This window comes from Notolepis coatsorum, assembly GCF_963971535.1.
Source record: "Notolepis coatsorum genome assembly, chromosome: 4".
Taxonomy (NCBI): domain Eukaryota; kingdom Metazoa; phylum Chordata; class Actinopteri; order Aulopiformes; family Paralepididae; genus Notolepis; species Notolepis coatsorum.
The window spans coordinates 14,594,277-14,666,365 of record NC_140168.1 but is presented as its reverse complement, the minus strand read 5'-3'; the positions used below and the strand labels follow the sequence as shown (position 1 = coordinate 14,666,365).

General features: G+C 45.1%; 2 protein-coding genes across 3 annotated transcripts in view; one reads left to right on the top strand and one right to left on the bottom strand.

Moving 5' to 3' along the window:
- The first annotated feature begins 20,088 nt into the window (after nucleotides 1-20,088).
- LOC311226999 (Golgi reassembly-stacking protein 2-like) lies at nucleotides 20,089-48,009 on the top strand. Its single transcript, XM_084312492.1, has 10 exons — nucleotides 20,089-20,279; nucleotides 21,424-21,504; nucleotides 21,651-21,854; nucleotides 22,903-22,989; nucleotides 24,291-24,421; nucleotides 40,131-40,263; nucleotides 41,245-41,359; nucleotides 41,593-41,676; nucleotides 42,731-42,844; nucleotides 46,653-48,009. Exons 1-10 carry the CDS (start codon nucleotides 20,217-20,219, stop codon nucleotides 46,946-46,948), a joined length of 1,308 nt encoding a protein of 435 aa, XP_084168618.1. The 5' UTR covers nucleotides 20,089-20,216; the 3' UTR covers nucleotides 46,949-48,009.
- A 17,744-nt stretch (nucleotides 48,010-65,753) lies between these two features.
- The window catches only part of LOC311227017 (serine/threonine-protein kinase tousled-like 1-B), a 54,150-nt gene continuing 47,814 nt past the window's right edge, over nucleotides 65,754-72,089 (bottom strand). For both annotated transcript variants that reach the window (XM_084312516.1, XM_084312517.1), the window contains exons 18-21: nucleotides 70,441-70,576; nucleotides 69,909-70,020; nucleotides 69,605-69,712; nucleotides 65,754-66,164 (exon numbers count right to left, since the gene is read on the bottom strand). In XM_084312516.1, the coding sequence (XP_084168642.1) occupies nucleotides 66,012-66,164; nucleotides 69,605-69,712; nucleotides 69,909-70,020; nucleotides 70,441-70,576 (509 nt within the window). In that variant the 3' untranslated portion in view covers nucleotides 65,754-66,011. The remainder of the gene's footprint in view (nucleotides 66,165-69,604; nucleotides 69,713-69,908; nucleotides 70,021-70,440; nucleotides 70,577-72,089) is intronic.

Below are 72,089 nucleotides of genomic sequence, written 5' to 3'. Positions count from 1 at the left end.
AGAGGACATCTCGTTGCTACAACTAGGAAGCCTTCACGCATTGACTCGATCAAAACGCCCACATCCATACTTCCGCAATTCGTGACGCGAAGTGGGAGATATCGGGGTCTATAAAAAATTAAATCCCATATGTCCTAGTAGGAATTACAACTAGGAGGCTGACGTGAATGGTTTTTCCCAGTCGGAAGCTGGTTCTTCCGATTCTTCCCACGTAACGTGAACGCGACATCAGAGAAAAATATCGCTTCCCACCTCCGCGCTGCTTGTGAGACTTACGTGGCTACGTCACAGCCAAGGAAAGGGAGCGCTGGATTTGTGCAAAACGCCCTGTTCCTAAACCACGCGCTATCAGTCGTACTCGTACCACAGTACTGGCAAAACGGGAGGAGCCTAGAATCAAAACAAACGCACCAGTCCCAGTTGCCGTTACCAGTTACCGTTCGATCCAGTCCCACACGCGAACGGCAACTCCATTCAGTCCCGGGCCTGGGCCCGGGCCCCCCTCCCGCCAGACGGTGGGCGGGCCCTAAGGCAGCTGCCTCTGCAGCCGTGCCTATAGCTCCGCCCCTGAACCAAACGCAGTATCCTGGAGCAGTGATTTCATGACAAGCAGCGCGTCTGGCAGTGGCAGGTAGAATTATTTCCCCGATTTAGTCTCTCGGTGACTCCATAAATGTTTGGACAGTCACCATACATTTGTCAGCTAAATATGACTTCCCCGTTCACCCCCTCACCATTTCCATACCTGAAACCCGCCGGTGAACAGCTGACTTTTACTACTACTAACTACACCACGTGACCCCTTTGTGAATGGCGTAACCATAACAACCCATGTTGTCTATACCTGTCACCAACATAGTGTCCTGGGAATCCCATTATGAGAGTCTCTGGTGTTAAACCAGGAGACTTGTTCATATTCACCGATCGAAAAAACTGACCTTTTACTCATGGCCAGTGATAATTTTAGAATAGGAGTAAAAATTATTACACTGTGGATATTTAAATTCGGAACGAAAATATACCATCTTGCTGATGTGTCATAATTTCCTTTTACCCTCGGCCTCCCCTAGGTGGCGCCCAAGATCAAGGCCCTGATGATGGAGTGTGGGACCTGCATGGTGGGCTATCAGCCTCAGGGTAAGAAGGTCAACTTCTTCCGCATGGTCGTCTCCAACCCTGCGGCCACCCAGTCGGACATCGACTTCCTCATCGACGAGATCGAGAGGCTGGGCAACGACCTGTAGACCCCCCCTGCCCCACCCCCCACCCCCCCCAAAACACCGCAGGTGTCCAGAGGACGGAGCTACCATCTCTTTATGTGGCGTCTCCTTCCTGAGCCGGGGGTCGACGGAGTGAAACCTTCACGGTGTTGCAGAGACTCGTTACCTGCCGTGTCCCAGACTGTCCCCTAGAGGGCAGCAGACCACCGTGTCCCCCATGTCAGAGACACGGGGACACGTCTCAACATGTCCTAACGTACGTGTGCTGTACTGTCCTGTAACGTGTGTGTGTGTGTGTGTGTGTGTGTGTGTGTTATCGAGTTCGTCCGCCAGTCGTTTCAACAATGGATTGTCCCATCACTGTAGGAAGTAAGGTGTGTTTGTGCGTGTGTGTGTGTGTGTGTGCGTGCGTGTGTGCGTGTGTGTGTGTGTGTGTGTGTGCATGCGAGTGTCTGAAAATACAAAATGGAGGACAGCACAGATAAAAAATATTACAAAGTATCATGTAACAACTACACAATAATGAACTACTACTGGTGCTCACTATTGTACATACATTTAGAACCCGGTGCACAGCCCTCTTGACCTCTGACCCTGGTCCCTGGCAAGGAAACCATAAAAGGAAGGAAGGGTCATCATCACATCGGAATACCAGCACTCTATGCTCTGCCCAGTTCTATTGAAGCATGTATGGGAGCATGTCTATGTTCCCCGGGTCCTATGTTCCCCGGTATAGATAGTCAGACCACCAGCCCTGATTCCAAACTCTAACCTTAACCAACTTCGAAAGAGGGCCTAAGCGTAACCAGTTCGAAACAAGGCGGACATTAATAATTAATAAAATAATAAAAATGTATAAAATGTCCAATCAATCAATCAATCGGGGAACATAGAACCCCTGGGAACATAGGGATGGCCCTGCATGTATTACAATGTATAATATACTCAGCTATCTGAGGAAATAATACATCAACCAATATATCAAACGTTAGCTATAGTTAATAATGCAGCAAATTGCAGATGATTCTGACACCTGAGGTAATAACCTACTTAAATGACAGGTCATTTAAGGTGGCTGATCCCATTCAACTCAATATTTTATTGGCTGAATTGAAAGCGTGACGTGATGATGACCCTTCCTTCTTTTATAGTTTCCCTGGTCCCTGCCGCTATGTGTGAGCATAGCATACAGTTCCTGTATGTGGCACGGCGTGTGTGTGTGTGCGTGCGTGCGTGTGTGTGTGTCATGTGATGTATTCTAGGCAGCACTGTGTTAAAAAAAGAAATGACCCTATGACCTGTGCCCTCACCATAGTTATAGGCTCCCGGGCGCTGCGCCATTCAATCCCCCCCGGTGTTTGAAGTTACCTCTAACTGAACTACATTCAGCCCCCCCCCCCCCCCCCACCCCCCATAGAGGTTTAAGATTCGGATATGCAATGGCTAAACTGATCCTAGATCTGTATACCCACTTGCGTAACTACAACCCAATTAAGTAGAACGTTTAAAAAAAAAAAAAAAAAAACGCTGGCTCGTTGTCTGTCTCGCGCAATCATGTGATACCTGTATGTGTTTTTATTAACTATATGTTCAAAATATTAATATAAGATTTAGTTATACATAATAATATATATTAAAAAAAAATAAAGATATTTATTTATTGCTTTCGCAGTTTTCAGAGTCAGGTATATTGTAAATGTATCTATTGTTTATTTTACATAGTGATATGCATTTGTAAATGTATAATCGATGGAACTTGAGTGTAGAGTTTATAATGAATTTGTCAGCCAAAGAACGAGAATCGGGAACTTTAGAGCGATCCATCCTCCTGTTCAGACTAAGTAGTTCTCACACTGTAGGATAGACGGTCGGTGTTTGTGACATGTGGCCTCTTCTTGACCCTGAACCTCCATGCAATTTATACTGCGTTTTCTTTTTCTTGTCTTATTTTTAATACTTTTTCTTCTTTCTTTCTGTGATTGTGAGTCTCTTTTTTGACTGAATGTTATTATGAGGTGACTGACTGACTGGCCTTCCAATGAGATTATGATGGTATTATAACGAGGTGTATAATCTTCTGGCAATCGAGCCAGTCCTTTAGAAAGAAGCACAAAAAAAAAAGAATAAAGCAGCGTGTGTCTGTGGGAATGTACTCTCTTTCCCCGAGACGAGGAAGAGAGGGTCGTTTTAATCCGTCTGACTTAACTCCTAATATATATATATATATATATACTGTTAATATATATTCATTGTAATACATATGACCTGTCATAGTTATCGGAACTATAGGTGGAATATCTTGGTAATAACGAGTTCCAGTTTGTGTGTCTCTTTGCACAATGTCCATCTTTCTTTCTTCCGTTGTAAATCGATGTGTATTACTGAAGTAAAAAATATAAGAGTTATGTTAACTATGTATTTATGGTGTCTATGGGACCACGTATATGTGAACCGCACAATTGCATAAATGATATATTTATGATAATAATGTGTACGATATGTGACTAACGTGTGTGTAGCGGGTGAGCGGGTTGTTTGATATATAGGGATGTCTCGGTTGGCACTTTAAACAGAACCACGCCGTCTCTAATAAAGTCTATTATGAAGTCTATTCCGCTCCATAATTGAGTTGTCTTTTTGCCGCCGCTCAACGTCGAGGAAAAAGTCATTTCAATCTGGCCCCAGTCCCTCTGCTACAGAAGTCTCTCTCCCTCCCTCTCTCTCTCTCTCTCTCTCTCTCTCTCTCTCTCTTTCTCCACATCAAAACAGCCTGTGGTAGACGGAACACGTACACACACACGTACACACACACGCACACACACACGCACACACACACACACACACACGCACACACATTATAGCTTCTGCCTAATCATCCAAGAGAAGGCTTTGTTTGGCCTCCAGCGAGGAGCCTTCCTCTGTCTGATTGGCTGTGTGCTCTGCTGTGACCCGTTCATATTATTGTGCCATCTCTCCTCCTCCGTTTTCAGTCCTTCTTCTTCTTCTTCTCTCCACTCCATTTATTTCCTTTTCATTCTCTTAATTCATTCTCTTAATTCTCTTCTCTCCCCCCCCCCCCCCCCCCCCTCGCTTCTATCTTCATTACCTCTCATTCTCATTTGTTTCTGATATGAGATGCAAGCTGCTATAGGGCGGCTCTTTGTGTGTTATATACTTATATACTTCAGTATAGTCTTATTATAGCTAAACCCACAACGTATAAGAAAGGTTGGTCTCCGGGGGCAACAACCAGGGCCGTTTCTTGCCATATGCGGACTATGCGGTTGCATAGGGCCCCCGAAGCCACCATGGGGCCCCCTAAACTGCCATTTTAGCCTCTTTTTTTTTTAATGACCAGTTTTCACAGATCTAGTCTATTTTTCTTTTAAAATGCACCAGATTGATGCATTTAAATGTTAAATGCATGCCCACTTTAGAGGGTTTGGAATCCTCCCACCATATAGTTTCACAAAATAGGGCCCCCCAAACAACATTTTGCATAGGGCCCCCAAAAATCTAGAATCGGCCCTGGCAACAACTCTGTATTATTCCTCATCTTTCCATGGGTTGTATACGGGATGACATTATTAGCCCTATAGATACTGTGATATATATGCAGTCAAATGTGCGATAAATGTGAGCAGTTAGAATAATTTATTACATGGCGTTTTAACATTCGCCGAAATGCTTGCTTGTGATTGGTCAATAGCGCTCGTCAGAGGTCCGTTATTACTCGATAACGGACCTCTGCCGAACAATAATGGCCGCTGTGCGCAGCTGTTCGCAATCAAGCTCACTGACACACACTGCATCAGTGCAGCCAATCAGACACACCTGCCGGATCTGCCTGCTGGTGCCGGCAATGACAGCGGGAGCGACAGAACAGAACTGCGTCTGCATTTGATCTCGTCTTGTCAAATGAATGAGGTATATTGTTAGTAAGTTTGCCATGTAATAGATAGAATAGAATAGAATAGAAATACTTTTATTATCCCGTGGGAAATTTGACACTGCAAATCGCTCAACATTTTAACATTTAGACAGGACAGGTCACAAATTAGAATAATAACACAAATCGAATCAAGTAGAGTAAAATAGAATAAAATGAAATGAAATAAAATATACAGAAATAAATACAGTAAGAATATACTGAGCATGGGGGAAGCAGTGTAAACAATTTGGTCAATATAATTATAATTTAAATCTAACTAAATGAAATATGTATTCCAGTATTCACAGTGTCACAGGGTGCAGTATGCTTCAGGTAGTGTATTGTCCTCCTTGGGTTCCTATAAGTCCTAGATCAATGTCTGGCAGCCGTCGCTGCCCCCTGTTGTGGAGCCTGGAGGCCGCTAGTCGCTATTGAGCTGCCGCTCTGTGCTCAGTGATGCAGTGAGGCACAGTGATGCATTATATAGTCTGATGGCTGTTGGAATGAAGGACTTCCTGTGCCGTTCAGTGCTGCATTTGGGTAGTGTGAGCCTAGCACTGAACATGCTCCTCCTGTCAGCCAAGTCTGTGTATAGTGGGTGGGTGGGGTTTTCCCTGATGGCCTGGAGCTTAGCGAGGCTCCTCCTCTCCGCCACCCTCGCTAGAGAGTCCAGCTCCACCCCAACCACGCTGCTGGCCTTCCTGACCAGCTTATCCAGCCTGGTTGTGTCCACTGCTCTCAGTCCGCTGCCCCAGCAGGTCACAGCCTTACAAGAAGGCGCCCGCCACCACCGACTCATAGAACATCCTCAACATCCTTGTACAGACATTGAAGGATCTCAGCCTTCTGAGGAAGTAGAGTCGGCTCTGGCCCTTCTTGTATAGTGCTTCTGCATGTTTTGACCCGTTCAGTTTGTTGTCGATGTGCACACCGAGGTATTTGTACACCTCAACCATGTCCACATCAACTCCCCTGATGGAAACGGGGGTCACAGGTGCACTCCTCCTCCTCCCCAGCTCCACAACCAGTTCCTTGGTCTTCGCCACATTTAGCTGCAGGTGGTTTTTATCGCACCATGTGACAAAGTCCACTACCAGTTCCCGGGATAATGTATAGCTATACTCGATCATTGTCGCAAAATAATTGACCTTCACTGACGTTTAAAACACCTCGGCGAGGCGCCTTGGTATTTTAAACTCCGTGTCGGTCAATTATTTTGCGACAATGACCTCGTAGCTATACATTATCCCTTACATATTGTATTGCAATATTGGAGAAAATAAATCGTTATGATTATAAAATATATATATATATTATCATATTTCTTCTTACCCAGCCCTTCTCAGGGGGTTGCCGGCAGCATTCCATGCTTTACATGAAAATAAATGCTTTATTATCAGAAGGGATTTGTAGTGAAGGAACACTGACTGACTAGTGCAGCGAGAGGCTATGGTGTACCGTCAGCGCCCTCTGGTGGTCCTTATCTGTTCCTACAGTCTATCACAGGGAAGTTCAAAATAAGACTTTGTTGAATCAGTGCAATAAATAAACACAGCATCCTCATCAAACATCCTGACAACAAACATACAGAGTGAGAAACATAATTTTTGCCATAATCTGACGGAAAGAGGTCCAGTCTAGCGTTGCATAAAATGATCAGTGCTGCTGCCCTTATTCTACAGCAGTGGTTCTCATTTACATTTTACATTTACATTTAGTCATTTAGCTGACGCTTTTATCCAAAGCGACTTACAAGTTCTGTACGACAAGTCATCAGGAAGGGCACAACTCTATCAGCTGAGCAACAATGTTCATCAAAGTGTTGAGTGCTACAGTGTATAGGTTAGTTTATTATTTATTATATATATTATTATTCTCAGCCTGTGTTGTGTTGAGAACCCCCAGAGATTAATACTCTCATTGAAGCAGATTTGTTTTTGGTGTAATTTATCTAGTGGGGAGAGAACGGTAGAGAGAGTGAATGAATTGTCATTCTTCTTATACATTTTCTCATTGGGGTCTAACTTCTAGTCAATTAGCAGTGGACACTCCTCTTCATTTAGCTGGAGGCCCTCTGGAACCCCTGGAGGACCCCTGGGGTCCCCGGACCCCAGCTTGAGAACCACTGTACCATCACCTTGTATTACTCTGCATGCACTACCACACTACAGAAGGTTAACCTTTCACTACCACACTACAGAAGGTTAACCTTTCACTACCACACTACAGAAGGTTAACCTTTCACTACCACACTACAGAAGGTTAACCTTTCACTACCACACTACAGAAGGTTAACCCTTTCACTACCACACTACAGAAGGTTAACCCTTTCACTACCACACTACAGAAGGTTAACCTTTCACTACCACACTACAGAAGGTTAACCCTTTCACTACCACACTACAGAAGGTTAACCCTTTCACTACCACACTACAGAAGGTTAACCCTTTCACTACCACACTACAGAAGGTTAACCGTTCACTACCACACTACAGAAGGTTAACCCTTTCACTACCACACTACAGAAGGTTAACCCTTTCACTACCACACTACAGAAGGTTAACCTTTCACTACCACACTACAGAAGGTTAACCCTTTCACTACCACACTACAGAAGGTTAACCTTTCACTACCACACTACAGAAGGTTAACCCTTTCACTACCACACTACAGAAGGTTAACCTTTCACTACCACACTACAGAAGGTTAACCTTTCACTACCACACTACAGAAGGTTAACCCTTTCACTACCACACTACAGAAGGTTAACCCTTTCACTACCACACTACAGAAGGTTAACCTTTCACTACCACACTACCAAAGGGTTAACCCTTTCACTGTGACAATACAGAAGGTTAACCCTTTCACTGTCACACTATAGACGGTTACCCTTTCACTACAACACTACAGAAGGTTAACCTGTAGTGTGGTTGTGAAAGGGTTAACCCGTTGTCGTGTGACAGTGCAAGGGTTAACCTTCTGTATTGTCACAGTGAAAGGGTTAACCCTTTGGTAGTGTGGTAGTGAAAGGGTTAAGTGCAAGAAAGGATCCTTTACTTTTATCTACCTCCTCCCACTTGACTCGGTGGAGTCCTTCCACTTCCTGGGCACCATCAAGGAAACGATAAAGGAAGGAAGGGTCATCACGTCACTGTGTAACACATTAACGCACATTGGTGCCAAGTGTGGAAACGTTCAGCTCTGCCGACATTGAGGTGAATGGGATCAGCCGTCTCCTCGTCATTTAAACAGGTTATTATTACCTCAGATTTCAGAATCCTCTGCAATGTGTTGCCTTGTTAACTAGCTAATGTTTGATATATTGGTTGATGTATATTTCCTCAGATAGCTGGTATTTTATTTTAACCCTTTCACTGCCACACGACAGCCGGTTAACCCTTTCACTGTGACAATACAGAAGGTTAGCCCTTTACTATCACACAACCGACGGCGATGCTCCATCATTAGCATCATTAGCTCCGCATTTGCGGAGCTAATGATGCTAATGATGGAGCATCGCCGTCGGTTGTGTGATAGTAAAGGGCTAACCTTCTGTCGCGTGGCAGTGAAAGGGTTAATATTGTAATACAGGCTTCAATAGAACTGGCACCAAAGTCTGGCACCAAGCAGAGCACAGAACGCTGGTATACTGACGGGATGACCCTTCCTTCTTCTATAGTCTCCTTCGACAACTATAAAAACCAATCCGCTCCATCGCCAAGAAAAAAGGTGATGTACTTCCCGCGGCAGACGGAGGGAAGTTCAACCTGCCAGGGAGGGACGATGATGGTGCAATTCTATCTATAGCGCCATGATCGTTGAGCCCATCATCATCACCTCCTCTGTCACCATCTGGTGGTACGCTGCTCAGACTGCCAAGGACGAGGGCAGACCGTCCGCAGCGTATAATTCGCTCCGCTGAGAAGGTGATTTGCTGCAATCTGCCGGCTCTCCAGAGCCCTGAGGCGTGAGGCGTGCAGGTGAGACTGTGGCCGACCCCTCCCAGCCTGCTGGACACAAACGCTCTGAAACACTCCCCTCACGCCACAACAAATGCCTTCCTCCCGTCTGCAGCTACAGCGCATTATTCAGCGAGGCCCGGCTGCCTCCAGGTGGTGCTGTAGGCGGAGACGGTACTGTAGTCTACACTTTAACCCTTTCACTACCACACTACAGACGGTTAACCTTTCACTACCACACTACCAAAGGGTTAACTGTAGTGTGGTAGAGAAAGGTTAACCATCTGTAGTGTGGTAGTGAAAGGGTTAACCGTCTGTAGTGTGGTAGTGAAAGGGTTAACCATCTGTAGTGTGGTAGTGAAAAGGTTAACCTTCTGTAGTGTGATAGTGAAAGGTTAACCGTCTGTAGTGTGGTAGTGAAAGGTTAACCTTCTGTAGTGTGATAGTGAAAGGTTAACCGTCTGTAGTGTGGTAGTGAAAGGTTAACCTTCTGTAGTGTGGTAGTGAAAGGTTAACCGTCTGTAGTGTGGTAGTGAAAGGGTTAACCGTCTGTAGTGTGGTAGTGAAAGGTTAACCGTCTGTAGTGTGGTAGTGAAAGGGTTAACCGTCTGTAGTGTGGTAGTGAAAGGTTAACCGTCTGTAGTGTGGTAGTGAAAGGTTAACCGTCTGTAGTAGAGAAAGGTTAACCGTCTGTAGTGTGGTAGAGAAAGGTTAACCGTCTGTAGTGTGGTAGTGAAAAAGTTAACCTTCTGTAGTGTGGTAGTGAAAGGGTTAACCGTCTGTAGTGTGGTAGTGAAAGGGTTAACCGTCTGTAGTAGAGAAAGGTTAACCGTATGTAGTGTGGTAGTGAAAAAGTTAACCGTCTGTAGTGTGGTAGAGAAAGGGTTAACCTTCTGTAGTGTGGTAGTGAAAGGGTTAACCTTCTGTAGTGTGGTAGTGAAAGGTTAACTGTCTGTAGTGTGGTAGTGAAAGGGTTAACCGTCTGTAGTGTGGTAGTGAAAGGTTAACCTTCTGTAGTGTGGTAGTGAAAGGTTAACCGTCTGTAGTGTGGTAGTGAAAAGTTAACCGTCTGTAGTGTGGTAGTGAAAGGTTAACCGTCTGTAGTGTGGTAGTGAAAGGGTTAACCGTCTGTAGTGTGGTAGTGAAAGGGTTAACCGTCTGTAGTGTGGTAGTGAAAGGGTTAACCGTCTGTAGTAGAGAAAGGTTAACCGTCTGTAGTGTGGTAGAGAAAGGTTAACCGTCTGTAGTGTGGTAGAGAAAGGGTTAACCTTCTGTAGTGTGGTAGTGAAAGGGTTAACCTTCTGTAGTGTGGTAGTGAAAGGTTAACCGTCTGTAGTGTGGTAGTGAAAGGGTTAACCGTCTGTAGTGTGGTAGTGAAAGGTTAACCTTCTGTAGTGTGGTAGTGAAAGGTTAACCGTCTGTAGTGTGGTAGTGAAAGGTTAACCGTCTGTAGTGTGGTAGTGAAAGGTTAACCGTCTGTAGTGTGGTAGTGAAAGGGTTAACCGTCTGTAGTGTGGTAGTGAAAGGGTTAACCGTCTGTAGTGTGGTAGTGAAAGGGTTAACCATCTGTAGTAGAGAAAGGTTAACCGTCTGTAGTGTGGTAGAGAAAGGTTAACCGTCTGTAGTGTGGTAGTGAAAAAGTTAACCGTCTGTAGTGTGGTAGTGAAAGGGTTAACCTTCTGTAGTGTGGTAGTGAAAGGGTTAACCTTCTGTAGTGTGGTAGTGAAAGGTTAACCGTCTGTAGTGTGGTAGTGAAAGGGTTAACCGTCTGTAGTGTGGTAGTGAAAGGTTAACCGTCTGTAGTGTGGTAGTGAAAGGGTTGACCTTCTGTAGTGTGGTAGTGAAAGGGTTAACCTTCTGTAGTGTGGTAGTGAAAGGGTTAACCTTCTGTAGTGTGGTAGTGCAAGGGTTAACCTTCTGTAGTGTGGTAGTGAAAGGGTTAACCGTCTGTAGTGTGGTAGTGAAAGGTTAACCGTCTGTAGTGTGGTAGTGAAAGGTTAACCGTCTGTAGTGTGGTAGTGAAAGGTTAACCGTCTGTAGTGTGGTAGTGAAAGGTTAACCGTCTGTAGTGTGGTAGTGAAAGGGTTAACCGTCTGTAGTGTGGTAGTGAAAGGGTTAACCGTCTGTAGTGTGGTAGTGAAAGGTTAACCGTCTGTAGTGTGGTAGAGAAAGGTTAACCGTCTGTAGTGTGGTAGTGAAAAGTTAACCTTCTGTAGTGTGGTAGTGAAAGGGTTAACCTTCTGTAGTGTGGTAGTGAAAGGGTTAACCTTCTGTAGTGTGGTAGTGAAAGGTTAACCGTCTGTAGTGTGGTAGTGAAAGGGTTAACCGTCTGTAGTGTGGTAGTGAAAGGTTAACCGTCTGTAGTGTGGTAGTGAAAGGGTTAACCTTCTGTAGTGTGGTAGTGAAAGGGTTAACCTTCTGTAGTGTGAAAGGGTTAACCTTCTGTAGTGTGGTAGTGAAAGGGTTAACCTTCTGTAGTGTGGTAGTGAAAGGGTTAACCTTCTGTAGTGTGGTAGTGAAAGGGTTAACCGTATGTAGTGTGGTAGTGAAAGGTTAACCTTCTGTAGTGTGGTAGTGAAAGGTTAACCTTCTGTAGTGTGGTAGTGAAAGGGTTAACCTTCTGTAGTGTGGTAGTGAAAGGGTTAACCTTCTGTAGTGTGGTTGTGAAAGGGTTAACCCTTTTGTCATGTGGCAGTGAAAGGGTTAACCTTCTGTACAGTGAAAGGGTTAACCCTTTGGTAGTGTGGTAGTGAAGGCCCAAGATTGTCATGGTTTTTGCTTTATTTCGTCTTTCTGAGTCTATTTAAGTTTGAATCTCGCAGGCTCAGCTGCTTTCTCATTCCCTTTTGTGTTGGCCATTCTTCTGGTCAGGCTTCCTCATTATTATATTAAAGTGCTGTTCTCTGCTCTGTTCAGCATTTAGCCTTTCTTTGTAGCCATTCTTGTTTTAGGCTACTGGCTTTATTTTACTTTACATTTACATTTACATTAGCTGATGCTTTTATCCAAAGCGACTTACAAGTTCTGTACGACAAGTCATCAGGAAGGGCACAACTCTATCAGCTGAGTAACAATGTTCATCAAAGTGTTGAGTGCTACAGTGTAGGTTAGTTTATTAGGACAAGTGCATGACAGTAAGGTTAAATTTGTATTATTATTTAATTTTTTCATTTGAGATAATGGTTGAAGTGCGTCTTTAGTCAGGTTTGGACGGGTTTCGGCTGTCCTAACTGGGGTGGGCAGTTCATTCCACCATTGTGGGGCAAGGACTGAGAAAAGGCGGCTTCTCCTTGATGACCCTCCCGGAGCTTGGATAGGAGTAGGTCTGAGGCGGCCAGAGGATGCAGAGCGTAGGCAGAGCTTTGTTTTCTAGAGGATGAGCCTTTTATTGCAGTGTTTCTTTTCATCAAATCAAATCAAATTTATTTGTAACAACACACGTTAATGTCCCCATGGGCCAGACACGTCTTCTTTAAACAAGTCAAGAAACATCACAATGAATCAAGAACAAAACAAAAACACCATGAAGTCCAAAATAAAATGTAAAATAAATAAATTAATGCAACAGTCCCAGACATACCCCACATGAAGGTAAGGAAAAACTCACTAAAAACCTAGCAATAGGAAAAAAGCACCACAGGCAATGTGGAGGAGAGAACCCTTAGAAGGGCCGTTCAAGGGGAGATCTCCCTTCTTAGATGTCGGTGATAGTAGTGTTGCTATAAAACAGGCGAAAGTTGCTAAGTATGTACATATGCGTGTAATGAAACACAAATAAGTACATGCAATAGCAACTGGGGTACATAAGAACATTTTGAAAGATTGAAAATAGAGCTGATGACGGATCCATTTGAGGTATGAGGGCGGCGTAGAGAGGATCGCATCCTCCCGGCCATCACCACGAGACATCCACTCACAGGGAGACAGGGACAGGCATTAGACAGTTTGCGTGTTTGTGATGGGCGGACATAACAATAGATACATGTAGTAAGCATATTATGTGATTCATTACTCAACCCAGCAATGAACTAGAACAGGCATGGTTTAGACGTTGTAGGTCGGACAGAAGACGGTATGAAGCTGATCCATGACCTCAATGGTGCACATAACCAATGTGGGGGTAGAACAGTCACTGCAATCTTGGCCATCACCCCGAGACATCCACCACCTTGGTCAACACTACGAGACAACCACTCGGAGAGATGGGGAGATGGGGGCAGGGGTTAGAGAGTTCCCATGTTTGTAGTGGGCGGAGTTGGAGCAATAAATACATGAAGTGGGCATATATATGCATACATGGTGACAATAGAATCAAAGTATACTGTATAAGAGAATTGTGAAATTAAGTAATAGATAGAACTAAGAACTACCGCAAGCGTATGTATACAGGATGAGATACAAGACGATGGCTCAGGGCCATATGCCCCGGGGGGCCAGGAGAAACCACTCAGAATAGGTCGAGGCAGAGCAGGTAAGGTTCAACGCTGCAGGTCAGACAGAAGTGGTATGAAGCTGTTCCATGGAACCGGTGTGAGGTAGAAGGTCACTGGAATGTCTATATTGATCAATTCACTCAGAGACAGAGACGGGGGTTAAAAAAGTCTGCAGAAAAGCAGACATGGGAGCAGAAACGTTCATGACAGTTTTCTTATAGTTCTTTAGAACTGTCATTAGATTAGATTAGATTCACTTTATTGTCATTACACAGTACAAGACAGTGCAACGAGATTGTGTACGTCCAACCAGGATGTGACAATCAACACTCAGTTGCAATATAAGACACATATAAATAAAACTGTACGGTAAAGTGCAATGGTTAGCACAATGTGCAATGGTGAGAATACAAAATAGTATTTAAAATAATCATTAAAATAAAATCTACATAAGCTATGGCTATATACACAGGTATACAGTGAGGTGCAGTGGGCTAAGTAGAGTTTTGACTCAGAGTCGCTATTATTTGCTAGTGACCCAAACACCTGCAGCCCTTACAAAGATATGACACAGCATTATATGTTTGCAGGGTCATTTGCTTGCATGACTCACAGCACTTAGTGTTCAGGTTTGGAATCTTGAAAATCTGGTCACGTTAACTAAACAATTTCTTTGAGTGTTGGCTGTTAGTGCTCTAGTTGGCAGCGCTCCACAAAGCCTTTTGTTGTTCGTTTGTCAGCAGCAACAAGACTAATATGACGCTACTATCCAAAAATAACAAAACAAGATTTGGAAAAAATATTTACAATTTAAGAAAGTGATTTAAAAATAATACCTACTACGGTATTAAGTACCTGCTAAATGTGTTTAACCCATTTCACTACCACACTACAGAAGGTTAACCCTTTCACTACCACACTACCAAATGGTTAACCCGTTCACTGCGACAATACAGAAGGTTAACCCTTTCCCCAGCCACATGACAAATAGTTAACCCTTTCACAACCACACTACGGAATGTTAACCCGTTCACTACCACACTACAGTTAACCGTCTGTAGTGTGGTAGTGAAAGGGTTAACCGTCTGTAGTGTGGTAGTGAAAGGGTTAACCTTCTGTAGTGTGGTTATAAAATGGTTAAGGTGTAAATGGCTGCGTTCACACTGCAGGCCTTAGTGCTCAATTCTGATTTATTGCTCAGATCTGATCTTTTTTGTTTGGCTATTCAAATGTATTTTTTAATGTGGCCAATATCAGATTCCAGTGTGAACTGGTCAAGATTCACGATTCAAGATTCAAGAGATTTATTAGTCACATACATACACGAGACATGTAGTGAAATGAAGGTGGCCATGCCCGCCTTGATTGTGCAAAAAAACAATAACAATAGAATAAAATAGAATAGATAATAAAATAGACATGATAAAAAGTACTAAGATAAAATACAATACAATGCTAAGCTTACGAATTGAAGGTAATGAGTCCTATATACACTACTATACAATATACTATACAATATACAGGTATGCTATATATAACTACTATACTATACAAAAACATACAGTTATGTTTTTTAAAGTGACCTTTTTTCCCCCATGCTCCTGAACTGTGTGCAAATGCACAATAAAGAATATGGATGTAAATTATTTTTGACAAATGTCAATCCAGAGTGATGTAAAAGTTGCATGAAAGTTGCATGACTGTTCAGACTGAGGTCACATTGCAAACAAATCTGACCTGTATCTGATTTAGGCATTATGAAAGTGGCCCTAATCAGAATTGAAAAGCTCAGATTCCATGTGATTTGTGCTGTTCACACTGTCATGAAGGAATCGGATCTGAGTCACACATATGAGTAAAAGAAAATCAGATTTGGGCCACTTTCACTTGCAGTATGAAAGTAACGTAGTAGTTTTGAGGATGCTTCAAAGTAATAATCTCTTATCCGTGTCCTTTACAGAGTATTGCCATGGTAATGAGTGAGGACATGTGATGCATTCCTGTGTATGGTATAAATAGCACTGAAATGCCCGTCTGTTTAGCCTCATAATTATCTTCTGTTTATCATGCGTATCTATGAAATTCACATCTCTATTTGGCTCAGTTTGCCCCGTCAGTGTTTTGTGACAAATGAAGGCTTCTCAGGGCGGCTGGGTGGCGCAGCGGACATTGCGCTCATCACCAACGCAAGAGACACCGGGTTCGACTCCGGCTGTCGGCGTTGCCTCCGGCTTGGGCCGGTCGTCATACTAACTCAATTGGCAGAGTTAGCGGTGGAAGTCGATGGGTGGTAATCTGGACGTTGTGGACAGCGACTCCTACAGGTCGGTTGGGGGACGCCTGCACAGCAGAGACAGGAAATGGCGGGGGTAGTGTGAGCCTCCCACAGGTTACACCTCGCCAATGAGAGTCCGCGCTGGCAGGTGAAAAGATGTGACAGGCTGCCTCCTCGTGTATCGGAGGGGACACGTGATGCAAGGCTTCTATCCTCCCTACAGCCGGCCAGTGGGGGGCATATGCGAGCAACGTTCAAGACAGGGGAGGGAAGAATTGGCACAACGGAATTGAGATGGGAGAGAAATAGAAAAAGAGGAGAAAAAAAATGAAGGCCTCTCACACAGTATAGGCTACTTTAGGAATAGTTGTAGTAATAATAATATGCAATAATAACAGCCCACCAGGTGAACTATAATGTCATTCTAATAAGTGTAATTGAGAGCTACTGAGAGGATTAGTGCAGTTCTCCTGGTCTGGTCTGATTTGATGTACCTGAGAGCCCAGCAGTCTACTGCCGGTTGAGTGAATCCAAGCGCCCTTGCCCTGCCCAGCATCAGTGGAGGAGGTACAGTACGACATGTCGAATGAACCCTTTCACTACCACACAGAAGGTTAACCTTTCACTGCCACACTACAGACGGTTAACCGTCTGTAGTGTGGCAGTGAAAGGTTAACCTTCTGTAGTGTGGTAGTGAAAGGTTAACCGTCTGTAGTGTGGTAGTGAAAGGTTAACCTTCTGTAGTGTGGTAGTGAAAGGTTAACCGTCTGTAGTGTGGTAGTGAAAGGTTAACCTTCTGTAGTGTGGTAGTGAAAGGTTAACCTTCTGTAGTGTGGTAGTGAAAGGTTAACCTTCTGTAGTGTGGTAGTGAAAGGTTAACCGTCTGTAGTGTGGCAGTGAAAGGTTAACCTTCTGTAGTGTGGCAGTGAAAGGTTAACCTTCTGTAGTGTGGTAGTGAAAGGGTTAACCCTTTGTCGTGGTGGCAGTGAAAGGGTTAACCTTCTGTATTGTCGCAGTGAAAGGGTTAACCCTTTGGTAGTGTGGCAGTGAAAGGGTTAATAAAATGCCCTTTTGAGCCACAGTTCCTTCATGCCCCCAGGCTGTTGTTGAAAGTTGTTTTTCATAAGTTCAACGTTTGAATCTGTTTTGAAAATAGTTTGTTTTCATTGCTCATATAAATCACTATCTTTCCCAATGTTTCCTCCTGCTCTTCCCAATGTTTCCTCCTGCTCTTCCCAATCTTTCCCAATCTTTCCCAATGTTTCCTCCTGCTCTTCCCAATATTTCCCAATGTTTCCTCCTGCTCTTCCCAATATTTCCCAATGTTTCCTCCTGCTCTTCCCAATGTTTCCCAATGTTTCCTCCTGCTCTTCCCAATATTTCCCAATGTTTCCTCCTGCTCTTCCCAATGTTTCCCAATGTTTCCTCCTGCTCTTCCCAATATTTCCCAATGTTTCCTCCTGCTCTTCCCAATGTTTCCCATGATACCGTACGTAGTGTATATCGAAGACATTGAACGACATATTATAGAGCTCCTTCATTGATGATCTGAAGGACCACAACCTGCTGCTTGGTTTAAGACCAAACACCTCTACACCCAGGGGCCAGGACCACAACCTGCTGCTTGGTTTAAGACCAAACACCTCTACACCCAGGGGCCAGGACCACAACCTGCTGCTTGGTTTAAGACCAAACACCTCTACACCCAGGGGCCAGGACCACAACCTGCTGCTTGGTTTAAGACCAAACACCTCTACACCCAGGGGCCAGGACCACAACCTGCTGCTTGGTTTAAGACCAAACACCTCTACACCCAGGGGCCAGGACCACAACCTCCTGCCTGGTTTAAGACCAAGCAGCTCTACACCCAGGACCATCCCATTATTGAAGCCATCCCATTACTTAAAGCTGTGGCTAGACATATCAAAAGCACCACACACTCATTATGCATATATACAGAAAAGAGCCCAAAGAGGATCGTAATATTGTAGGATTTTAATGTGAACAACTGAACATACTAACATACTGTTTTTAAAGACACATGCTTTGAAGTGTATGGATTTGGTGGAGTTTAAGAAATAATTTACTTCCTGCCAACATATAATGTTCTCAGACAGGGAGGGAGGAAGGGGGTTATGAAGAGGAATTTTATATTTTAAAAGAAATGTGTGTTCTACCACCCTGAATAGTATGTGTATTTCAATTAGTGGGGTGAATCTAAGGAATGGTTTAGATGTACTCTAGCGATGTACCAATATAATCCCAGTTCTTCTGTATGGTGCCATCTGTTTTTTCCCCCCATATGCAGTCACCATTAAGAATACATTCTTGAAGGTAACTAAGTTAGCCAGCAAACTCATTGGTATTCCCACCCCCAACCATTGTGTCACCTCATCCCTGATCCACAAAGTATTCACAATCACATGACCCAGACCACCCACTCTACCAGCACTTTATCCCCCTTCCTTCTGGCTGTAGGTATAGACTACCCATGTGCAGAAAGACCTTCCCTCTGGTCGTAGGTATAGACTACCCATGTACAGAAAGACCTTCCTTCTGGCTGTAGGTATAGACTACCCATGTGCAGAAAAACCTTCCCTCTGGTCGTAGGTATAGACTACCCATGTGCAGAAAAACCTTCCCTCTGGTCGTAGGTATAGACTACCCATGTGCCCGTTTAGCAAGAGCTTAAACAAGAAGAAGCTTTAACCTCTTAAGTTACATGAAATCCAGTCAGTTGTGCAATACACACACATCCACATGCACACACTCACTTTAAACAAACAACACACTGTCGTATTCGATTAAATAGAATAATCTTCAGGACGAGGAGATAACATTTATATGTTTATTCAAAGGTAAGCATCGTTCAGCATGAGTGTAACTCCATTCACGGCTGGCAGCCAACTGCCTGTGAGGACCCCTGGTCAGGTATACATAAGCAAGGTGCGCCTGGCGCGCCTGTCGTAAATGATATATTCACAGCATGAATAATATAGTAAAGATATATTCAAAGCATGAATATTACACACACTGCAGCACCCACTCCACGCTTTAGATCACCTAAACACACTTTATATTTATTGGTAAAGGATTTGCACTACAACTCGTACACCATACTGTAAATTGTACCTAAATTGTACCTCATCCCATTTCTGCTTTGCACTATATAGTATTGTATATTAGTACATTGCATAGCATATTGTATATTGTATGGTAACTCAGTTACTTCTATTCTGCATCGAACATTGTACATAATGTCTATACTGAACACTGTGACCTCTATTTTTACTTCTATTTTACATGCTATACTATTTTATTTCATACTTATCTTGTCTAGCACAGTCTCTGGAGCGTAACAGTAAGAAGCATTTTGTATAAAAGTATTCTGTACTTCTGTATAACAACTATTAAAGAAACTTGAGAAACTTGAAACTTGAATAGTCAATTTTGGTGAGTTGTTTCTATACAATTCACTTATGACAAGTCATAACACCACGCGAGTCTCGGAACGTGCGTACTGCGTTGTGAATGAATGAATGAATGAATGAAAACTTTATTTAACAGTTTGCAGAATGGGTACAATACAGTACGGCTCAATACACACAATTGTGTGTGTGAGAGAGAGAGAAAGAGAGAGAGACATTTGCTTGACTCATTTACTTTGGCTGCGACGATACATTGGCCTGGGCTATTGTTATGCAAAGAGTGGGTATGCGTCTTGGTTGTTTATTCTGAGACAAAGAGCAGCCACCTGTCTGCAAATTAGATGATTTTGTCACAAGCCAGGCGAGTGCCATACCAAAACGACAACCCTGCTCTAAGGGATCAAAAGTAATTGTTGGTAATTGGATCAATTGCATATACTTTTACTTTTGATACATATTTGTATGATTATTACACTGTAAATGAGAGCTATTTTATTGCACTGCTTTTATTCTGTCTGCACTATGCATTGCTTTTTATTCTGTCTATTTTATACTAATTTATGCCTATGTCTATTTGATGTCTGCTGTGAAGCACTTTGGGCTGCAATTATTGTATGAAAGGTGGTATACAAATAAAGTTTAGTATAACAATTATTTCTATTATTAATATGAAATACTTCTCTACTTCCCTTAATAATCATTTTGAATGGATGACTTTTACTTTTACCAGGGTACTATTTCATCTGTGTACTTGTGAGCCCAGCTGACCACCAAAGAATGCAAGGGGGGCGGGACCCAACCAAAGACACTTGCTTCCTGCCACGTAACGGCGCATGCGCATCGCTTGTTGGCTAGTTGGCGACGTGTACCGGTGGAGCTTGTGTTGTGAAGCCAGTGGCGTCTCACCTTTTTACAGGGAAATAAGTGTCATAAAACCTTATATATAAACCTCCTGATAAACAGCGGTGCCATGGGAGGATCGCAGAGTGTCGAGATACCCGGCGGAGGCTCTGAAGGCTACCATGTTCTACGCGTGAGTGCTGCTGGGTGTATAGAGACTGCAGTTAGCTGCTAGCTTAGCATCGGGTACAGGGTGCAGGGGTCCCGGCTAACTGTGTTTACTAGAGGCCGGGGATGACAGCTGGGCCTCCGTTTGGTAAGGACTGCTGCTAAATGAACCTGCACTTAAATTGTGATGGTGCCAGGTTTTCTCACATCTCTTCTTGCACCTGTTTCTTTTCACTAGTAGTCAATGTGGACTTGTTGTCAAGAGAGGCTCATGTAAATTTAGCTATGCCTGGATGTAAATCTAGCTATGCCTGGATGGATGGCAGCTGACTATGCGAATGTTCTTCTTAGATGGCATGAAGCCTGCGACCTGCAGCAGAGAAGACTTGCATGTTTTCTGTCAACAATAATCATACACGACAACCGCTATTTATCATTCAATCTCAGTTCATCCGTTTAAAAGCCAGCAAAATGGGGGACCCTGATGTAAACAAGACAAAGGTCTTTCTCTGGTCTGCATCCCCTTAACAATTTTGTGTATTGTACCCATTCTGCAATCTGTTAAATAAAGTTTTCATTCATTCATGTTGAAGGTTGGCTAGACAAAATAGTAATTGTTAGGGGCTGGTACACACCCCTCCCCCCCTCCTCGGCCTTCTTGTGTGTTTATTATGTCTCTATAGCATTTTCTTTACCTTTTTACATTGAGTCATTTTAGCTGACGCTTTTATCCAAAGCGGAGGTCACCGGGAGGGGTATATCTGTGGCAGCGAAGGGTCCGTGGTGGGTCAAGTCGTGATGAATTGAAAACGGGGGACCCTGATGTAAACGAGACGAAAGTCTTTCTCTGGTCTGCATCCCCTTAACAATGGTTTGTATTGAGCCGTACTGTATTGTACCCATTCTGCAATCTGTTCATATAGTTTTCATTCAATCAATCAATGGCATTGTTCGTCAACTAGTGTCGAACTTGAGTGCATTAGTAGTATAGACATATTGGTAAAAATAAAAACAGTAAATTGGACTAAAAGACTATAGTCCAACCCAACGTGCTCAGAAAAGGTGTGATATCTCTGATACTACAGCAAATCACAGTGTAGCTGCTGGCAGTGTCGCTCAATGCGTCCTATCACGGCTAACCCGCTGAAGTTGTCTCTCCTCTCCTACAGGTTCAGGAGAACTCGCCCGGACACAGAGCCGGCCTGGAGCCTTTCTTTGATTTCATCGTCTCCATCAACAACACCAGGCTGGTAAGTTAGTTAGTGAGGGCAGGGTCAGTGAGACCAATTGGAACAGGGGGACACAGTCGGTGTTTGTTTATGTACAGAAGAGCGAGTGATGGATCAGGGTTCCAGGAGGACACACCACTCTTTTTTGACCTCCTCCTCTCCTCCAGAACAAGGACAACGACACTCTGAAGGACCTGCTCAAGGCCAGCGTGGAGAAGCCCGTGAGGATGCTGGTCTACTCCTCCAAGACGCTGGAGCTCAGAGAGTCCACCGTCACCCCTAGCAACCTGTGGGGGGGCCAGGGACTGCTGGGAGTCTCCATTCGCTTCTGCAGCTTCGAGGGAGCCAATGAGAACGTCTGGCATGTGCTGGTCAGTATGAACCAATGAGAATGCCTGTCTTGTTTCTCTTGTGTGGAAAGGTTCTGGCCTGTATACTGTCTGTATGTCATCTGTAGGATTTATGTTGTCGGTCGCATCCGTCTGTAACGTTTATGTCCGACTAACTATACTGTTGTTATTATCGATAGAGTATACATATTTTCCAAACCTTTATTTAAACTCAAAGGTTTCCCTTATTTACAGTCACGTCGAGTGTCTGTGTTATTATTATCAATAGAGTATACACATGTCTCATCGGTCCAGCAGATCAGACCCTCGTCTTTATTTTTATTTCATATTTTATCTTGTTCTTTACCTTTTTATTAGTTACTTCTTTTATATATATAGTTTTTTTTTTTTTTTTTTTTTTTGAGAAAATTCAAATTGTAAATCCGGATTTGTTTTGGCAGTCAGAGTTGTATGTTGAGTTGTTTTTTTGTGGAGGACATCTTCAGTTTTGCAGGATTTTTGGAGAAAGCATGGCACTTGAGACAAAACACACTGTATCCTATATAATTGTATTTGTATTCCTCTTGTTTCTTTGTTTACATACATTGCGTACAGCTTTGTGTTATATTACGTTTTATTGTATTTTCTTGTGGCCATCTTGGTCTATATGTCATTTGTCAAGTAATTGGTCAAGTATATTATTATATACTTATTGTTATGTGTCTTGTAAGCCCATATGGGCTGGGCATGAAAATAAAAAAACATCAAATCAAATAAAATCAAAATATATTATTGTAATTTCTATTACCCTGCCTGTGCCTGCCCTCCCCCTCCCTCCCTCCCCTGTGCCGTTATGACCCCTGACTTTGCTCAAGGGGATCAATAAAGAAAGATGCATCTTATCTTATCTGTGATACGTACACATGCTATCTTGGAACGTGCGCCGTCTACCAGCACTCAGATGGGAGGTTCTGTACGTTCTGCCTGTCACTCGCATTGCTGTGTAAAGTGTCGTTGACACCAAATGTCTCCCAATTTGACTTTGTATTTGAGTATCTTCTGCTCTTCCCCTCGTCTGTCTGTCCTACAGGAAGTCGAGCCCAACTCCCCGGCTGCTCTGGCCGGCCTGCGGCCGAACACGGATTACATCATAGGAGCGGACACTGTTATGAATGAGGTATGTGTTGTGTAGCATGTTATGAATGAGGTATGTGTTGTGTAGCATGTTATGAATGAGGTATGTGTTGTGTAGCATGTTATGAACGAGGTATGTGTTGTGTAGCATGTTATGAATGAGGTATGTGTTGTGTAGCGTGTTATGAATGAGGTATGTGTTGTGTAGTGGGGGTGGGAATCACCAGAGGCCTCACGATACGATACTATCACGATACTTGAGTCACGATACGATAGTATTGCGATACTAAATATATTGCGATATGCTGAGTATTGCGATATTAATATTGAGATATATTGCGATTTATTACCTTTTTTCAACTGCAAAGTAAAACTTTGTCAACATGTTTTATCTAATAAAATAAAGTTCAGTCTGTTCATCTCACTTCAATCATTTTTATTGCAGAACATGGGATTTTCTCAAGCAGACAGATGGCAACACTGTAATCTGTGTTGCATGTACCTGACAAACTGAACTGTCTGTATTACAGTCATATTCCATGTGTGTGTGTGTGGACTACTGTACTATTACAGGTATTGAAATTAACAATGCAACTTCCTTATACAAAAAAATATATATATATATTTTTTATGAATAATTAAATATCGATACTTGGCATCCCTGTATCGATACAGTATCGCCACGCAAAGTAGCGCGATACTACTACGTATCGATTTTTTCCCCACACCCCTAATGTGCTGGGTAGCGTGTTATGAACGAGGTATGTGTTTGGTAGCAGGTTATGAATGAGGTATGTGTTTGGTAGCATGTTATGAACGAGGTATGTGTTTGGTAGCATGTTATGAATGAGGTATGTGTTTGGTAGCATGTTATGAACGAGGTATGTGTTTGGTAGCATGTTATGAATGAGGTATGTGTTTGGTAGCATGTTATGAACGAGGTATGCGTTTGGTAGCATGTTATGAACGAGGTATGTATTTGGTAGCATGTTATGAACGAGGTATGTGTTTGGTAGCATGTTATGAACGAGGTATGTGTTTGGTAGCATGTTATGAACGAGGTATGTGTTTGGTAGCATGTTATGAATGAGGTATGTGTTTGGTAGCATACTTGATATGAATCGCACTATACAAAATCACGGTTATTATTATTATGTTGCCCACCACCTCCTCCTCCCTGTCTCACTCTACCTCTCTCTCTATCACTCTCTCTCTCACTCTCTATCACTCTCTCTCTCACTCTACCTCTCTCTCTCTCACTCTCTCTCTGTCTCTCTCTCACTCGCTCCTCTCTCTCTCTCTCTCTCTCTCTCCCCCTCCCCCCCCCCCCCCCCCCCCCCCCAGTCAGAAGACCTGTTCTCTCTGATAGAGACCCACGAGGGGAAGGGGCTGAAGCTCTATGTGTACAACACAGACACTGATAACTGCAGAGAGGTCGTCATCACACCTAACAGTGCCTGGGGAGGAGAGGGCAGGTGAGCCACGCACATCATGCACACACTAGTTCTCACATCATTTATACTAGGGATGGGCATAGCTTTTCAAATAGTTGTTAAATTATAAAAAATATAAAATAGAGTTTATGCGAATATCGTTTTGTCTAAAAAGAAAATGTTCCCTTATTTTACCGGCAACTACACTGTAGTGTATTGAGAGGGGACCCTATTAACTGTTACACCCACCGCTGAACGGCATGCTGGGTACAGGTAGCTAGCTAGCCAGGTAGCATAACAGTATGTTAACACTTTGAATGCCCAGCAGGGGGCGCTCATTTAGTGCTTGAATGCCCAGCACCACTCCAATGTTAACGTTAATATCGCCTAATCTATGTTTTAAATTATGGCTGTGTCTAATCTGCCCGTCGCATTATCAATGACCCATTTCCAGTCAACATTGTCGAAGCAGATTGTTTTTTTATCGGTTCATTTCCGTTTGATAGCATTTTGAAAAGCACTCGTTTTCACGGAAAAAAGAAGAGATTCTATGATAATCGCCCTTTACTGTAATATTCTAGAACGTTGTCATTTTGCGGCCTATTTATGAATCGTTTTCAAATAAACGCTAGATTATCGATAGTATTATGTGTACGTGTGCACGCTAGTGCCGCGCGCTGAAGATAGATTCTCTCAGTTCCTGATCACTCTTACAGTCAAACAGTCATATCACATTATAGGGGAAACGCTTATATCTCCGTGAAAAAAGGTCTGATTATCCTAATACTGGTAAAATAGATTCCTTACCTGAGATCAGATGGTATCCAAATGGATTATTCCAATTCCTGATCGCCATTCCGGAAATCTATCCTTTTATTGATCCACTGCTACGTACTGTAAAACACATAATCCCTGCTGCTCTGAGAGTCCAGCCTGAAGCTGATCGACTCCGGTTACATGCGTGAGAAGTAAAATGTGGAGTCCGGGTTTTTTTTTCTCATGCTTTTTCATTGAGTCCAATCCAAAAGGGTGAATTACCATCTGGGAGACGATAGGGGGTGCTTTTTTCACATCTGAGCGCCTGGGGTGGCTGAATTACCAACGGTAGACTCGGTTGATGAAATATGAATTCAGATCGCTAATAAATTAAAAAAAAACAAGAAAAAACGAATATTTTCGTTATGGGCATTCAACCCGCGGGGGGTAAACCCGAGAAAACTCGGGTTGGGCATTCAAAGTGTTAACAGCTGGGAGATCAGAAAAGAGAGAGAGACTGGAGATGTTACACGGTAGCAACGTTTTGTACGTTTGTCGTGTTGTTTCACTAAAGCTCACACAGTTCATGCATCAGTGATGTAACGTTCAGAATTAATGCTTTTGTTCCTGGAAATACATTCATTCATTCAATTCATTAGTAGCTGAATAGTTCTTCCCAGTGACTGGAATAGTCATTTTGTGAGTTTTTGCCCATCCCTAATGCATACATACAGATTTTCCACACTGATCCGTCACAAAACAAAGAGAAAACAAAGTAGTTTTTTTTAAATTTTTTATAGGAACTACAGCTAACGTAATTGCGTGTTGTGCAGACGCAACTAAACAGACAGGGTAACCTCTCCATACTTTTCTGTCCCGTCAAAACGGACACAGATCTGGTGGAGATGGACATGTATCAGCTCTGTCCAACAAACGGGACACATAGACGTAGACTAACTGATACGACGGATCAGTGTCCGATCTCCTTAATCAGCATATGTGCAGGGTATCTGTGGGCTATTAAAAAGTATTAAATTCATAATTCTCAATTTTAAGGCCTTAACCCGGGTAACCGTCGGTAGTGTGATAGTAAAGGGTTAACCTTTTGTAGTGCGGCAGTGAAAGGGTTAACCTGCTGTCGTGCGGCAGTGAAAGGGTTAACCTGCTGTCGTGTGGCAGTGAAAGGGTTAACCTGCTGTCGTGTGGCAGTGAAAGGGTTAACCTGCTGTCGTGCGGCAGTGAAAGGGTTAACCTGCTGTCGTGTGGCAGTGAAAGGGTTAAAGGGTATTAAAAAAAAATACGTTCATTCCATTTGCACAGTGTTGAATGCCCACGCTCCCTCTTAGGTCAGATCGATAACTTCATAACTCATTGGTCTGCCTATCTACACCTCAAACAGCGTCCTGTGAAGTGGTTGACACGCAGGACCAACCGAGTCTACAAAATGTTGTTGTTACCACTGACCGACAAGAGACAGCGAATGCACCGTTCCGACCCCCGTCAGTCATCGACCTTAGGTCGAGTGATTGCAGTTGCGGAATCTTTTAATTTATATTTGCACTGGGAAGGACTCTCTATATTCAGAGGAGGTCCATTTCCCTAATCCGTCTAAGGTATTAAAGCCATACTTCTATTTGCCTTAATGCATAAGCATAGGTCTTCTTTTACTCTAACGTATTAAAGCCATACTTCTATTTGCCTTAATGCATAAGCATAGGTCTTCTTTTACTCCGTAGGGATAAAGCCTTTCTCCTCCTCCTCCGTCTGGGGAAAAAGTTCTTTTTTATATCATATATTAGGCACAATACAGGCACATTGCAGCACATTATCATTATTATTATTATTATTATTATTACTGGTAAAGTTACAATGCAAAAATACATCTCCATCCTTACCCGTCTTTTTGGGAAAAATAGAAGGCAAAACGTGGTTTCCAAAAGAAGATTGTTTTTATTTTTTAACCGTAGAAAATTACATTTTAAGGGTTCAGTTTCATTTATAAAAGTACACAGGTTTTTCAGCTTACTATATATCAGGTTTCAGTCTTCTCCTCAAAATCTCTCAAAAAAGTCTCTAAGTAACATTCTTCTTCTCTCTCCAGCTCAGTGTAAAAATCCCTCCCTGCTCTCGCCAGTTGGCCCTTTTTATAAGGTCCGTCACGTCACGCCATCGTCAGTACATAGCTCCAATCACCGTACATTACGTGTCATATCCCTCCTTCAGTTATTTGTTACTTTGCAGTTACATATCAAATCAAGTAATTTATAAGAATACAATGCCCCTCTGACTAGCGCCCCCCCTTCTTGGCCTTGCATTCCAGCCGGTCACTTCTCTACTGCATGGGGCCTCTTTCGTTCTGAGACGAGGGCGAGGCAGACTTCCGTAATATATCTTACATAGCCCACCACATACATATACAGAGATATACAGGTACAATACAGTACTCGGTGTACTATATTACATTAGTTTACATTACATTATAGTCATTATACTCTGCTCTCCTTCCTCTTCTGATTCAAGACTTCAACCAGCAACCCTCCCCGTCTGAAAGGGTTTAACATTACACAGCTCTTTCTCCTCCGTCCCTGTCTCTCTCCTCTCCAGAGGCCCAACATTCTGTTGGTTCACTCCCTTTTCACAGCTTTTCACAGACATTTTCTATGGAGACATCTAAAGGCTCAGTTCCATTTTTTATAAGAGAGAGTTCAGTTCCAAGATTTATACTGGTCATATAGGAACGACCCAGGATGTCATTGTCAAAAAGTGTCACTTGTTCTGTGGCACATCTCACCCACTCTGTCATTCTGGGCGGTCATTGTCCATCATCAACTGAATAATGAAGCATATAATTACATGTGAAAAAAGGTATATACGGTCATATAGGAATGACCCAGGATGTCATTGTCAAAAGTGTCACTTGTTCTGTGGCACGTCTCACCCACTCTGTCATTCTGGGCGGTCATTGTCCATCATCAACTGAATAATGAAGCATATAATTACATGTGAAAAAAGGTATATACGGCTATATTGTTACATAAACAACAACAAAAAATTCAAAATAGAAATCACTGTTCTTCTTTAGAGAACAGGGCTTTTGCTTTTTAAAAATTGTAATCACTGTTCTTTCTCAGAGAACAGGGCTCTTGCTTCTTTTTTTGATTATATTTCTACCAACATTTTTATGTCATTGGTAAGGTGATTTTGATGACTTTCGTGCTTTCTTCGGCCTCTCGTAGTCCGCCCAGCCTCTGGAAGATGGTGGCGATGCACTTGTACCGGGGACTTCTTGTCTTGACCCCCCGGATCGAGAGGCCAGAGATCTTGGGTCTGGCAGGCCTTGACCTTTTTCACCTCCCCTGACTTCTTGACCGACCACACTACTGTGCTCGGTGGAGGGCAGGACAGGATAAATCTTCGGGTCCCTCCGCGCATAACGGATTCCAGATTGAACTTTGATGTTGGACGTGCTCATCTTAGGATAAAAGATCAAATCCATTCTATAATATTCGCAGCTGTTTCCCCAACTCTTGACGGTCGCCCATGTCTTGCCGAAATTTGTGTCACTCTCTCGGGTAACCATGTAGATCTTTACCCAGGCCGGGAGGATACCGGCCCAGTTACCTCCCACCAACACATGGGCGACACTGGATCTCTCTTCTGACGCAGCGTCCAAGTAGTAGAAGTCCTCGTACTGCATCCTGGTGAAAGGGTCAGAATAAGGTCTTCTCCCGGGTTTTATTCCCACTATGTCGGGCCAACTGGCAGGGGACTTAAGTTCTTCATTTGTCATCATTCTGCCAGTTCCTGTATATAACTGAGATCGTTGGCCGTCATCTACAACGTCCCATTTTCCTCTCTGGAGCGTTATTTTCTTCATCCAGGTTATTCCTAGGCCCAGAGACATTTTATCCTCCGGTGTTGTCATCGCAGTGGCTGTCTGTCCCTGGTCAGGCATTTTTGGTGAAGCCAGACTTGGTGATGATGACACGAGGGCCGCTCTCAATCTATCAAGGGGGTCTTGATCCAAAATACTCAATACGCTATCACCATGTAACGTAAGTTCGTCTGAGATGGTATATCCCTTAACCGCCATTCTCCGGTGGTGTCTGTTCGTTCCAGCGTTCCTGTCTAGTGTGTGAGAGAGACAACACTGGTCCTCTTTTATCTTCATTTCAGAAGAGGCTCCGTCATAGTTGAAGGCCAAATTCTCTTTTTTGCATAATTTACGGCCCTCCCTGACCGGGAGAGGAGGCCCATACGACGTAGTAGATTTATTGTAATAATGACCCCTATTATCACAATGCAGGGGAGGGCCCATCTCACTATCCCCCTCATCACCGCCCTGGCTGTCTGTACCATGGAAGTGGCAAAATTCCAAACATCACCCACTCTGTCTTTCTGGGCGGTCATTTTCCATTGTCTTAATAGCGTCTGTACTGGGGGACGAGATGGCGATTGTGGGGTCACGTGGCTGTGACTCTCCACACCCCCTCTGCCATCTCGGTACCTTGTTACCCTGGTAGCCGGCGGGAAGACTTGCATCTGTTGTTCCCTGGCTGGACGGCTCGACAGGATAGGGGTCACGTTGTTGCTTGGTATCCGGCGGGAAGACTTGCATCTGTTGTTCCCGGCCGATGCACCCAGGCTGTTGTCGTCTTGGTCATCTTGGTCACCTTGGTCATCTTGGTCATCTTGGTCATCTTGGGGTCACCCCCTCTGACCTCTTGGATCTCTCCCATAGTTTGAGGTAGGTTGATTCGTCACTTCTCGGGCGACCCCCACGGGTTCCCGAGAATTGTAGCAGCAGTCCTCTATTGAAGTGTGGTTGGCCTGGTCGTGTGACCCTGTCCGTAGGCCTCGCAGGACATCACAGATACAGTCCACAGAGGACTCATTTCTTTTCTCTCTTTCAGGTCCATTCAGGGCTCTCGTCGCCCTGTAACCTGGGTCCAGGCCGATGTCTCTCTGTCCGGTCTGGGAGGTCTAGGAGGTCTGGGAGGTCTGGGAGGTCTGGGAGGTCTAGATGAGGACCCTGAGGATGCTCTGTAGCTTGACCTATCCCGGTCTTCCTCCATTTCCGATTTCTGACCTGAGTCAGTATATTCCTTCTTGCCATTCGCTGCGTCGTCCACTGACTCCGGGGGACAGCCCCCCCCCCCCCCCCCCCGTCTAAGAGTGTGGCACTGGTTCAGGTTTTGTCCCCCTCACCAGCGCACATTGTTCACAGATCTTTCGGACTGTTGTTTCCGTCCACTTCCTTCTTGCACAGGGGGTCTACCCTGTGTTGTGCTTGTCTCGGTCCAGACTGGGTAGTTAGTTACTTTTTTATGTCTGGTATTAGCTCCGGCTAGTTAGCCAGCTTGTAGATTCAGGCTATGTAGCCTCTTATAGACTCAGCCCCTGCTGATAACACCAGCCTGTATTATTACGCCGGTTCCACTTCCGTCACAGTAGCAGGACTTATGCAGGACTTATTTTGAACTTATGTTCTTAGCCCCGGAACCTCCAATCCGTTTTGACAGACCTATAAACCAGTGACTTGGCCGCCCAAGCACCACAGCGTCCTGTGCCAGGTTGCACTTGCTTGAGTGTCATGTGTCAGGGCCCCAGAAGGTAATTTCTCCCTTTGTTGCCCTTATCTCTGCTTGCTGCTCGGGGGTTAGTTTCTCCATCTTATCCCCTGGATCTTGACCGGGGGTCTTTACCTCTCTTTCCATCATTTGGGCCATTGAAGCCTCGTTGGTGAGCTAGCGTCTCCTTGTGCTAGCTTCTCTTTAGCTGTTACTCAATATGTTGAGTAATCAGAACTGTGTTCAGTTTCAGAGGTATTTAGCTCCCCATCCTGTTCAGGCTCAGACTCAGTTTCACCTGAAGGCGTCATCTGTGGCCTCGGGTTCTGATCCTTCATCTGAATATCGCCATCCTCCTCTTCTTGGTTTTTTCCATTTCCACACTCGTCATTGATAGTGCGTCGCCGTGTTCTTGAGCGAGACACATCACCCCTTACTGCCCCCGTTAAGCAGGTTGGCACCTTGCATGGCTGCCTCCGCCGTCTGTGTCTCTGAAGCCCTTGCAGGTTCCGGAAGCTCATGTAACACTGGTCACAGTAGTATGGTTTCTCTTGTGTGTGTACCATGTGGTGTAGTGTAAGGTTACGCTTCGCCTTGAAGCTCTTTCCACACTGGTCACAGCAGTAAGGTTTCTCTTCTGTGTGTACCGTGTGGTGAATTCTAAGCTCTCTCTTCGTCTTGAAGGCCTTCTCACACTGGGTGCAACCGTAAGGTTTATTTTCTGTGTGTACCACGTGGTGACGTCTAAGGTGATCCTTCGCCTTGAAGCTCCTTCCACACTGGTCACAGCAGTAAGGTTTCTCTTCTGTGTGTACCGTGTGGTGACTTTTAAGTTCTGCCTTCGTCTTGAAGGTCTTCCCACACTGGACACAGCAGTAAGGTTTCTCTTCTGTGTGTACCACGTGGTGTTGTTTAAGTTCTGCCTTCGTCTTGAAGGTCTTCCCACACTGGTCACAACCGTAAGGTTTATTTTCTGTGTGTACCACGTGGTGACGTCTAAGGTGATCCTTCGCCTTGAAGCTCCTTCCACACTGGTCACAGCAGTAAGGTTTCTCTTCTGTGTGTACCGTGTGGTGACTTTTAAGATGATGCTTTGTCTTGAAGCTCTTTCCACACTGGACACAGCAGTAAGGTTTCTCCCCTGTGCCAATTACGGCTTGCTGTACAGCCGGCAGCTCTGGGTATTGTGATTTGCTTGGTTCTGTGAATTCCTCCCTTGTGGTCCTCACCCCTGCTTGCTGTTCTGGGGTTAGTGCGGCCCACTTGTCTGGAGACAGGTATATGTAATTCATCTTCCGGGATTTAATTTCCTCCCGTCTTGCCCTCGTCTCCGCTTGCCGTTCTGGGGTTAACGCCCCCCAGTCGTCTGCAGAGAGGTATTCGATGCCGGAAGGATCCTTTTTCCTTGTTCTCTCCTTGGTCGTTTTCGGGGGAGGCTCCTGGGAGGCCCCCCCTTTGTCAGATAGCATTTTAACTTGGTCATACAGCATACATTCGATACGTAGCTGGTCTTGTGACCATGCTGCGCATCGGGCTGCCAGTGGGTTACCCCCTGGGACTCCTCTGAGTAGCTTTTCAAGCAGTGAGCATGATCCTTGCATAGGTGTTCCATTCATGACTGATCCTGCTGCATCATTGAGAGACATGCTCCCGCCTCGCACCTGTGCGATTAGTTTCTCCACCATCTTATACCCTGGATCTTGACCGGGGGTCCTTACTTCTCTTTCCATCAGTTGGTCCATTGAGGCCCTTTCGGGGATCTCTAGTCCTTTGAGATGTCTCAACATGCGAGCTAGCGTCTCGTGTGCTTGTATCTCCTGAGCGAGCATCTGCTGCGCCAGCTTCTCATGAGCTAGTATCTGCTGCGCCAGTTTCTTCTGAGCTACCCGTGCCAACTTCTCCTGAGCTAGCATCTGCCGCGCCAGCCTCTCCTGAGCTACCCGTGCCAGCTTCTCCTGGGCTAGCATCTCCTGGGCTGGCTTCTCTTGTGCTAGCTCCTCCTGAGCTAGCTTCTGGCGTGCCAGCTCCTCCTGAGCTAGCATCTCTCGTGCTGGCTCCTCCTGAGCTAGCTTCTCTCGTGCTAGCTCCTCTTGAGCTAGCTTCTCTCGTGCTAGCTCCTCCTGAGCTAGCTTCTCTCGTGCTAGCTCCTCCTGAGCTAGCTTCTCTCGTGCTAGCTCCTCCTGAGCTAGCTTCTCTCGTGCTAGCTCCTCTTGAGCTAGCTTCTCTCGTGCTAGCTCCTCCTGAGCTAGCTTCTCTCGTGCTAGCTCCTCTTGAGCTAGCTTCTCTCGTGCTAGCTCCTCCTGAGCTAGCTTCTCTCGTGCTAGCTCCTCTTGAGCTAACTTCTCTCGTGCTAGCTCCTCCTGAGCTAGCTTCTCTCGTGCTAGCTCCTCTTGAGCTAGCTTCTCTTGTGCTAGCTCCTCCTGAGCTAGCTTCTGGCGTGCCAGCTCCTCCTGAGCTGGCTTCTCTCGTGCTAGCTCCTCTTGAGCTAGCTTCTCTCGTGCTAGCTCCTCCTGAGCTAGCTTCTCTCGTGCTAGCTCCTCTTGAGCTAGCTTCTCTCGTGCTAGCTCCTCCTGAGCTAGCTTCTCTCGTGCTAGCTCCTCTTGAGCTAGCTTCTCTCGTGCTAGCTCCTCCTGAGCTAGCTTCTCTCGTGCTAGCTCCTCTTGAGCTAGCTTCTCTTGTGCTAGCTCCTCCTGAGCTAGCTTCTGGCGTGCCAGCTCCTCCTGAGCTGGCTTCTCTCGTGCTAGCTCCTCTTGAGCTAGCTTCTCTCGTGCTAGCTCCTCCTGAGCTAGCTTCTCTCGTGCTAGCTCCTCTTGAGCTAGCTTCTCTCGTGCTAGCTCCTCCTGAGCTAGCTTCTCTCGTGCTAGCTCCTCTTGAGCTAGCTTCTCTCGTGCTAGCTCCTCCTGAGCTAGCTTCTCTCGTGCTAGCTCCTCTTGAGCTAGCTTCTCTTGTGCTAGCTCCTCCTGAGCTAGCTTCTGGCGTGCCAGCTCCTCCTGAGCTGGCTTCTCTCGTGCTAGCTCCTCTTGAGCTAGCTTCTCTCGTGCTAGCTCCTCCTGAGCTAGCTTCTCTCGTGCTAGCTCCTCTTGAGCTAGCTTCTCTCGTGCTAGCTCCTCCTGAGCTAGCTTCTCTCGTGCTAGCTCCTCTTGAGCTAGCTTCTCTCGTGCTAGCTCCTCCTGAGCTAGCTTCTCTCGTGCTAGCTCCTCTTGAGCTAGCTTCTCTTGTGCTAGCTCCTCCTGAGCTAGCTTCTGGCGTGCCAGCTCCTCCTGAGCTGGCTTCTCTCGTGCTAGCTCCTCTTGAGCTAGCTTCTCTCGTGCTAGCTCCTCCTGAGCTAGCTTCTCTCGTGCTAGCTCCTCTTGAGCTAGCTTCTCTCGTGCTAGCTCCTCCTGAGCTAGCTTCTCTCGTGCTAGCTCCTCTTGAGCTAGCTTCTCTCGTGCTAGCTCCTCCTGAGCTAGCTTCTCTCGTGCTAGCTCCTCTTGAGCTAGCTTCTCTTGTGCTAGCTCCTCCTGAGCTAGCTTCTGGCGTGCCAGCTCCTCCTGAGCTGGCTTCTCTCGTGCTAGCTCCTCTTGAGCTAGCTTCTCTCGTGCTAGCTCCTCTTGAGCTAGCTTCTCTCGTGCTAGCTCCTCCTGAGCTAGCTTCTCTCGTGCTAGCTCCTCTTGAGCTAGCTTCTCTTGTGCTAGCTCCTCCTGAGCTAGCTTCTGGCGTGCCAGCTCCTCCTGAGCTGGCTTCTCTCGTGCTAGCTTCTGGGTGTTAGCACTGGCTTGTTAGCCGATGTAGTGCTAGTTAGCTTCCGTCTGGCTACGGCCAGCTCCTGGGTCTTCCGTCTAGCCAGCTCATGGGTCGCACCGTCTGGCTAGCTCATGGGTCTTCCGTCTGGCTAGGGCCAGCTCATGGGTGTTAGCACTGGCTTGTTAGCCGATGTAGTGCTAGTTAGCTTCGGTCTGGCTACGGCCAGCTCCTGGGTCTTCCTTCTGGCTAAAGCCAGCTCATGGGTGTTAGCACTGGCTTGTTAGCCGATGTAGTGCTAGTTAGCTTCCGTCTGGCTACGGCCAGCTCCTGGGTCTTCCGTCTAGCCAGCTCATGGGTCGCACCGTCTGGCTAGCTCATGGGTCTTCCGTCTGGCTAGGGCCAGCTCATGGGTGTTAGCACTGGCTTGTTAGCCGATGTAGTGCTAGTTAGCTTCCGTCTGGCTACGGCCAGCTCCTGGGTCTTCCGTCTAGCTAGGGCCAGCTCATGGGTGTTAGCACTGGCTTGTTAGCCGATGTAGTGCTAGTTAGCTTCCGTCTGGCTACGGCCAGCTCCTGGGTCTTCCGTCTAGCCAGCTCATGGGTCGCACCGTCTGGCTAGCTCATGGGTCTTCCGTCTGGCTAAAGCCAGCTCATGGGTGTTAGCACTGGCTTGTTAGCCGATGTAGTGCTAGTTAGCTTCGCCTTTCTGTGAACGGTCGTTTTGACTTCGCTTCACATCCACTCTCCCATACTCACATACGGTATCTTTGGGCTAGGTAGCCATCCAGCTCGCCTTTCTGTGAACGGCCGTTTTGGCTTCGCTTCACATCCAGTCTCCCCTTACAAACAGTGTCTTTGGGCTAGGAAGCCCTCGCTTTTCTGTGAACAAAGCATGAAAGTGATCTTTGCATTGCAACTTCACCCAGCAGAATTTTTACAGTAATCACAAAAATATACTTTAAGCGTGATCCTTTGTTTAAGTAGAACCTCCTACTTTTTCTTTTTTTTGACTGTAAGAAAACATTACGTAACTTTTTAGTCATGAGTAAACCTTTTTACCGCAATCACAAAAATATACTTTAAGCGTGATCCTTTGTTTAAGTAGAACCTCCTACTTTTTCTTTTTTTTGACTGTAAGAAAACATTACGTAACTTTTTAGTCATGAGTAAACCTTTTTACCGCAATCACAAAAATATACTTTAAGCGTGATCCTTTGTTTAAGTAGAACCTCCTACTTTTTCTTTTTTTTGACTGTAAGAAAACATTACGTAACTTTTTAGTCATGAGTAAACCTTTTTACCGCAATCACAAAAATATACTTTAAGCGTGATCCTTTGTTTAAGTAGAACCTCCTACTTTTTCTTTTTTTTGACTGTAAGAAAACATTACGTAACTTTTTAGTCATGAGTAAACCTTTTTACCGCAATCACAAAAATATACTTTAAGCGTGATCCTTTGTTTAAGTAGAACCTCCTACTTTTTCTTTTTTTTGACTGTAAGAAAACATTACGTAACTTTTTAGTCATGAGTAAACCTTTTTACCGCAATCACAAAAATATACTTTAAGCGTGATCCTTTGTTTAAGTAGAACCTCCTACTTTTTCTTTTTTTTTTTGACTGTAAGAAAACATTACGTAACTTTTTAGTCATGAGTAAACCTTTTTACCGCAATCACAAAAATATACTTTAAGCGTGATCCTTTGTTTAAGTAGAACCTCCTACTTTTTCTTTTTTTTGACTGTAAGAAAACATTACGTAACTTTTTAGTCATGAGTAAACCTTTTTACCGCAATCACAAAAATATACTTTAAGCGTGATCCTTTGTTTAAGTAGAACCTCCTACTTTTTTGATTTTGCCAAGTCTGTAATTTAATTTTTACTCCAGAGGATTTTGACAGTAGTCCTGTCTTCTTCGGCCGTTTTAGCACCTATTTTGGTTAGTATAAATGCCCACTCGCCAGGGACGCCATGTTGAATGCCCACGCTCCCTCTTAGGTCAGATCGATAACTTCATAACTCATTGGTCTGCCTATCTACACCTCAAACAGCGTCCTGTGAAGTGGTTGACACGCAGGACCAACCGAGTCTACAAAATGTTGTTGTTACCACTGACCGACAAGAGACAGCGAATGCACCGTTCCGACCCCCGTCAGTCATCGACCTTAGGTCGAGTGATTGCAGTTGCGGAATCTTTTAATTTATATTTGCACTGGGAAGGACTCTCTATATTCAGAGGAGGTCCATTTCCCTAATCCGTCTAAGGTATTAAAGCCATACTTCTATTTGCCTTAATGCATAAGCATAGGTCTTCTTTTACTCTAACGTATTAAAGCCATACTTCTATTTGCCTTAATGCATAAGCATAGGTCTTCTTTTACTCCGTAGGGATAAAGCCTTTCTCCTCCTCCTCCGTCTGGGGAAAAAGTTCTTTTTTATATCATATATTAGGCACAATACAGGCACATTGCAGCACATTATCATTATTATTATTATTATTATTATTACTGGTAAAGTTACAATGCAAAAATACATCTCCATCCTTACCCGTCTTTTTGGGAAAAATAGAAGGCAAAACGTGGTTTCCAAAAGAAGATTGTTTTTATTTTTTAACCGTAGAAAATTACATTTTAAGGGTTCAGTTTCATTTATAAAAGTACACAGGTTTTTCAGCTTACTATATATCAGGTTTCAGTCTTCTCCTCAAAATCTCTCAAAAAAGTCTCTAAGTAACATTCTTCTTCTCTCTCCAGCTCAGTGTAAAAATCCCTCCCTGCTCTCGCCAGTTGGCCCTTTTTATAAGGTCCGTCACGTCACGCCATCGTCAGTACATAGCTCCAATCACCGTACATTACGTGTCATATCCCTCCTTCAGTTATTTGTTACTTTGCAGTTACATATCAAATCAAGTAATTTATAAGAATACAATGCCCCTCTGACTAGCGCCCCCCCTTCTTGGCCTTGCATTCCAGCCGGTCACTTCTCTACTGCATGGGGCCTCTTTCGTTCTGAGACGAGGGCGAGGCAGACTTCCGTAATATATCTTACATAGCCCACCACATACATATACAGAGATATACAGGTACAATACAGTACTCGGTGTACTATATTACATTAGTTTACATTACATTATAGTCATTATACTCTGCTCTCCTTCCTCTTCTGATTCAAGACTTCAACCAGCAACCCTCCCCGTCTGAAAGGGTTTAACATTACACAGCTCTTTCTCCTCCGTCCCTGTCTCTCTCCTCTCCAGAGGCCCAACATTCTGTTGGTTCACTCCCTTTTCACAGCTTTTCACAGACATTTTCTATGGAGGCTCAGTTCCATTTTTTATAAGAGAGAGTTCAGTTCCAAGATTTATACTGGTCATATAGGAACGACCCAGGATGTCATTGTCAAAAAGTGTCACTTGTTCTGTGGCACATCTCACACAGGTATTGCATTTTGGAGGGGGCAGCCTGGCTGTCGGGAGATTAAATAATATGAAATGTTTTTGTAGTCGAGTCATGGGGCCACCAGGACCTTGGTGCGTCTGGCGAGAGCTTGTACGGAACGCGCAAGAATGTAAACTGGCTCGCAAGTGCAGCCGCCAGTTCAGTGTCGCTATGTGGGTTTATTTTTGGTCGTGAAATTGGTAATACATTTCACTCTTTAAGTGGTATTAAAACGTCTTAAATTTAACTTGTTGAAACCTGCAGATGCCCTGTTTTAGCTTAAAGGAACACGGCAACTTTTTTGGGAAATTAGCTTAATTGCCATCTACCCTGGAGTTAGACAAGCAGATACCCTTTTCTTCTCTGTGCATGCATTAGGCTTAGGGAAACAGCCGCACCGTTAGCCTAGCTTAGTGTCATTCACTGGAAGTAGGTGTGCCAGTGTAGCCTAGTTCCCAACAGTCACGAAATACACTCCAAATACAACTCCAAAACGTTCCTGTAAACGTGTGACCTGTGTATTTACCACGTGGAGAAATGAAAATTAGACATTTTCGTTTTCTAAGCAGATATATACTCGGAATTTTTTTTTGGCCGAACCACTGCTGCCTGGGCGGCGTGAATATTAAAGGCAACCAACTTGTGTTCAGCTTTTCGTTCAGCGTTTCTCTGATTGGCCGCACGGCCAATCAATCAATCCACTAGCACACGCCCTCGCGCAAAGAGAGACGCGGCAAAAGCGCTGGTCGAACCAGCGGTGTTCTGTTGTGTGACTGTACTACAGCGGTGTTCTGTTGTGTGACTGTACTAAACACTTCCACCACATGACCGACATTTGACATACAGTACACCTCCTATCTATGTTGGGATTATGTTTGGTCATGACAAAACAATAAAAATCGCTACTGTTAGTAAGCTGCCACCACCCACTTCAATGACAGAGCTCTCATATTTGCGAATGCATAAACTATATCTTAAATTATGGCGATGTGTCTAATATGGCTGTCGCGAAGTCATTGCTCTGTCATTGAAGGGCTTCGTTCTACAACGGAGCACGGTCGCTGCTGCTGGAGCTGGACCGAGTAGAGCCGGCGGCGGTGCACGGAAGCGGGGACTAACCACCGCATCGCCCCGCTGGCTCTTCAACAAGCAGCCTCCACAGCTCCAGTTAACCTAATTTATACCGTAATGAATCATTAAAAAATATACCGTTAACTGGAATATGTTGTTTCTTTACACATATGTTGGATTATGTAATTGGGTTTTCATGACAAAACAATAAAAATCGCTACTTTACAACGGAGCACGGTCGCTGCTGCTGGAGCTGGACCGAGTAGAGCCGGCGGCGGTGCACGGAAGCGGGGACTAACCACCGCATCGCCCCGCTGGCTCTTCAACAAGCAGCCTCCACAGCTCCAGTTAACCTAATGTATACCGTAATGAATCATTAAAAAATATACCGTTAACTGGAATATGTTGTTTCTTTACACATATGTTGGATTATGTAATTGGGTTTTCATGACAAAACAATAAAAATCGCTACTTTACAACGGAGCACGGTCGCTGCTGCTGGAGCTGGACCGAGTAGAGCCGGCGGCGGTGCACGGAAGCGGGGACTAACCACCGCATCGCCCCGCTGACGTTAAAAACGCGAAATAACGTTACTGATGTACAGTGACACCCAGAGTTTCTAGTTACAGTAGTGACGCGTGAATCGAGATAGTCCTAACACTAGTCTGTAACAGTGTTTATTATTAAGAGTCAGATAGTCCTAACAGTGTTTATAGTCCTAACACAGTGTTTATTGGTAAGAGTCAGATAGTCAGTGTTTATTATTTCATAACTGTGTGGGCTTTGTTTATACATGTACAGTGACGAGTGAATCTAACTTTGGTTGTTAAAAACGCGAAACATAATAATCAGTCAGCAGCGCTCCACTGCTACCGCAGCCCAACACAAGTGCGTTGGAACAGCAGCCCAAGCTGCCGCGCTGCCGCGCTTGCTCTTTGGATTTCATTTGGGACGGCTGCGCTTGTCTGCGCGTGGGGGCGGGGGGGCGCGGCCAATCAGAGAAAAGCCGAACACAAGTTGGTTGCCTTTAATATTCACGCGCCTGGCCGCAGTGATTTCATCACCTCAAAAGCCCTGTTGTTTTTTTTGAAAATAAGCGAATTTCCCCAAAAGTTGGCGTGTTCCTTTAAGATAAATGGTCGTAGTGTGCGTCCCAGATTTATCCCGAGGAATAACCCTGTTCTCCGGCCGTCCCAGCCTGGGGTGTGGGATAGGCTACGGATACCTCCACAGGATTCCCACGCGGCCGTTCGAGGAGGGGAAGAAGATCAGCTTCCCGGGAAGCCTCCCCAGCGAGCCCCTCAGTCCGCTGAAGGACGGCTTCACAGAGGTCAGATCACTGACACGTACACACAGCATCACTGACATGTACACACAGCATCACTGACACGTACACACAGCATCACTGACACGTACACACAGCATCACTGTGACACGTACACACAGCATCACTGACACGTACACACAGCATCACTGACACGTACACACAGCATCACTGACACGTACACACAGCATCACTGACACGTACACACAGCATCACACACACAGCATCACTGACACGTACACACAGCATCACTGACACGTACACACAGCATCACTGACACGTACACACAGCATCACTGACACGTACACACAGCATCACTGACACGTACACACAGCATCACTGTGACACGTACACACAGCATCACTGACACGTACACACAGCATCACGCAGCATCACTGACACATACACACAGCATCACTGATGGATTTTATATAACCCTTTCACTACCACACTACAGAAGGTTAACCCTTTCACTACCACACTACAGAAGGTTAACCTTTCACTACCACACTACAGAAGGTTAACCTTTCACTACCACACTACAGAAGGTTAACCCTTTCACTACCACACTACAGGTTAACCTTTCACTACCACACTACAGAAGGTTAACCTTTCACTACCACACTACAGACGGTTAACCGTCTGTAGTGTGGTAGTGAAAGGGTTTACCTTCTGTGGTGTGGTTGTGAAAGGGTTAAAGGATCATTATAGACTTGACCATATTGGATCTAATGTAGGTTTACAACACGGTATGGTGAGAGATGCACTACTTGTGTGACTTTCATTATTTCTGGCATTATTTTTTTTCCCAGCGCTTACACGTCCACGTTCATTACGTATGCATGAAAGGGGGTCGGAGGAGACGGAGAATAATGGCATCATTATAGTTAATTACATGTTTGAGTGAACCCGACCTTACCTGTTCGCCACAAACCTGTTCTCATCTCCTCCCGCCTGCCCTGCCCTGCCCTCCGCTCCGCTCTGTAGGTTCAACTCTCTGCCGTGACCCCTCCTCCTGCTGGACCTACCGGGCTAGAGGATACGCTGTCTGGCCTGTCAATCAGCACAGCGCCGCCCACCATCCCAAGCGAGCTTCAGACAGGTATGTCACCCCCCCCCCTCTCTCTCTCTGCCTGTCTCACTTTCTCTGGTTGATGGGACAACATTTTAATTGGAAATCTCTTTCTCGCAGGACCAATAGCTGTAGCTCGTTAGTTATAAATGCCATCGGTGATTGGACATGGTGTTTTGCATATCCTTGACTGCACATTTGCATTATAGCTTCTGATGTAATGTGTAACTTGTGTTCTCTCTCTCTCTCTCTCTCTCTCTCAGGTCTGCCTACAGTTCCTCTGTTACCCACCTCCTCTAGCCCCTCTTTCAACCCCTCGGCATTTAACCCTGCCAGCACGCTACCAGGTGGGTGATTCTCACACACACACACAGACCCCCTAGGGCTGAGCCCTAACATTTGGACCTTTGTTCGTTACGTTGGCACTCGAATCTTAATTAATGGGTTCGAATCATGATATACCATAGATTGCCAGCGCTATTTGTCTATGGAGAAAGTCCCCTTCTTTGCAGGGCTATAACTTTTTAAATTCTATTGCTACATTGCCATTATTAGGGCCCATTCAAAGTCCTATATGTATTGTTCAGGGTGTAGCAACGTTAAACTTTTTCATTCACATATTCATAGTAAAGTATGGTCTAATGTATAAGTATGTTTTCATCTCTTTCTGCAGCTTTCTCCAGAACGTGATATATAGCCCCAAATGCATTATATTGATGATGAAATACAGTTTGATGGCAATCAGCGCGATATAAAAAATTCCAACTAGACGTACTTCTAGAAGTTACTACACGTCATCTGATGTTGACCGGATGGGCGAGGGGGCGTTTATAATTCCGTGGGCAGCGTTATACCAATCATCTAATGTGGGTCAAATGTTGATAATAGCAGTTAGTATCGAAGACGGTAACGTTACACGCTGAAACTCACCCCAGTCTCCGCGCGCCGTTGGGCGATCATCGTCGAGTAGAAATCTTATCATTATGGGATATATTTTTACCCGGTCCATCTCCAGCTTGTATAATGGTATATACGTCCAAATCATGTTGTTTATCGAGTTATTGCCAATCGATCACCGTGTAGCGTGACGAGCCAGAGTCCCATGACCTATAGCGAGCGCCCGGAAGTATCATGACAACCTCTATTCAACATCCTGTTTGGCGATTGCGCCGATCGGCCACCAGATGGCGCTCCTGAACCGCCAGAGAGCTCAGTGGGTCCTGCTGGTGGATCTCAGGCCAGCGGAGGGGACATATGAATCCGATCGCAGATTTTTGAAATATTGATATAAGGACGACGTAACGCGTCCTCCGGCAACTTTAGCATGGCCAGCAAAGACGTCTAAAGACGGGTCCCGGCAATCAAAGTGTTAATGTGATGTCGTGTACGTGTCATCACCAGGTCTAATGACTCTGCCTCCGCTCCCCAACCTGCCCCACCTGCCACTATCGCTACCAGACCTCAGCGCTGTGTCGCTAGCGGCCCTCAGCAGCCTGCCGCCACCAGGAAGCACAGGTAAACAAGAGGTTTAACCCTTTCACTACCACACTACCAAAGGGTTATAACCCTTTCACAACCACACTACAGAAGGTTAACCTTTCACTGCCACACTACAGATGGTTAACAGTCTGTAGTGTGTGGTAGTAAAAGGTTAACCTTCTGTAGTGTAGTAGTGAAAGGGTTAACGTCTGCTTTTAGCTTTGTATCAAAATATCCTCCTAGAAGCGAGAGATGCCATTAAATATCTCTCTCCCTCTCTCTGTTTTCTCACTCTTTCCAACCCATGAAACCTGCTCTCTCAATATAAAAAAAAAAAATAAGCTTTTACTATTATGCATGTTGCTACTGAGGAATCTACCGTGCCTATATTACTACCTGCTATGCTGATATGTCTAGTACTACTATGCACTAGGGGTGGACGGTATAAACGGTATGAATTTGCGCTGCGGTATGGATTTTGACTATACCTTCATACCTTGTGACTGGTAGACTAGAGCAGTGGTTCTCAAAGTCGGGGTCGCGACCCAAAGGTGGGCCGCGAGCAGCCACGGGTGGGCCGCGAGATGATTTAAAAAAAATAAAAGAAAATATAATTTTTTATTTTTTTATTTTTTATTTTTTTATTTAAATTTTTTTTGTCAGGCCACTGAACTTAGAAGCAGGCCAGGACAGTGTTTCTAGTTGTATTCTAAAATTCTATTCTATTGTATTCTAAAATGTGACTATATGGTTTTATATTAACTTAATAAATAAACAAAAACGAAAAATCTACTTATTTCAACGAACATTTCAAACTAAATAACAGATTATGCACATAAAACGCTGAAAACAACCGAAGCAACAATAGTATTTTAATGAGGCTATTATTATTATCATTATTATTTTGCAACAAGTTAGCCCTCTCATAAATAGCACATATAAATGAATAACTAACTTGAACTGGATTGAAGTGATATTTGGCTTAAAAAATCGGTCACCTGGCAAAAAAAAAAAAAAAAAAAGCCAGACGATGTGCATTGGGCCGCGGCTCTCTGACGCCTTATTTCTCTCGCTCTCGCTCTCTCTACGTTGTCAAACATGTACACTAAAGTTAAGTTATGTTGGAGTTGTATTGTGTTTGAGTTGTTTGAGGGAAAGAAACCTCCTATCCTGCAGTAGTTTTTCAGAGATGGAAGTAACTTGAGAAAAGGTATTGCAGTTTTGCACAATAAATGTTCTTAAAATACTTAAAATACCCCTGTGTGAAATATGTCCTAGTAATACAAGAGTACAGTAATAGCTGCCGTACTATTTTTATTATTTGTATTACTGAATGAAACTGTAAACAGAGAGCCTATTGGGATGCTAGATCCTAATGTGAAACACTGATTTACCTTACCTTGCTACTGTCTATCTTTTTTATGCTCGCTTATGCCTGTATTTTTTACTGTTGTGAAGCACTTTGAACTGCAACCTCTGTATGAAAAGTGCTATACAAATAAAGTTATTATTATTATTATTATTATTATTATTATTATTATTATTATACCAGTGTTTTACCCCTTCAGAAGCATTTATATAGACATTTTAAAATAAATGAATATACCGTGATATAATATACCGTTACCGTCTATGCTTTAAATTATACCATGATATACATTTTAGACCATACCGTCCAGCCCTACTATGCACTCAAGCCTGTAGCACTCAAGTTCAACACTTGTAGGAGCTATTTGATTGTTTTGTGTTGTGTCTGTAGTTGGTTAAGTTCACCACTGGGTGGCAGCGCGGAGCGCATGGGTTTTTGGATATAGGCTATTGTGCAATCGAGGAATGGGTGACGGCGGAGAGGTCTCGTGGTTTTAATTACCACGCGTACCCTCGCTCGTTTTCACTATTATTAATATAATTTTCTATAAACTATTGTTTGGCTCAGCAACCATGTATTATGTATTACTTGAATTAAATGGGAACTTCACCCAACGGCAAGTGACACAGACTGGACATTACTTTTATTATAATTGCGCGTCAAAGACGAGGATTTTTCCCCGCACCCAGCCGAGTGCCTACCAGTTCAGTTCAGTTCAGTTCAGAGTTTTTATTTGCCACATGGAATAATTCAATCATAGTTTCTTCATTAAAAAATCATAAATAGCCATTCCATGGACAAAAGGAGCAGGAAGAAGAATAAATCTTATAATTACCTGCCCCTTATTCCTAAACTAACATGTATTTTCTTAATGGTCGGCGTATAACCTTATTTACACAAATAATCATTTATACCATTATAAAAGAAACACAATCCACAGTTAAACAAGAACAATTTTAATAATAATAATAATAATGATAAAGAATAAAGAAGAAAAGAAAGAGAAAAAAAAAAAAAAAATCTCACTATTCAGATCACATTTTGATTTTCATACTGACTAAATATTTTTTTTTTATAAATTCTTTTGAATTGATAAACACTGTTACATCCCTTAAGCTCGCTATGGAGAGAATTCCATAACTTTACACCAATAACTGAAGGACACATCTGTTTAAGTGTGGTACGTGCAAACTGATGTTTAAAATTGTATTTTCTCCTACTAAACTCACTTTCTAAATGAAAAAGATTTTGTAGTTTTTCTGGCAGTGTATTATTTCTTGCCCTAAACATAATTAACATTGTTTGAAACTTAACCAGGACATGGGGATAGTCGCTACAACACTGTTTAATGAGCGATGTTACCCACCCTTCGCTGCCAGAGTTCCACCCTTAGGCTGCTGGGCGATGTGGCCAAAAATGTTATCACCATAACGATATGATAATTAGGGGTGGGGGGGAAATCGATACGTAGTAGTATCGCGATACTTTGCGTGGCGATACTGTATCGATACAGGGACGCCAAGTATCGATATTTAATTTCTTTTTCTTTGTATAAGGAAGTTGCATTGTTCATTTCAATACCTGTAATAGTACAGTAGTCCACACACACACATGTGCATTCAGTTAAGTTGGAATATGACTGTAATACAAACAGTTCAGTTTGTCAGGTACATGCAACACAGATTACAGTGTTTACATCTGTCTGCTTGAGAAAATACCATGTTCTGCAATAAAAATGATTGACGTGAGATGAACAGACTGAACTTTATTTTACTAGATAAAACATGTTGACAGTTTTACTTTGCAGTAAAAGAAAATTGATATCGCAATATTCACGATATATCGAGTATCATCGCGATAGTATCGTATTGCGAGATCTCTGGCGATTCCCACCCCTAATTATAATGTTATATCACTCGATATCGATAAAGCGAAAGTAAACCGGCTTCTCTGCTGGCTGTGGCTCCAGGGGAGTTGAACAGTTCTGGCTCTGCTAGTTTCTTTTCTATCTTTTGGTGCTTTTTTGGTGAACAAACCACCGCACATGTGCACCGTGACTCGTGACTGGAGTCTAGCTCTGCTAGCACACATAGCCCACTGTGTACAGACTGTTTCAAACTGTATTTTAAATTAGAAAGCAAACAAAATAAATGGACAAGAGAGAAATTCATCTCAATTTGGTCAGTATTGTCATTTGGACAAGCAAAGCCATTACTTTAAGTTGCAGGCAAGACAAGTCTGTCCACTGTCTCTGGTTTTAAAGCTGCCCTGTTGCAGGTCACACACAAAAAAAAAAAAATTATTGATATATTTTTTTTTATTATCGTTCGATATCGATTATTCAAATATATCGCGATAATCATCCTTTTATCGCCCGGCCCGTTCCTGCCGACTTGTTGTACAGTCGCTTGGGATAAAAGCATCAGCTACACGTCTCTAAATGTCTCTCTCTCTCTCCCTTCCTTCCGTCCACAGCTTTCCCTCCTCTGATGTCTCTCCCCCCCCTCAACCTGCCGGGCCTGGGCCCCCTCCCCCCTCTCCCCCCCATGCCCACGGTCCTGCCCTCCCACCTGGCCCCCCTCCTGCCCCCCCTCACCGTCACCCTGCCCCCCGCCGCCGCGGCCTCCTCGGTCACCGTCACGGCGCCCCCCTCCTCCTCCGCCCCGGACGACACCACCCCCGCCGCCGCCGCCACAGAGGAGGAGGCGGACCCCACGGAACCACAGGCCGCCGCGGAGACCACCACCACCACGTCGACATCGTCGTCATAACAACACGGGGGGCGGAGTCCGACTCGCCGGGTTTCTCTCTTCTTCTGACCGTCGTCTTCTTCTTCTGTGTTTTTCTTCTATTTATTTCGCCCCCAGAGGGACGGGCGGAGCGCATTTTCTTTAGTTTTTTTTTTAGCAGAAACGTAAACGGGCTGGCGTAGTCCAGCCGCGGGTTGGGGGAGTTTGTGTGCGATTTAATGAATGAAGGAAGGCCGGACAGATATAAGGAGTGGGAGGGGAGGGAGGGAGGAATGAAGGGGGGGGCCCCTAGGCGGAGTCCCGTACTGGAAAGGACTGCCCTATCGCACTAAGGTTGGCCTATAAGCTACTGTAGGAGGAGGACGAGGGTCAACGGTATTAGTCTTGCCTTTACTAGATGGGCGTACAGTCTGCTTGACATGTAACTGCAGTCACGGAGGCAAGGGACTCTGTTAAGGCTTCTCCCTCTTCTCTGTCTTTCACCCAGGCTCATATATATATATATATATATATATATGGTTATCTTCCCTGTTAGTTAGTAGACCCCTGACCAAATATATTCTATTTGATTCCATCATGTATTGTTTTTTTTTTCTGTTGAAATTGCTGTATGATTGTTTGTACCCTTTATGAATGAATCTGCATTGTTTTGCACCATCTCTATGTTTTGAATCGATTAGGCATGTTTGTCCCATTTTGTTTGTATGTATCGAGATCTCGTTAAAAAAAAAAAATCCCCCTCTGTTACCTTGCAATGACGGTGACTGACTTGACTAACCAAAAGGCCACGCCGGGAGGGACAAGGAGACGGAGGTTACATGGAGGACGCGCTACTGTACACTATGTAGTATTCTATTAGTATTGGGATGTCGTGAGGCATGGGACACGATTACAAGATGGGGGGGTGTGGCTGGCTGGGTTACTATATAATAAACAAGATTATTTGTCCCTCCTTTGCGTGGCCTGATTTGACTTGGAGAAGCCGGGGTCGCAGTGGCGCCGTACATCCACAGGGTGTCGCTGTGTAACACTTTTCTGAAAACATCCTGTATTGTACAGTGCGAGCAATAAAGCCAATGGAATTTTACATGAGTCCTCTTGGTTTGTACGTCTTTTTGTTTGGATTCGTTCGTTAAACATAAACTGGAAATGTGAGTTTTTCTGCTTTTGGTTCCTTAGATAAATACTAACAACTAGGGCTTTCCAATGATATAAAATATGTGTATGATTATCATTATTATTATTATTCATATAATCATAAATAACTTGTTGAACTTGGAAGATAAAAATGAATTTTCAAGCACTTTCCTTACTTGGTATGAGGACAATTAGAGTATATGGAATGTAGACAATGTTGTTGGCAATATAGAACAGCTGACAGATTAGAAATCGCATCTATTGTTCAAAAGTTACTGGGCTGACCTCGATTAGTCGACTAATCGGTCGAAATGAGCCGTAGTCGATGCCAACCTCTTAGTCGAATAAAAAAATTGAAATTAAATTTTTGTATCATTCTTTCCAAAAGAAAAGAGGCCTAGAAGCGTGGCTAACGCTAATGGCACGCATACCAGAGGCTAACTGCCTACAAAAACAGACACAGAGGCACTGAAAGAGGATTTCACCCGTCTAATGAACAGACTAGACTAGACAAATATCAAGATGTATCCATCAGTGGACCAATTGCATGCTTTTGCAGAGAAACAAGAAGCCTTCAGTCGACTCCTTCAGACATTAATCACCCCCCACAGCCCAAATGGAATGATAACAAAAAAAAAAAGTATACTTTTTATTTATTTTTAAAAAAAATTACCAATAGTCGACTAACGGCAAATTTTGGCCAATCATAGTCGACCATCCAAATCCTTAGTCGGGGACAGCCGTAAAGTTATGAATGAATTAGTGATATGGATACAAACTCATTGGATACCCGCTAAGACATTCCAGTGCTATCCACCTGAATGCGTCCTGTGCGTAATGGCTGGCTGGGACAGGCTTGGTCGTCGCTCCATGGTTAATGAAGAACTAAGCTGCACACAGTGGAGTGCCCGCTGGCTGGGAATATGGCTGACAGTACAATCAATAGGACTACAACAACAACAGGGGCTACTTGGACATGCAGCATGGCGGCAGAGGGAGTAGAGGCAGAGCCAGGTCCCTGGATTCGAGCACGTCCAGATCAGGTAGCTTCTTTTTTTTTTTTTTAGCTCCAAGCGGAATAATAACCAGTTAAGATATCGATAGCCAGGCTTCCAAACTAACTCCCTCGTTACCAGGGGTGTAAAGTACTTGAGTAATTGTACTTCGTTACAATACTTAAGTACTGTTTTGGGGGATTTGTACTTTACTCGAGTATTATTGGGTTTGTATACTTGTACTTTTACTCAATTACATTTCAGAGAAAATGAGTACTTTCCACTCCTTACATTTAAAATGCAGACCTACAAAGTACAAATCTCGCAGGTCCAACTATTTTAATTAGTATATTTGTTTCTCTGGCCGAACTAACGTTAACATTATTAACTTATTAATAAACACTTTATTTAAAAACAGCCAATCAAATCCCCATTACTTTTACTTTTACTTTTTAGTACTTAAATACATTTAAAAGTAGAAACTTTCTGACTTTTCTGATTTTGAGACAGTACCCATACTTTCACTTTAAGTATCATTTCTGGGTACTTTTTACACCCCTGCTCGTTACTCGGACAAATGTTTTAATCTCTCCCTCCCAGAGACGGAGGCCCAGGCCGGTCCTGGTCCTACGGGTGTTGATGGGGGGGATAAGGAGACCGCCTCACGCGCGGTGTCGTTGGTCATGAGCGGCGCGCGGCGGGGGGCGGTGCACCTGTGCTCCACCGTCGCAGAGCTGATGCGCGAGAATAACCGGTAAACTCTCACACGCGCCTGGTGTTGATATAGAGATCACGTGACGTGGGGATGTCAGTTCAAAGAAGAATCTTTTTTATATATATAATAATACTACTGAACAGGAAACCCACTCACAAGGAGTAGGCTTCTCCCCCCTCTGGTAAAGTTAACTATTGACTGCATATCTGGACTGCGATTTGACCTTTGGCTGGTAAACTCTCTCTCTCTCTCTCTCTCTCTCTCTCTCTCCTCGTTCCCTCCCCCTCTCTTTCTCTCCCTCCCCCTCTCTCTTTCTCTCTCTCTCTCTCTCTCTCCCCCTCTCCCTCTCTCTCTCTCACTCTCACTGTGCTTGTGTATCCTAGTCTCCACAGCACCATAGAGGCCCAGAGAGCCTTAATAGAGGACCTGAGAGCTCGGTGTTGTCTGTCCGAGGCACCGGTTGTCCTGGCTGCGTCCACCTGCTGCACCGACCAGACCAGCTCCACCTCGACCCTGCGTCCCTCCTCCTCCTCCCCTCGCCTTCCACCCCTCCCTCTCCCCACCTTGCCCCTCACCTCGCCCTCCCCACCCACCTCCTCCCCTCGCCTTCCACCCCTCCCTCTCCCCACCTCGCCCTCCCCTCGCCTTCCACCCCTCCCTCTCCCCACCTCGCCCTCCCCTCGCCTTCCACCCCTGCCTCTCCCCACCTCGCCCTCCCCACCCACCTCCTCCCCTCGCCTTCCACCCCTCCCTCTCCCCACCTCGCCCTCCCCTCGCCTTCCACCCCTGCCTCTCCCCACCTCGCCCTCCCCACCCACCTCCTCCCGGTCGCTCTCCGTCCACCTCCCCTCCCCCTCTGCCTCCTCCGGCAGTTCGGGAAGGGGGAGCCTGACCTCCTCCAGTGCCACCCCTCCCTGCCTCCTCCCTCGCCTGGTGACGACCCCCCACCCTCACCCTCACCCTCTCGTCGCCCGGCACAGACAGCAGGTGGGGAAGGCTTCCCTGTTCACTACACTTGTTACCTGTAGAGAGAAAGGAATTAAAGGAACATGCCAACATTATGGGAAATGTTACCGTCTTGATTGATTGAAAACTTTAATTAACAGATTGCAGAGTGGGTACAATACAGTACGGCTCAATACACACAATTGTTAAGGGGATGCAGACCAGAGAAAGACTTTCGTCTTGTTTACATCAGGGTCCCCTTCTTCTCCAGGGTCAGACAAGAAGATAGATATTAATTTCTCTGTGCGTTCAGTAGAAAGCTATCCGGATAAATATAAATGAATGGAAGTGGATACGGACCAGCTAGCCCAGCTGTTGGCCAAAAACACCTCTCTCAGTTTTAGGCTAGTGGTCCGTATCCGCATCCATTCATTTGTGCGAAGCTAGGCTAGCTTGCAGCCGGGTAGCTTTCTTGTCTGACTCTGGAGAAGACGGTAAGCGCATCGTGTTCTTTTAAGGATGCCCATTTCATTAAAAAAAAATTATAATAATAATGCAGGACCTCTTTAGGGGGTCTTTAATCGGCATGCAACGAACTGGACATGCAATTGGAGCGGCACACACACATGCATTGTCTTTCCTCAGTCGCCGATGCGATAGAGTCTCTGCGCCTAACCCATCCCGTCGTCCTTCCCCCCATGGGCAGCCGGGAGCAGACAGGGCGTCAACGTGAGCCGCACCCCGGGGACCAATCCAAGTGCTCCTGTCAGTCTTCGTCACGGACGCGACAGCGTTAGCGATCTGTTGTTGTGCACGTTTTTCCATTGGGTTTATCTTATCGGGGGGGAAGCCCTTGCGAGCACGGGGAGAACATGCAAACTCCACACAGAAAGTTCTGGGAGATACCCCACCTGGGTACCTGGCGATGCGGAAACCTGGTCCCCAAGCGGGAATCGAACCCTGGACCTTCTTGCTGTGAGGCGACAGTGTTAACCACTACACCACCGTGCCGCACCTATATATGTGTGTCTGAGTGATATATAATCACTGTGTTGTTGATTGATGATGACTATACTGATGATGGCGATGTTTGTCTGTTAGACGCCGTCTCCGCCCCGCATTGAGGAGGAGGATGAACTTCCCATCGTGCCTTTCTCTCCAAGATCGCAGAGGAGCGACGAGGGCGGCCTTCACAGACCAGAGCGCGATGGGACGTCCAGAGCGAGAGGTTAGATTTGGCCGCTCCCGGTGTGCGTCTCTTGGGTGTTTGCACTTGTCTCAGCTTCTTCCTCAGACCTGCGTCACTTTCCCTCTCTCTCTCTCAAGTTAAGAAAGGAAACTTGACAGAAACGCAACACAAGAAAACCCCAAGGCGGAGGAGCGCTTCACGCGGTCCTCTCAGAGGAGGGAGCGAGGAGGAGCAGAAAGGAAAGGAGGAAGGGGGCGGAGGGAGCATGGAGGCCCAAACACTTTCTCAGGGAGAGCTCCTCAATCCAACGTCCACCAGGTACAGAGAGTCTGTGGAACTGTTAACTGTGGTGCTTGTGGTATTCCATCACAGATATCTCTCTGTCGCAAAACAACAGGTGATAGTAATCAAATAACAGGTGGTTATCATTAAATGACAATCGTGGTCAATGAGGTGCGGCTCTTGACACATTGTGCCCGTCATTATACCCAGTCTGCCAGCACTGTAACCCTATGGAGATGTTTACCTTCTTTGCAGGGCTATAACTTTTTTAATATTATAGCTATATCTGCATTACTATGGCCCATTCAACATCGATTATCTATCGTTCAGGATGTGGGAACGTTATATTTTTTCATTCATACATTGTTGTGTTAATACCGTCTAGAATATAAGTATGTTTTTAAGCTTTTCTGCTGTAATTCCAAAAACGCTAGTTATAGGCCCTGACGCATATGATAGATTATCGATTGGCGTTTCTTTCCTATACACGCTATATTAAAAAATTCAAATGTATATGATCGGTATACATTATGCTTCATCATGCGTGAAGGAAAGGGGGAGGGGGGTCGTTTATAATTCCTTGATCGTCAGTAACGGCTTTATTTAGTATGGGTCGATATGTTGAGCAGATGGTTTGCAGTGAAATGAATAAACAATCGGGCTGAAAATAACGTTATATTCCTCTTACCGTTCGCCGATGAGACTGGAGGAAAAAGATCCCAATTATTTGACGTCGATCTCCTACATCCATTTCCGGTTTGTATGGCGCAATAAACGCCGAAATCATATAGATTATTGCGTTTAGAAAGCGATCCAAATGCACGCCAGTGTTTGTCTGGATCCACGTAACAAGATATGACTGCCGGAGGGATTTCCTCGACGCACCGATCGCCACTTCCGGTTTTGGTGTGAGTGTAACTCGCCCGACCATCCACCAGGCGGCGGTATTGAGGCGTTGCAATCTCAGACAGGGTGCCGCTGCAGTCCGGAGGGAGGCTGGATGAATTATGAATGCTATGGCGAAGCAATTTAATATTGATCCCAAAAACGATTTACGCCGTTGTTGGCGTTCAACGCATGGCGGGCAATAACGACTTACGCCGTTTATGGCGCACAATGTGTTAACACATCATGACAATATGAATGGACATGTTGAGATCTGGGCCCCGTTCCCCGTACCTGGCTAACTGAGTTAGCCGGATAATTTCCAGTATAGCCTGACTTAAGCCAGACCTTTCTGTTCCCCGAAGTCGGATTTTCTAAATCACCATGGTAACAGATCAGAAAGTTTGAACCTGGTCAGGAGCAGGGTTTAAGTTCAGTTAGCTGGATGAACCATGGCCACGCCCCCGCAAAGAAAGCTCGCTTCCTGAAATATTTCTCACAGTCTAGAGATCCCATTATACCATTCTGAATTATGTTTCTGTGCTTCGTTTTCCTAGAGGGGGCTTTTGAAATGTATAATAATAGAACTAAATGCTGATAATAAATCATATTCAGCCTATAGATTTACTTTGTCCTAAATAAAATAATGCACGTCATATACGGCGCTCGGAGTGCGATACACGCTGCATGTGGTTATTTTAATAACGGCGCATTGCAAATGTGAATCCCGCGGGGATATTTTTAATGAATGAAATCGGCCGTTTGGCTCTGATTAGTTTCATATATTCTCCGCTGTAGATTTGCTTAACGGAGCACCCGGATTGTGTTTCATTCAAGCATAAAATTGAAGTGTCTATGCGTGGATTGTGGTTTTTGTGGATTATGAATTACGAGGACTCTGAGGATTGTTGAATTGTATCATCACTCACACGTTATTGTGATATTGTAACTGGGATTAAAATGTCTGATGAGATGCGCTGTTTGACGGATTTGAGAAATTGAATGAGCCGTTGACGTCACATTAATGCATTTGAGAATAAAGAGATAAAACTTCATTCAAAAGAAAAATATTCGAAACACGGGTCTCTTGTCCATTGACGGATACACAATGAATATATCCCGTCTGGCACAGTGGTGCAACGCCTAGTGCTCTCGCCTGTCAACCGGGCGACCCGAGTTCGAGACCCCGCGTTTCCAATATAATTTTTTTGGAATATAATATTAATGATTATACGCAAAAGTAGCCTAGTTTTAAGTTAAAATATTATAAATCTACATGCATTGAGGATGTCATTCTTTATATAGCTCTCAACGTGCACCAAATTGAATTATTCCTACATTGCAAAAAGAAGAAAAAGACTAGAAGAAGGGGGGATTCGAACGCGGGCCGTCCCGAGTGAAAGTCAAAACGACCAACCGTCACACCACAGTGCAGATAAGTAAAACATCCACCATACATCCATCAATGGGTAAGAGAGCCGTATTCCTTATTCTGAAACGGTTGAACTAATTATTTTCGCTAGCAAGATCTCATTTGATTATCCATTCCATGAACCTACTGCCAGCAGGGCACGTTTAAAGAAATATAATCTGATTGATTGGGGTAATGAGGGACTTAAAATTTGCCTATAGATTATGCATTTAACTTGTCGGCGAGGCTATTGAGCCGTACTGCAATCTGTTAATGAAGTTTTAAATCAATCAATCAATCAATCAATGCCGTTAGAAAATCAGGATTTCTGCGATCGACACCTGCTGTCTTCTCAGCTGAGGCGGGCGCGCGCACTGATCCTGAGTATCAAGTCTGGTTCGAGTTAACGAGACTGAATCCACCTTCGAGGAACAGGAAAATCCCGGCTTCAAACATCGGGTTAATTGAATCTGGATAATGAGACTCTTGATCGACTTAGTTGAACCAGGTACGGGGAATAGGGCCCTGCACAATAGTATGACTATCCGTGTACCTGTGTCTATGTGTGTGTTTATGTATCTGTGTCTATGTACCTGTGTGTCTATGCATCTGTGTGTCTATGTATCTGTGAATGAAAGAATGAATGAAATTTTATTTTCGTGTCATGCCCGACGACCCCTCCCTTACGAGGTTTCTAAGCACACCATCAGAGGCCAAGATACATCACAATCACATATATGTTATTTTTGTGCGTTTATCTCAAGCTTTCTCTAAATATTCTGCAAGTGCAAATACCATGTGGTCAAAAATCCATTTGAATCTATTTGCATCACTAAACCACATTAACTCAAGGTTTTTACACCTGTCAAATAACTTTTGTATCTGTATCTGTGTTTCTATGTGTATCCTAGGGGGAAACATCGTCTGAGGCTCAATGACCGTGTAGCTGTGAGAGCCAGGAGGGGAGGAGAGGTGGGGGAGAGGAAGAGAGGAGCAGTGAGGTTTATTGGGCCTCTACAGAACACCGACTCCACGGAGGTCTACCTGGGAGTGGAACTAGATGAACCCTGTGAGTGTACTTGTGTGTGTGTGTGTGTGTGTGTGCATGCACCCATTTGACCTGGGTAGGCTGTAGTGAAGATTTGAAATTTGAAATAGAAATTAATTTGAAGGATAAACCCCTTGAGATATGCTATCTAGTTTTCGAGGGGGTCCTTAACATATTGACCGCCAGCAGCAGGGGGCGCTGATCCTCCTTCAGCGCCAGGTCTTTATTCAATGGATATAGTTTTAGAATGCCAAACTTGCGTGTCCTAAAACTATATTTTATATTATAGCTATGGATCTAATAACGCCGTAGACCGTCAGTGAGTTGCTTCTGGTCAACATGCAAAAAACGGATTGTTTTTTCATCTGTACATTTCCGTTTTATACCGTTTTGAATATGAGTATAGTTTGAGTGATTCTGAGTAATTCCAGGAAAAGACGAGAAAAAGGCATTTTAGTGTAATCCAGGTATCACGTAATTTTTCGGCTGATTATCTAATCATCCTGAAATCAATGCTAGATTATCATTATTATGTCTCCTCGTGCATACATGAAATGGCCCTCGTAGCGGGGTGCCCCCACAGTCCACACTGATTCCTCCCAAGAAGATCGTCAATATAATATATGTTCCCATATAAATGTACATACAAAATTATAGTTTGATCTGTAAACATGTAAACCCTAACACAGTAAATCAGTCAGTGCAAGTAGTCTGTTTGATCTAAATTTGATGAAGACCCCACACTTGGTTGTCGAGACCAAACCAAGTCCAGGACCAGTCGAGTTCAAGTCAAGACCAGTTCCTCAGAGGGGTCAAGACCGAGACCTCAGAGGGGTCAAGACCGAGACCCGAGTAAACAGAGTCCTATTCGAGACCAGGACCAAAATAGGCGATAAGTATACAGTGTACATGTCATGTAGAGGAATCTTCAAAAAATGTTTGGTATTCTATTGGTGGAGCCAAAAAAGCATACTGTATGATGGCATGAATTACACATCAGTTAAGAGGAAAAAATTTGTGTTGTACGTCTTTTGAAAATTCTCAAGATTCTCAGGACAATCAAGTCGAGTCAGCGTCCAATTGACTCACTGTATCTCAAGCCCCGCCCTCGGGACGGGGTCACTAGTGGCTGAGACCAAGTCCAGTCCAGGTCAACAGAAACATGGTCCTGGGAGACAAGGGTCCAGACTCAAGTACTACATCCCTGTTAGAAGCCTTGACTGTGTCTGTGGGATAATGGTTCTGATATTTATGATGCATGATAAAGCTGGGGCTGATCCATGTGCAGTGAATGAGGAACTGGCTTTGTGGAGCCATAACATATTATTAACACCTGAATAAGTAAATATGTAAGTACATTTTATTTTTAAAGCACATTTAAAACAACTGTAGTTGCACCCAAGTGCTGTACATATACAGTAAATGGCACTATAATAAAACACAAAAAAGAAAGCAATACAAATATAACATGCATAACAAGGACGATTGTTTAAAAAAAATAAAAAATAGAATAAAAAATATGAAAAATATAACATAAAACAGGGTAGGTGTGAAATCAGACTATCCAGGCTAGAAAAGTCCAGTAAAGGCCTGGGTAAACAGGTAGGTTTTTAATATATTTAATGAGGTTTATATTGTGGTATTATTGAGAACAGGCCATAATTTAAACCTCATTTGGGTGTAGGAACTCACAAAAACACTTTACAGGCTCACAACATCAGCGCCCTATTCATCGTCTCTATGGCACAGCCCCAGATTCTACATCCAGGTGGCATCACAAACTCAAGGGTTCACTTCTCCCTGATTTCTAGATTTTTGAAAAGTGTGTTGCATCATGTTCACAAATATTGACCGAACTGTCTTGGAGGCACAGGAATAATAATGTGAATTTATAAAATGGGTGGCATTTCCCTTTTACAAATTTATTGAACCCCTGGAATAATTGAATGTATAATTTTAATTGATGGGTTGCAGGGGACATGTCCCCCTCAATATTGATAAGAGGTACATTTGTCCCCCTAAAAATACAGCTAATAATATGAAAGACCCCCCCCCCCCCCCCCCCGAAAAAAGGAGTTAGAAAATAAGCGGGTCAAAACATATCCATCTTACCTGGCTGTAAGTTAACTATTAACCAACGATTTGAGACATGCCTCACTCTTGTTTAGCCCAATACACTTCACTTTCTTACCTTCAGGGTCTCTGAATTAGATAGTCAAGTCTCTAGAGATGAATGCTAACATTAGCTAATTTCTTCTTGCCTCGTTACATTTACCTATAGCGGGTACCGGAATGTTGTCTTTTCCTTTACATAAATAAAGACATTTCCACCATACATTGATGCACAAAGGGCAGAAATTGGTGCATAAAAGTACACCAGAATGCAGGAAATGAAGTGTTTGACACTCCTGTGGTGCTCCCCCGTACTATCAGACATCACCGTGTACTACAGTAACACCCATTCCCGTTGTCCTCCAGGGGGTGAGAATGACGGCAGTATCCATGGTTACAGGTATTTCCGGTGTGAGCCCAACCGTGGAACTTTCACCACCATCGCTGGAGTCAGGAAGGTGAGACCCGTTTCTAACTGCGCAGGACTCCCTAAAAGCCAGGCCTCTCATGTAATGAGACCCACCCCTACCTAACCCCTTCCCTCAACCTCATTGGACCTCACGCCCCGCCGACTTAAGTGCCCATTGGGCGAGGTGCATGACGAATACATGATATGCCTGGTCTTTAGTGAATCCCATTTTACTCACACTGCCTACTATAGTAGTGAATGCATTGGCTTATATAACATTGTGAAGTTGAATAACATAGGAGTGTGCTGGACTGGTGTGGAAGAATAAAGAAGAATGAGTCTGTTGAAAACACTGGGGAGTGTAGAATGAAAATTAATTTTTAATATAATTATTAAGCAAACATACTTTTTCTATGCGTGTTTCCTTGTGTGGAGGATTTTGTGCCGTTGCCTATAATTGAATGGGAAGTGAGGCACCATAACCTTATACTAATTTTATTCGTTTTCTGCTCAGTTGCAAGGACTGAAAGTTAAACACGACTAAAATGCCAGCTGTATTCCCTGCACATACGATTACGGAGGTATACAGTATGCTTTCAAAACGTACTTAAAAGAACATGCAAACATTTTGGGAAATTAGCTTACAGTCTTCTCCAGAGAGAGACGAGAAGATAGATACCAGTCTCCTCTCTGTGCGTTCAGTAGAAATCTATCTGGCTGCACGTTAGCCTAGCTTAGCACAATGAATGGAAGCGGACATGACCGGTTAGCCTAGGCATTGTCCAACTAACGCCTCTCCCGAAGGCTAAGCGGTCATGTCCGCTTCCATTCATTGTGCTAAGCTAGGCTAACGTGCAGCCAGATAGCTTTCTACTGAACGCACAGAGAGGAAACTGGTATCTTATCTTCTTGTCTCTCTCTGGAGAAGACGGTAAGCTAATTTCCCAAAATGTTGGCGTGTTCCTTTAAGTTTCTCTCCTGATGATCGACCAGATGTGTCATAGCAGCACGGGGGAGGGGAGGTACAGGCAGGGTAATAGAAATGACAATAAAAATATATGAGAATAAAAAATAAGCATAGAAGATAAAGAACAAGATAGAATATGAAAAGAAAAAGTGAGGGTCTGGTCAGCTGGACAGGTGACTATCGATGTGTGTATACGTACAGGCCCCCCTGTTATCATATACAGATTCAACCCCATGTACAAATATATATAGCTAACCAAGTCTACGCTGTACAATATGCACTACTCCATACAGAGTCTTAGTCTACCCTGGTATACGGATGATCAATAAATATAAAATATGCGTATACAAATAAGATCCATTGTGTAAATGAATGAGCGAGTCCTTGTGCACCAGAGTCCATGCAGGGTTCAGTAGTTCTAACAGTTCTCCAGCCGTTGTTTTCCCAGCTGTTGGTCAAGTCAGTCCTTGCCCACGGTTGTGGAGGGTGTGGGGGCCGGGGTGTTGGTTGGGTGCTTGCCTTCCTCACCAGCTTGTTCAGTTTGTTAGTGTCTCTTTGAGTTCAGCATACAACAGAGAAAAAGAGGACACTAGCGACTACAGACTGTTAAAACAACTGCAGCAGTCCGTTATACACACGTTGAAGGACCCAAGCCTCCTCAGGAAGAACAGCCTGCTCTGACCCTTCCTGTAGAGCCTCTGTGTTGTCCTGCTCTGTCCCTTCCTGTAGAGCCTCTGTGTTGTCCTGCTCTGTCCCTTCCTGTAGAGCCTCTGTGTTGTCCTGCTCTGTCCCTTCCTGTAGAGGACCTCTGTGTTGTCCTGCTCTGTCCCTTCCTGTAGAGCCTCTGTGTTGTCCTGCTCTGTCCCTTCCTGTAGAGCCTCTGTGTTGTCCTGCTCTGTCCCTTCCTGTAGAGCCTCTGTGTTGTCCTGCTCTGTCCCTTCCTGTAGAGGACCTCTGTGTTGTCCTGCTCTGTCCCTTCCTGTAGAGCCTCTGTGTTGTCCTGCTCTGTCCCTTCCTGTAGAGGACCTCTGTGTTGTCCTGCTCTGTCCCTTCCTGTAGAGCCTCTGTGTTGTCCTGCTCTGTCCCTTCCTGTAGAGCCTCTGTGTTGTCCTGCTCTGTCCCTTCATGTAGAGCCTCTGTCGTCCTGCTCTGTCCCTTCCTGTAGAGCCTGTGTTGTCCTGCTCTGTCCCTTCCTGTAGAGCCTCTGTGTTGTCCTGCTCTGTCCCTTCCTGTAGAGCCTCAGTGTTGTCCTGCTCTGTCCCTTCCTGTAGAGCCTCTGTGTTGTCCTGCTCTGTCCCTTCCTGTAGAGCCTCTGTGTTGTCCTGCTCTGTCCCTTCCTGTAGAGCCTCTGTGTTGTCCTGCTCTGTCCCTTCCTGTAGAGCCTCTGTGTTGTCCTGCTCTGTCCCTTCCTGTAGAGGACCTGTGTTGTCCTGCTCTGTCCCTTCCTGTAGAGCCTGTGTTGTCCTGCTCTGTCCCTTCCTGTAGAGGACCTGTGTTGTCCTGCTCTGTCCCTTCCTGTAGAGCCTCTGTGTTGTCCTGCTCTGTCCCTTCCTGTAGAGGACCTGTGTTGTCCTGCTCTGTCCCTTCCTGTAGAGCCTGTGTTGTCCTGCTCTGTCCCTTCCTGTAGAGCCTCTGTGTTGTCCTGCTCTGTCCCTTCCTGTAGAGCCTCTGTGTTGTCCTGCTCTGTCCCTTCCTGTAGAGAGCCTCTGTGTTGTCCTGCTCTGTCCCTTCCTGTAGAGCCCCTGTGTTGTCCTGCTCTGTCCCTTCCTGTAGAGCCTCTCTGTTGTCCTGCTCTGTCCCTTCCTGTAGAGAGCCTCTGTGTTGTCCTGCTCTGTCCCTTCCTGTAGAGCCTCTGTGTTGTCCTGCTCTGTCCCTTCCTGTAGAGCCTCTGTGTTGTCCTGCTCTGTCCCTTCCTGTAGAGCCTCTGTGTTGTCCTGCTCTGTCCCTTCCTGTAGAGGACCTCTGTGTTGTCCTGCTCTGTCCCTTCCTGTAGAGCCTCTGTGTTGTCCTGCTCTGTCTCTTCCTGTAGAGCCTCTGTGTTGTCCTGCTCTGTCCCTTCCTGTAGAGCCTCTGTGTTGTCCTGCTCTGTCCCTTCCTGTAGAGCCTCTGTGTTGTCCTGCTCTGTCCCTTCCTGTAGAGTCTCTGTGTTGTCCTGCTGTCCCTTCCTGTAGAGCCTCTGTGTTGTCCTGCTCTGTCCCTTCCTGTAGAGGACCTCAGTGTTGTCCTGCTCTGTCCCTTCCTGTAGAGCCTCTGTGTTGTCCTGCTCTGTCCCTTCCTGTAGAGCCTCTGTGTTGTCCTGCTCTGTCCCTTCCTGTAGAGTCTCTGTGTTGTCCTGCTGTCCCTTCCTGTAGAGCCTCTGTGTTGTCCTGCTCTGTCCCTTCCTGTAGAGGACCTCAGTGTTGTCCTGCTCTGTCCCTTCCTGTAGAGACCATTCCAGTCTGTTCAAGTGTATTCCCAGGAACTTGTAGATGTCCAGCATCTCCACCGCCTCCCCCTCGGATAGTGATGGGAGTTGAGGGGCCTCTTCTCGCTTTGTACCGATGCGATGCGATCTTTTTTACGAGACCAAAACTCATCCGCTACCTCACGTGATCATTTATACATAATTCACATTGTTCCCACAGCTTTCCTCACCCTCGCCTGCAGACGCCAACGCCCCAGTATCCCGCGCTCCGGCGGGAGACACCGCGTCTCCTAGAAGCCACCCGGTAACGGAGGGGACGGGCGGTCAGAGCGCCGAGAGACGGCGTGAGACGAGAGAGGAGGGGACGGGCGGTCAGAGTGCCGAGAGACGGCGTGAGACGAGAGGGGAGGGGACGGGCGGTCAGAGCGCCGAGAGACGGTGTGAGACGAGAGAGGAGGGGAGGATGAGGAGAGGAACTGGGAAAGGCCCCGGAAGGACCAAGAACCAGCCGGATGTTCGAGTGCTGGTCCATTCAGAACCAGAGCCCACAGACGTAAGACCCGCCGAGCAGACCTCTGGACACGGCTGACGAGACACCGACGAGACGCTTTCGAAAGGACCTGGAAAACACAGCTGGTCTTTACAATACGGACGTGTGTTAGAAGATATTCTTTTCACCACCTGCAAATTCTCAGTATATTCTATTTATTACGCTTCTAATAGGGTCACTTCCGATTCCATTTAGCCCCCACTGCATTTGTGTACGTCCTACAAACTCCCATTGTTTTTAGTTTTTTTTTTACATCTTACATTTTTCAATTCATATTTTTCATTTTTATATTATTCCAAATGTGATCTTTTGTCCTCTGTGCACACTCCTTGTATGAAAAATTACTTTGCAATAAATATTGAGATTCTCTACGTACGTCAGAATATTCGTGATAGTAACTTGTCGTCAGAAGAGCCATGATGCTCTGGTCTAGACTCTAGATCACCATCTCCAGCACCGCTGTGTTCATGTTCACGTCCAACATCAGCATCGTCGTCTCTTAGCACCGAGGATTCTCATCACCCCGTGAGGGTTCCCACCGACACTCACCTTTTCCAAGCACTATTTTCCTTTTAAATGCTGTTTTTTTTATAGAAAAAAATATCTGATCCAATATTTATGGCTTAAAACCAATTTCTGACAATTAGTTACACTTTAAATGGAAAAATTAAATGTCTTTATTCAGAACTATTTGATCATGGATGAACAAAACTTTCAATGTGAATGGTTGATTTGAATTTGAAGGACTTCCAGGCCTTGACCTTTTTTGTAAAAAAAATCAAGCACTTCAAGGACCTTGTGCGAACCCCGTCGATCATCATTCTACCCATCAGAACAATATTAAAGCTGTATTACACCAACAAAGGAAGCAAGCCACACTGCCGAGGTAGGACTTGTAAGGCAATCTTTATTGCATATGAATGACATGACCCGACATTGCCTCCCGAGTGATGTTAGCCGACATGTAATGTATCCGAGCTCCGTAATGAATGACTGTAGTATTACACCTGTGTGTACATGGGGTGCGCCCATCAGCCTGGTATGTACCAGACAATAAAAAGAGCCCATTTTGTACCGCAGAACAACTAAAGGAACAAGCTTATTGAGGACGCCTTACCGCATCCAAAAAGGAATCATAATTACAATTGATCAAACCAGGCCACGGGCTACACTGGTAGCTTGTTTCATTGTACGTACACACAATGAAACGAGCTACCAGCGTAGCCCGTGTCCCAGTTTGATCAATTGTAATTATGATTCTTCAACAAGGTCTGGTCTATTATGCTTGGGCTTTTTCCGTCCCATCAAAAAAAGGGGCTCAACACAAAAGAAAGCAGTTAAGACTTCATGCTCGTATTCGATAGGAGACTAGAATACAGAGGGAATCATGATTACCTTACCGGTTAGCTGCCCTCCCTTTCCTTTCCTTTTTAGCGTACTCCTCCTTAACACAGGGAGCATTCGACACGTCGCCACAGGGAGACATGGGGCATGTTTGCAGATTGGCTACATGTAGGAGAGAGGTGTTGTAACAAAATTGGTTAAGGATTCTATATACGGGAGGCCAAGCACATTTGTATTTCTGGCTGCAGTCAGTCATTTTAACACCGGCAACACGCCCGTCTCCGTCCAGCTGTACCTGGGATGGGATAATAATCTTTTAGCGTCGTAGTATAGCAAACACAGGGGTGTAGCCTCCCTACATTGACCCATGAACTTCCACTAGAACAGAAAATAGCCTGAACGTTGATGTTGTTGGCGACGGCGTAGTGGCTTTGTTGTACCTCTACAACAGAACAGTGTAGTGTTGGCGTCCTTCAGATAAGGAACCCTAAAAAAGGGAGTGTCGCAAAACACCGACCAAATAAGCTTATAGTCCAGGCAGACGGTTCACAAAAACAAAAAGCAACATTTATAGCAGCAAAGTAAGTACAGCGTTGAGAAGAAGAACACAAAATAAACCAAGCAAGAGGAACATTGGAAAACGAGGGTGAGAGATTCATTAATTATTATTATTATACGTTCGTCGCGAGGGGGCGACGTGTGCTCCCGGCGCGCCCAGATGTAACACAGTATTCCATCCTGTTGCGGCCCAGAGCGTTTGTTTGTCGTGTAACAAAATGAGTCTTTTTGAAATACAGTAAGAGTTTGATCCAATCCTTTTTGGGTTCAAGTTCATCTTTATTCAGGCGGGCAGGTCAATGAGAAAACCTTAGTAACAATGACATGGTGATATCAACCACTTGGCTCTCTCGCTCTCTTTCTCTCTCTCTATCTCTCTCAAACAGACACACGGCCTCAACTCGGCTCTTAGAACCTACATGATCGGGCCGCTTCATCTGAACAGCTCCCCCCCCCCCCCCGCTCAAAAAAAAAGAAAAAAAAAAAGGATTTAAGACAGATTCTCAGATCCTCATTCCACACACCGTGTAGAACAGAACTGATACAGGTTTCCAAAACTGGAAAAAAAAAAAAAAAAACACATTTGATGGAATCTGGAAGCCTAACTAAACTCGAATAACAGTCCAGGTCTTGAGCCTCTACTACGGTACTTCCTTCATGCCAAGTCCAGGAGACTCCCACCGATGACCGCGTGATCTCGATTCCCAAGTGCAATAATTCAGTCCCCAGACTGAGCCTTAAATCTGGGTCGTTTCTATCTATTCGACTCGTCGTGTCCCATTAGGATCATGGTCCGTGTCCGCTCTACCTCCTCCTCCTGCGCCACACCGACCAACAGCCCCCCCGGCCGGCCTCACAGCAGCCCAGAGAAGCATTAGGATAACGGGGGGGGGGGGGGGGGGGGGGGGGCATTCAATGAGATGAAACCATTATCACGTGGCAAGTATAGAGATGTGTAATCCAGAACTAACTCGAGTATAAGGTGGGATACAGACAATCATACCTGTTCTCCTAACACGTGACTATTTTGAACATTCGGTGAGCGTTCCCCCCCCCCCACACCCCGCCCCCCCCTTGAATGCAGCCCGAATACAAACGTAACAAAAAGGGGAAGACCTCCAGGTCGGCAAGAGTCTAGTGGGGGGGGGGGGGGGGGGGGGGGGGGTGAAGCGATTCTCCGACGTATATATAAATCAAGTGAGCCCGCTTAGGCTGTGGTGTAGGGGGGGGGGGGGGTCTAGAGGTGGGTTTGGAACAGGGGGGGCCCCTCGGAGCCGTTACAGCCGACTTCATGGCTGCTGCTGAAGCATCTCAAACGGGGGTGACGGGGGGGTGGAGACGACGGACTATTAAACAAAGTCAACAGACGCGTCGGCTAGCTTTCCGTTGAGCGCTTCCTCTGTCCGTCGGTAGGAAGCGGAGCAGGAGGAGGCGGGGCTGCGCAGTTCCACCCGCTCCCCCTCAGCCCCTCCCTCTTCTCAGCCCCCCCCTCTTCTTCTCAGCCCCTCCTCCTCCTCCCATCCCTTTTTCTTCTCCCTTTCCAATTTTCCTTCTTTTAAAAGAAAAAATCAGTTCCTCTTCATTTCTTCATCAATCTCTCGGAACACAGTCACACTGGTGGACAACGCTGGGCGTCCCTCTCTCTCCCTCCTCAGGTCCCCCTCTCTCTCTCCCCCCCTCAGGTCCCTCTCTCTCCCCCCCTCAGGTCCCCCTCTCTCGCTCCTCAGGTCCCTCTCTCTCTCTCCCCCCTCAGGTCCCTCTCTCTCTCTCCCCCCTCAGGTCCCTCTCCCCCTCAGATCCCTCTCTCCAATGTCTCGCTCTCTCTCCCTCAGTTCCCTTTCTCCAATGTCTCTCTCCCTCTCTCCCTGTTCCCTCTCTCCCTGTTCCCTCTCTCCAATGTCTCTTTCTCTCTGTTCCCTCTATTCAATGTCCCTCTCTCCAGCTTCCATCTCACCCCTTCCTCCTTTTATTCTGCTCCGCCACTAATTCTGAAGGAGCAGCGGCGGCAGGTAAATGTGCGCATCTTCCCCCAACCACCCCTCTATTTTCCTCCCGTTAATTGGAACGATCCTGCCTCGGGATTGGCCAGCGGGGGGCCCCTGTCGGTCACGTGGTGGTGGTGGGGCGAGCCAGTCAGTAGGTGGAGAGAGAGGAGGAGGTGGCGAGCTGCAGCGAGCCGGAGGAGTTGGAGCGTCTCATGTGCGGGAGGAGGTAGGCGTCGGTGCCCAGCTGGTGGACGTCGAAGCGGTCCTCCTTGCGGTAGGCCAGACAGCGCCGGATGAACGCCTTGGGGAGCGGAGGAGGGGAAAAAGACGGGTTATAAAATGCTCTAGGGCTGTACCGAATGCTTCGAAGCTTCGTTCATAATGTCGACATTCGAATTCTAAATCAACATTTGAATTTAATAATAATAATTATTATTATTATTATTTTTAACCCTTTCACTACCACACTACAGAAGGCCTTCTGTAGTGTGGTATTGAAAGGGTTAACCCTTTGTCGTGTGGTAGTGAAAGGGTCAACCTTCTGTATTGTCGCAGTGAAAGGGTTAACCATTTGGTAGTGCAGTAGTGAAAGGGTTCATATATTTTGTTCATGTGTCTATTCATTCCGTTTAAACCAATGGGTTTTTTCTTCACAGTTGCAGATAGAAATTAGGCTACACTAATATTATAGTATTATACTATTATAGTATATGACCAGTATTGGGACTAACGCGTTACAGTAACGCTGTTACTTTTGGCGGTAACTGCGTGTTTTGTTTACTATAGTCCTCCTGACTGTCATGGCAGCGCCCAGCTACTCGCGTTTGTACACATGGATATTCTCACTATTTCTCTTTTGTCGAGCACAAAGAAAATAACGTTTTAGTTAAATGTCATTTGTGTTTTGGCTCAAAGATACTATCTACTGCCCATGCTTCAACGAAGCTAGTAGCGGAATCTAACGTTAATGACCAGGACTCATCCGAAGCCACTCGCCACCCGCTTTCAGAGATCTACAGTAGTTAGCACCAGGCAGGCGACACACAGCAAATGGGACGGGACACTTTTTCCAACTACTTGGAGAGAGAATATACAACATGGAAATGAGATAAAGAAAATGTTTGAGGGGCTGAACTAACGTTACATCTCGACCACCGCAGACTTTGGTGAGTGCAGTGATGTGAATGCAAATTAATGGAAACTCAAGTTGATCAACGGATTTTGACTGTAGGAATATGCCAGGGAATCTCATCAATACTAATCAAACAATATAAATATAGTCCTTTCATGCACAATTGATATCCTAACTATTCTAACGTTGCAATGCACGATTGATATCTTAAACAACGTTGCAAGACGGTTATAATGAAACGCTCCAGCGACATCAAGGCTGTTCCTTCAACCTAAGCGGCGATACAATTAGGCACGGCGCATTTCTTATTCTTTCTTATTACGTCGGGACTCGGGACACCATTTGTGTTTGTGTCAGATTTGTGTTTGTATCTAGACCACATTGCTTAGCAGAGTTCAGTGATGTGAATGGAAACTGTCAAGTTGATCAACCGATTTTGAGTATCTGTAAGGGCATGGGAGCAATCTTTTTCTTTATTTTTTTAAGTAACTAAATAGTTACTTTTCACAGTAACGCATTACTTGTGGGTGTAAGTAACTAGTAAAGTAACAGAGTTACTTTTGAAATGAAGTAACTAGTAAAGTAACTGAGTTACTATTTTTCAGTAACTAGCACAACACTGTATATGACTCATCATACAAATTTAAATAAAACATTTATCATAAATGATGTAGCCTATCAGCATCCGCTTGGCACTTGGCGCTCCATCAAAACGTCACCATCACTTTCATACCAACCGTGCCCTTATTGGATTATTTATGTTGACGAAACTGAGTTATATTCATCAAAGAAAGTTGATTTAAAAAAACACTTTAAATCAGATCACTTTATCCTCAAACTAAATCCTCAATTTGAATAAAGAATCTTTTTTTGATTAAGTCATAAAATATGACGACAGACATTCGAAGCTTCGTTCAAATACTTCAATAGAAGCTTCGAATGTTAAAAAATACAGCCCTAAAATGCTCAAAATCGAGCGACGTGATTGGTTCATAGCCGTGGTATAATGAGAGTATACCCACACGGAAATCCCCTTGGTGCCAAAATCTGCCCAGATTGGGGGAAGCCCTCCCGTCACGATACACACACATGCTCATATTATATGAACCAAGAGAGGCTCAAAATGGCCGATAGTGTCATCTGAATCAACGGATAAAGCAATCATTTTATCCAGATTATTTGATTATATCCACTTCCACTAAATGTATTAATCTAGCTACTAACTGGGGAGACTGATGAAATACAGATAAAGGAATAATGCAGGACGATCAGTTATCATAGTTAACTTCACGTTGAATAGATATTCCCAGTTAACCCCGTCACTGTCGCACTACCAAAACGGTTAACCCTTTCACTGCGACAATATGGAAGGTTAATCATTTAAATGCCACACGACAGGGTTAACCCTTTCACTACCACACTACAGAAGGTTAACCGTCTGTAGGCGGCTGGGTGGCGCAGCGGACATTGCGCTCGTCAACAACGCAAGAGACACCGGTCTCGAATCCGGCCGTCAGCGTTGCCTCCGGCTTGGGCCGGCCGTCATACTAACTCAATTGGCAGAGTTAGCGGGAGGGAAGTCGAAGGGTGGTAGTCTGCTCGTTGTAAACAGCGACTCCTACAGGTCGGTCAGGGCGCCTGCACAGCAGAGACAGGAAAATGGCGGGGGCAGTGTGAGCCTCCTACACGTTACTCCTCGCCAAATGAGTCCGCGCTAGCAGGTGAAAGATGTGACTGGCTGCCTCCACATGTATCGGAGGGGACATGTGATGGGCTTCTATCCTACCTATGACCGGCCAATGGGGGGCACATGCGAGCAATGGTCAGGACAGGGGAGGGAGAATTGGCACGAGAGGAAATTGGGATGGGAGAAAAATCACAGAAAAAGGGGGAGAAGCGGTCAGGTGGCGTAACGGAGATTGCGTTCGTCACCAACCCCGGAGCGGCTGGATTCGCCTGTTCGAATCCAGCTCACAGCTCCGGGGTTGTCACCAGCTTGGCTGGCCGTTCACACTAATACAATTGGCAGTATTAGAGGGTGGGAGAAGCTGGCGGGGTGGGTCCGGGTCGTTGTAAACAGCGACTCCTACAGTTCGGTCGGGGCGCCTGCTAAGCGCGGATAGGATCTAAGTGGGATAGTGTGATCCTTCCACACGCTACGCTACGCCCTCTCAGTGAGAATCCGCGCTGCCAGGTGAAAAGAAGCGGTTGATTGGCTGGACGTGTGTCGGAGGAAGCATGTGATAGCCTCCACTCTCCCAGACCGACTGTGGGGGGTAAGTGCACAGCGACCAGGAAGGGGATTGGGAATTGGCATAACGACTAACATTGGGATGGGAGAAAATCGGAGGGAAAAGGAGGGGAAAAAAAAAGAGAAAAGAGAAAAAGTAGATAAAAAAAATAAATAAAAGGTTAACCGTCTGTAGTGTGATAGTAAAGGGTTAAACTTCTGTAGCATGGCAGTGAAAAGGCTAAGCTGGGCATGCGGCAACTGTTCTACACTCCGCAGCAGCTTGAGGTGGGTGAGAGTGTGTGTGTGTGTGTGTGTGAGTGTGTGAATGTGAGTAAGAATGAGTATGTGTGAGAGAGTGAGTGAGTGTGTGTAGTACCTTGGCCTCTGTGCTGGCCAGTGGTTTGGCGGGGAACTGGACCTCTGTAGCTTTGAGGATGGTGTTCTCCTGCAGGATGTCCTGCTGAGACTGGTTGTGACCAAACGGCTGGAGGCAAAAACAGGTGAAAACTAAAGTCACGCCACTAGGCAAGCAATTACAGAAATAAATGCAATTTCATATGAGCGACTAAAGCATCTCTTAATCTTCTCTCCCTGGAGCACGAGCACCGCTACTATACGAGTAATCAGTAATCATAAAGCGGGCAACACATCAGGTGTCCTGCAGTGTGCCGGCGTCCTACCTTGCGTCCGTAGAGGCACTGGAAGAAGATGACCCCTACAGACCACACGTCCACCTTGTTGGAGATCTTGGGAGGCTCCTTGCCCACCACAAAGCACTCTGGAGGGAGGTACCTGAACACACACCATGGAACTCTGTTTACTGACAAAAGATGTGTACTAGAGCTGACCTCAAATAGTGACTATTAAGATGATTTGATCCCAAAGAGCCTGATCGATTGAGTCAGTCGAAAATAGGGATGGGTACAGAATCCGGTACTTTTAAGGGTATCGACCGAATCACGTCGGTACTACTGTTCAGACTGATCAGAGATGACAGACAGTTTTTTTTTTTTTACACATTACAATATCTTTCATTAGAAGGAATCCACGACGAGTCCCGTCTGGTCTCCAAACCATGTCGTCACGAAAACACATGCGGGACACGGGTTTTGATCATGGAGGTATTAGTTCTGGTCAGAGGAATACAATGGAGAAAGCACAAGGCAGGGTGTTAGCGGCGTGTGTGCATGCGTCTCTCTCCCCCTCTCTCACCAGTAGGTCCCAGCTCCCTGCGACGTGAGGTCCATCCCGTCCACGCCGTAGTTGTCGTCGTCCATGATCTTGGACAGGCCGAAGTCTGTGATCTTGATCTCTCCACACGCCGTACCGTCCACCAGCAAGATGTTACCTGCACACCGCGGTCAGCACAGCGGTCAGCACAGTCAAGACTCCTACCAGCAATACCAGTTTCTACCTTTGCATCGTGGGCAGACAAAGGGTTATAGTTCCAAGCCACTGAAGGGATTAATAAAAACTCTGTATGATAGCATGTACAATAATGCTGTATATATTTATTACTCTGTATGATAGCATGTACAATGCTGTATATATATATATATATATGCATTACTCCAGGGCTCTACGCTAACCTTTTTCCCAAGTGTGTGTGTGTGTGTGTGTGTATCTGCGTGTGCAAACGGGAATGGGACACAGACATTTGAACTATTAAGTGATTAATGCCTACTGTGGCAAAGTTGTAGCCAACAACTAGGCCTAATAAAAAAGGCAGTGACATTGAACAAAAAGGAGACACTGGCATTACCACCAGGGCCATCAAGTTTTCAAGTTTCAAGTTTCTTTAATAGTTGTCATACAGAAGTACAGAATACTTTCATACAAAATGCTTCTTACTGTTACGCTCCAGAGACTGTGCTAGACAAGATAGTATCAAATAACATAGTATAGCATGTAATTTAGAAGAAGAAAATGAGGTCACAGTGTTCGGTATAGACATATGTACAATGTTCTGAGTTACCATACAATATACAATACTATGCAGTGTACTAATGTACAGTACTATATAGTGCAAAGCAGAAATGGGATGAGGTACAATTTAGGTACAATTTAGGTACAATTTACAGTAAGGTGTACGAGTTGTAGTGCAATCCTTCATCAATAAATATAAAGTGTGGGGAGTGGGTGCTACAGTGTGTTTGTTTAAAGTGGGTGTGTGCTATAAAGTGTGTGGAGTGGGTGCTACAGTGTGTTTGTTTAAAGTGAGTGTGTGCGTGTGGATGTGTGTGCTATGTGCGTTTGGTGGTTGTTGTTGTGTAGTGTTCATTGTTCGTTTAGCAGCCTGATGGCCTGGGGATAGAAGCTTCTTCTGAGTCTTTCTGTGCTCGCCTTGAGACTCCGGTATCGCTTGCCTGACCGCAGCAGTTCAAAGAGGCAGTTGTTCGGGTGACTGGAGTCTTTAATGATTCTCTTAGCCTTGCCCTTGCAACGCTTGTTGTAAATGTTCTGGAGGGTGGGGAGCCCCCCTCCAATTGTGCGTTCGGCTGAACGTGTCACTCTTTGTAGTCTGCTTCGGTCTTGTGCAGTGCTATTCCCAAACCAGGAGGTGATGTTGCCGGTCAAGATGCTCTCTATTGTACATGAGTAGAAGTTCTTAAGGATCTTCTGACTGACATGGAACTTCCTTAGGCGCCTGAGGAAGTAGAGGCGTTGTCGTGCCTTCTTCACAACACTGTCAATGTGTGTGGTCCATGTCAAGTCCTCGGATATGTAGGCTCCGAGGTACTTAAAGCTGTTGACTCTCTCAACCGGTGCCCCGTCGATGCTGAGGGGGCTGTAGTCCTTGACCCCCGACCTCCTGAAGTCCACAATCATCTCCTTTGTTTTGCTGACGTTCAGGGAGAGGC

Excerpts from the sequence above, each read along its gene's own strand:
- LOC311226999 (XM_084312492.1), top strand. The coding sequence starts at position 20,217 with ATGGGAGGATCGCAGAGTGTCGAGATACCCGGCGGAGGCTCTGAAGGC. Across the intron at positions 20,280-21,423 it reads AAGGCTACCATGTTCTACGC|GTTCAGGAGAACTCGCCCGG; the intron begins GTGAGTGCTGCT and ends CCTCTCCTACAG. Across the intron at positions 41,677-42,730 it reads CCCTGCCAGCACGCTACCAG|GTCTAATGACTCTGCCTCCG; the intron begins GTGGGTGATTCT and ends TGTCATCACCAG.